Genomic DNA, 72,089 nt, shown 5'->3' with positions numbered 1-72,089 from the left:
GTCCGGAATATGGTTCACCAGGCTGCGCAAGTCCGGCCGGTCCAATGGCACTTCCAGAGTTCACTTCACAGGTGGAAATCTGTGCCTTCCTTCTTAGCGCTATGTGTTGTAGTCCTTCCCTGCTGTGCTTACAGAAAGTACCCCACAACTGTTGTGTCTGTTTCTTAAGTTCCCTCACAACAACTCGATTAACTGATCTTCTGCTAATCATCCGTCCCTTCCTGATGTTACAGTTAGAACGGCACCTGTTTGACGGGTAGGCTCGGAGCTCTTCCGGGACCCTAGAGTCGCCCCTCTCCACTGGTTGCCCCCCAAGACTGCATAGGTGATTTAGGTGAGACAGCCCACCTTAGACTGACTGTCCTGCCGCTGTTTAGAGTATTGCTTGAAGCTAGGTATTGTAATACTCCCTCGGCGTTCCGGCCACCAGTAGTGCGCCTCAGTTGAGTGTTGCCTCGTTCTTACAGCATAACCCCTACTGGTATTCTCCTTTTGCGTTGATCTCGTTTCTCACTCAGCACAATATATCTCTCTTCAAATCCTTCCTTAGGGCACCGCCGCTTCTCTGTGCAGGCACGGTCCCGTTACATTCTTTCCTGTAGCCAGGTCTCCATCAGGGTCCCAAACCTGACAGAGGCCCTACCGAATCTTCCCCCTGCAACACCCTCTGCCACAAGGTGTTGCCTGGTTCCCATCCAGTCAGCTTTCTTTATAACTTCCTGCCTGACCCCCAGTTTTACCTGTATGTGGAGAGTGGCCTAGTAAATAGAACCCTTAGCTTCCCCTGGAGGCCCGGCGGTGAAATGTATTGGTGTCTGTGATACCTGATCAGATGAACTCCTTCAGTGCCATCAGACGTACCATGGCTCCCCTTAGTGGCGGAGCCGCAGTGCTGCGACAACCAGGACTCTGGGGCGCTGCACTCATATCTTCCAGATTCATGGTTTTCCATTGCACATAGTCTCTGATAGAGGAGTCCAGTTCACCTCTCATTTTCGGCGAGCTCTATGCAAACTGATGAATGTTACCTTGGATTTCTCTACAGCTTATCATCCTCAGACCAATGGACAAGCAGAGCACACAAACCAAATACTGATGACTTATCTCCGTTATTTTTCCAACAGTCATCAAAATGACTGGTCAGATTTGCTTCCGTGGGCTGAGTTTTCGTACAATAACCACATAAATGAGTCTTCTTCCAAATCTCCCTTCTTCATCGTCTATGGGCAACATCCGGGTATCCCTCTACCAGTACTTCCTGTCTCGGGTGTGCTAGCGGCTGATCTTCTGTCCGAGGAGTTCTCCAGGGTCTGGCAGGAGACCAAAATTGCCTTAGAACGGGCACAGGCCAGGATTGAGAGACATGCCGATAAGAGACGTCTGGATCCTCCCTTATACCGGCCAGGTGATAAGGTGTGGCTGTCCTCCAGGTTTATTCATTTAAAGATCCCCTCATATAAATTGGGTCCACGGTACGTAGGTCCTTTCGTGGTTTTGTCTCATATCAATGATGTTGCTTACAAACTGAAATTGCATGCTTCTCTTCGCATACCTAACTCTTTTCACGTCTCCCTTTTGAAACCAGTCATTTTCAATCAGTTCCATGTTTCTCCTTCTCAAACTCCTTTACCTGTTTCCAACCCAGATGTCTTTGTTTCTTGCCATGAAAAAGTCTCGAGGTAAAACTCTCTTGTTGGTTGATTGGAAGGGTTTTGGTCCCGAAGAGAGGTCTTGGGAGCCCCGTGAGAACATACAAGCTCTTCAGATTTTATCCAGGTTTCTGTCTGGTCTTAGAAAGGAGGGGAGTAAGGGGAGGGGTACTGTCACGGCCACTCCTTCTGCGGCCGTGCCTGCTGCCGGGACCACTGCCGCTGCCTCCACTCATACTTACCTGCTCCTCCTGCAGGCGCCCATCCTCTCCTTCATTCTTCTCCGCTCCCTGGTTCTCGTTGGGTGCGCGTGCGCACCGCCCACTCCAGCACTTCCTCTTTCTGATTTACAGGCACTCTGTATCTCCTCTCTGTGATCCTGGAGGACCATGACCTAGAAGTCCTTCAGCACTCCATGTATTTAAGGCGATTCCTTCCTCTGCTCCTTGCCTGTCTGTCATTTCTGCTTCTGTGACTCAGGTCCACCTTTGTCTTTGCACTGCCTGTTCTGAGTCTCCGCTCTGTCCAGCCAGTTCAGCATCTCTGCCTTTCCCAGGCTTCCTTGTCTCCTCGTCCAGTCCAGCCTTCCCAGTGTCCGCTCGGTACTCTGTTAGTCTGGTGTCTCTGTCCTGTCCTGCTTCCTTTATGTCTTCCCCTTCCCAGTGCTCTTTTGGTCTTGCCTGTACTCAGCTCTTACCAAACTGAACTTCATCTTACCCCGCTCTGTCCGTCCTATGCCCAGCTTCTCTATTTTGTACCTCGTACTACCTGTCTCCGGGTTCCAGCTTCTGCGGCAATAGTCTCCCTTGGGTCTACCCCTAACGCTCCCTGTATAGGGGGTGGTCTACCTAGTCAGCTGACCCTTGAGAGGTTCATTGTTGTGGATCTGTGGGTCCTCTCCAGGTGTTCCAGAAGATCTCACAGTAGATTGCCGTAAGGCCATCGGGTCCAGGTTCCTTTCCTTTTTTTAGGCTTTTAATTGCTGAGATTATTTCTTCTTCAGAGATATCAAGATGAAGTTGTTGGGCTGTGGGTTCTGTAATTTTGGGGAGATGCAGGTCTTGTAAGAAGGATTGTAGGAGTTGTGGGGGTGGCTGCGGAGTGGAGTATAGTTTCTGACAATAGGCATGAAATGTGTTGTAGATAGTATCCGGGTGTGCTATCTGCCCTGTAGTGTCTTTTATGGAGGTTATGGTGTAAAGCGATTCTCTCATTCTAAGTTTACATGAGATAACATTCTATTGGATTTGTTGGCCTGTCTATAAAATGTAGCTTTGGTCCAAGTCAGGGCTCTCTCTGTCCTAGTGGTGAGAGTGGCTTCTAATTGTAGCTTAGTGTCCTGTATTTGCTTGGTTAGGTACAAAGATGTGAAAAGTTGGTTGGGTAGTTTGAGTTTTAGAAGTTTGTTTTCAGGGGGCGTGGCTTGCTAGGGGACTGGAGCAGACCTGAGACACAGGAGCTCCTGATAAATCCCCCATTATTAGCAGCAATTTGCTTACAATCTAAAAAATAATCGCTCAAAACTTCATTTAAGATCCCCAAGAACAGCCACAGCATGAAAAAAGCGGCTTTAAGAAGGGCACAACCATCCCAGAAGCATACAGGCCCCAGCAGCGGCCTAGCTGCAGGCCTGCACAAGACGCAGCACTCATCGGTGCCTTTAAGCTATGGACCTGCTTTATCTAAAGGAAAAAACCCCAAGACCCCAAGAAAAAACTACTTCCACAGCGACTCCCGCAGTGATGTCCGCAGGAAGACCCCCTGTAGCTGGCACAAAGACCGGAGGAACCCCCGGAGCTAGGCCCAAAGCCTCGGCCTCTCCTGAACAGGAGAGACCGAGCAGAAGGAGAAGCGCCGAAGCTCCGCCCACAGCTCCGCCCACCCAGCGTGGGAAAAAAGAGGCGCCGAGAGAACTGAGCCCGGACTTGGACGCAGAGACAGCCCCAGGTGAGCTCAAGTCATGGGCGGCCTCCGCTCCGGAGCCCCTGGGGCGCTCTGCTTTAGAGCAGCAGGCCGACAGGATGTCTGGAGCCGGCCGGGGAGCGGCGGCTCTGCATCTGCGGGCGGAGGGGAGAAGCCGGAGCGGAGTCGAGGCCCCGCCCACGGCTTCGTCCGAAGCTCTGCCCACACCAAGCGCCGGCACTTACACAGAAAGAAGGAGCCGCAGCGCGGCTGAAGCAGGGGACAAAGGGGAGCCGGAGCTGTGGGCGGCAGTGCCGCTGGAGCCCCAGGACTCCCCCGGTCCAGGTCACCGGACCGGAACAGTAAAAATAAAAAGTTTAAGAACCGCTGCTGCACAGGAGCAGCCAAGTCTAGGGAGGGGGAGGCCAGATGAGACCCCCAATATAGCTCCGCCCCCAGCCTGCAGCAATGCTGCTGCCAGGCTTAATATACATCAGAATATAAAGCGCACATTAAGATTTGATGCCCCCACATTCGTGCCGCAGCCTGGATCCCAGATTAGGGAAGAATACCAGGCTTCAAATAATGTGGGGACACAGAGCAAACTTAAGGTCACGCCACAAATAAAAAATCACTATGCACAGGCTGCCTCACAACAGGGAGATGTCACTCATGATAATCAGGAGGAGGGAGGCTTTACCCCAGAATCCTCATACTCATCCTATGGCTCTGAGGAAGTGATAAATATGGAAGGACCCCCCACTGAACAGGCAATGGACAATATGCTAAAAGAATTTTGCGACACCATTAATAAAAAAATGGACGAAGGTTTCCTAGCGTTGGACAAATGCTTATTCTACTTTAATGCTCTAAACACGAGATCTTCAAGTACGGAGACGGCGTCCGAGTCCTATGTTAGGGACGCACTAACTTCCATTGCCGACAGCCTCGATTCCTCCCCGTCCGGGTCATCCTCAAGGTCATCCCAATGTAGCTACTCTCCATCTGAGAACGACTCGTGCGCTTCCTCGGATTGCTTTTCACATAGTGATATGGAGATCTATCCACCTGAGGGCTTGGACCGTCCCGATTTTGATAATTCACCGCTCCCTCCTGTTTCTACAGCTTTACTAGAGAGTCTACAAAAAGACATTGACTCGCTAAAGTGTAGTCTGGCGAGTTTAGAAGATCATAAGCGGAGAAACAATGTAAAAATCAGGGGAGTCCCGGAGTCCATTAAACCTCCCCACCTAAAAAGTTATGTCCTCAAAATGATCTCCAAATTTATACCTGACATCAACGGACCTAATATAATTGAAAACGCCTACCGGATTAAAAGACCTGAGTCCCTCCCGCCTGACGTACCAAGAGACATCATCGTCTCCTTCTTCCCAACCTGGGTTAGAGGTAAATTGTTTGACCTTTCCTCCGACAAAAACTTCCTGCTCTCCCCATATGGCCACCTAACATTCTTCAGGGACCTGTCTAAGGTGACTTTGAAAAAGCGACGGGATTTTGCATCGGTTACGCGGGAGCTCCGGAGGTTCCACTTTGCCTACTCGTGGTCGCCATCCTCTACTCTCCTGGTGAAATTCCTGTCCGGAACTGTACACATCACAACCCTTAAAGAGGGTCTATCCTTCTTGAAACAACAGGGTATGAATCTTCCGGGAACCTACAATAGCCCTACCTGAAGTGTAATTCTACTATATACACAAAGTTACATACTCTATAGTCATATTTTTCACCAACTGTTAGCTTTAATAACACTGGTCAACAGCATTTTTGGTGCCAAAGATATTTCATCGAATTTAGGGTAACTTTGGGGTGCCGATTCTGAATATGTCATCAGTTTTGCCAGATTGGCTCAAGTTTTTGAGATTTTTCGTAAAATGTGTAAAAAAAAAAGACGTAATTTGCTACACGCGCATTAACTGCACAGAAATAACAGTCATCATGATGATTTTTTTGCTCTCTCCACACCATTGGAACACCAAATTTGAAGCTTTTTCTTTGTCCTTTGCTCCATTTTCGTAATAATTCGATACATGCTTTGCACACTATGTGTGGTCCCCAAGCATAACCCCAAAATAGGCAAAATACACTTTTTTTACGAAGTCTGTTATGTTTCTTCTATGTTTTGGCAGTGTGTAACACAAAACTATATTGAGAACTGCTCAGTTCAAGTACTAATCCAAAGAAATTAATGAGATGATGCGTCGCATTTACCAACAAGTGCTATAAATAAGATACCAAAAATCTCAAAAACTTGAGCCAATCTGGCAAAACTGATAGCATATTCAGAATCAGCACCCCAAAAATACCCCAAATTCATTAAAATATTTTGGACACCAGAAAAAAAATTTTTTTTTGTTGACCTGTGTAATGAGCCAGACTTTATACTGCCCCCACAGTCGCAGGATCACCCGAGGGTGTTCCTGGTCATAACAAACAACTATATAGTTAGCTGCAAGCCAGAGTTCACAATAGGCCTTCATACTATATTGCATACAGACTATTAAGCGAACCGGTACAGAGTACTATTTATATCACTTCAATAGCTTATTGAATTATCTTATTACCATTTTACACTCACTGGCCACTTTATTAGGTACACCTGTCCAACTTCTTGTTAACACTTAATTTCTAATCAGCCAATCACATGGCGGCAACTCAGTGCATTTAGGCATGTAGACATGGTCAAGACAATCTCCTGCAGTTCAAACCGAGCATCAGTATGGGGAAGAAAGGTGATTTGAGTGCCTTTGAACGTGGCATGGTTGTTGGTGCCAGAAGGGCTGGTCTGAGTATTTCAGAAACTGCTGATCTACTGGGATTTTCACGCACAACCATCTCTAGGGTTTACAGAGAATGGTCCGAAAAAGAAAAAAAATCCAGTGAGCGGCAGTTCTGTGGGCGGAAATGCCTTGTTGATGCCAGAGGTCAGAGGAGAATGGGCAGACTGGTTCGAGCTGATAGAAAGGCAACAGTGACTCAAATCGCCACCCGTTACAACCAAGGTAGGCCTAAGAGCATCTCTGAACGCACAGTGCGTCGAACTTTGAGGCAGATGGGCTACAGCAGCAGAAGACCACACCGGGTACCACTCCTTTCAGCTAAGAACAGGAAACTGAGGCTACAATTTGCACAAGCTCATCGAAATTGGACAGTAGAAGATTGGAAAAACGTTGCTTGGTCTGATGAGTCTCGATTTCTGCTGCGACATTCGGATGGTAGGGTCAGAATTTGGCGTAAACAACATGAAAGCATGGATCCATCCTGCCTTGTATCAACGGTTCAGGCTGGTGGTGGTGGTGTCATGGTGTGGGGAATATTTTCTTGGCACTCTTTGGGCCCCTTGGTACCAATTGAGCATCGTTGCAACGCCATAGCCTACCTGAGTATTGTTGCTGACCATGTCCATCCCTTTATGACCACAATGTACCCAACATCTGATGGCTACTTTCAGCAGGATAATGCGCCATGTCATAAAGCTAAAATCATCTCAGATTGGTTTCTTGAACATGACAATGAGTTCACTGTACTCAAATGGCCTCCTCAGTCACCAGATCTCAATCCAGTGGAGCATCTTTGGGATGTGGTGGAACGGGAGATTCGCATCAGGGATGTGCAGCCGACAAATCTGCGGCAACTGGGTGATGCCATCATGTCAATATGGACCAAAATCTCTGAGGAATGCTTCCAGCACCTTGTTGAATCTATGCCACGAAGAATTGAGGCAGTTCTGAAGGCAAAAGGGGGTCCAACCCGTTACTAGCATGGTGTACCTAATAAAGTGGCCAGTGAGTGTATGTATATTGACCTACTATGTGACCGCCTACTTCCCCTATTGTTATAGGGGCTTACTCTACTGATATAAATGTCTGCTTGTCTCCCCTATTGTATAGGGGACCTTCCCTATCCTCATATCCCTCCCTCCCATCCTTCCCTCCCTTGTTTACCCTTCCCGGTTAAATACAAAAATTTAATAAAGTTCCTTTGAAAAAGAAGTTTGTTTTCAAAATTTGTTTGCAAGCCTGTTCTCTTCCTTTTCTTGTTAGCTGCTAGCTTGATTAGGGAACCAGTACTAGAAAAAAACACGGCACTTAATAGAAAAAATTTTTTTGTAGGTGCTCAAGTAGGGTCTCCAACCCATAGAACAATAATAGAAAAAACTTGGCACTCCGTAGTGAGGAAAATTATTTTGCTTCTTTTTATTATTGATGCATCCAGACAAAATTAACGAATAAATGTTTTCGGTCCGGCAAAGGACCTTCATCAGACAATTTTTTAGTGTGAACTGAGATATGGAACACCAATCACACAGGGAGGAAAAAGCGCCGGGGTATGTGGCAACATCAGTTGCAGAGGCAAAGCGATTACCTGTGTCTGGATCAGCGAGGAGGAAGCGTGGCAACGTGCCGTACAGCAGGAGGGAATTTTGTCTGGATGCATCAATAACAAAAAGAAGCAAAATAATTTTCCTCACTACTGAGTGCCAAGTTTTTTCTATTATTGATTAGGGGGCCAGTCATATATTTCTTGTGTGCTAGCCAAGCTGTTTCTAGGGAGGATATTCCTGTAATATTGTCCTCAAAAAATCAACTCATATCCTCTTTAGTTAGGGTATTAACAATTGGATCTGTCAGTAAGGATTCATTTAGCCTCCATCTATACAACCTGGATGTGGTTATATTGAATTTAAAAATCGAAAGGACCGCGTCGTGGTCAGACCATGAAGAAGTGTATAATATTGCTGGGAGTGAGTTAGCTATTTTTAGGTGGAGATCAATTCTGGAATATGTGTTTGTTTTATGGGGTGAGGAGAAGTATGTGTATCCAAGGGCGGACACAGACAGCTTGGGGCCCCTGTGCAGGAAATGAGTCTGAGCCCCCCTTTTTTAAGGTGAAAAAGCTTTATATATATATATATATGTATATGTATATGTATATGTATAGCCACACACACATGCGTGTATATATTACATAGTCTCCTTTATTATGTATATTATCGTCCCTTATTGTACAGTGCCCTCTCGTTATGTACAGCACTGTCCCTTACATATTGGATTTTATAGAGCTCTGTTTTTTTATTACATACAGTCTTGTATTGTTAGCTGTATAATGGAATGATGGCTGATGGATCATGGGAAAGCTTCTTTTCTAAAGGAGGAGCTGATGGACTGGTAGTCTGGTTCCTGGCTCCTCCATCAGTAGTATATCTACCAAGACAGGGGACTATGTAATAAAAGAGGCCGCTGTGAATAACAAAAATAACAAGAATACACTATGTAAGAGACAGCACTGTACATAACAGCAGAGGAGGCTATGTAATAAGGGAAGAGGAAACTATGTATTTAAGGATGGTGTTATACATAAGTGAGTACACTATATACTAGGGGACTGTGCTATACATAAGTGAGTTCACTTTATACTAAGGGACTGTCTTAGTCATAATAATCGATAATGTCTTCCTCCACCTCCCCATTCCTAAATCCATTATAAATTCTGCTTCCTCCCATCCCAATCCCCCACACCCCTCATTGTCCTCCTCTCCCCGCATCCCATTATTGCCCTCTCCCCCACCCCCATGATTGCCCTCTTCACAACCTCAATCTTTGCTTTTTCCACACCACCCCATTATTGCCATCATTGCCCATTCCACCACCTCCATCATTGCCTCCTCCCCACCACCCCCATCATTGTCCTTTCCACTGCCACCATCATTGATTTCTCCCCACAACCCCATCATTACCGATTCCACCACCTCCATCATTTTCTCCTCCCCACCACCCCATCATTGTCCTTTCCACTGCCATCATTGTCTTCTCCCCCACCACCCCCATTATTACCTATTCCACAACCTCCATCATTTCCTCCTCCCCCACCATCCCTATCATTGCCCTTAACATCACCCCCATCATTGCCCATTACACCACCTCCATCATTTCCTCCTCCACACCACCCCCATTATTGCCCATTCACCACCTCCATCATTTCCTCCACCCCATCATTGCTTTCTTCCCCACCACCCGCATCATTGCCCTCTCCGTCAACCCAATCATTGCCTTCTGCACCATCACCCATCATTGCCTTCTGCCCCATCATTGCCCTGCCCGTCAACCCAGTCATTGCCCTCTGCACCATCAACCCCATCATTGCCCTCTCCGTCAACCCAATCATTGCCTTTTGCCCCATCATTGCCCTCTCCTCCACCTACACACTCACACACAGAGCACCATTCACCTCTATACACACCTCACCTCTGCGGATCGTATCCTGAAGCCTCACCATCGCCGGCAGCTTCCTGTTTACTCACTGCCGTAGTGCTTAATGATGATGTAATTCAGCCACTGCTGTGTGAGACAGGAAGCGCTGGCAGGAAGAAGGACGGATCCATTCCCTGCAGCTCTACTCCGCTGCCATTTTCTCTTGCAGGCAGCGGAGCTGCAGGGATTGCTCCCTGCCCACCGCACATGAGGGCAGTCTGGCCAGTGGCCCCCCGGAGCCTTGGGGCCGGATACACTGGCCAGTTTGCCCTCATTATTAGCCACCCTACAGGGGCCCCCTGGAGACTCCGGGCACCGGTGTAGCCACACCGGTTGAGCAGGTGGTATGTCCGATCATGTATGTATCCCCTTGTTTTCCCATTCATTACTCTCCATATGTCCACTAGGTGATTCTCCTTTATGAGGTGAAGAATCTTTTTCCTTTCTGCTTTTGTAATGTCAGAGCTTCTCAGAGCACTGCTGTCCAAATTTGACTTTATGGTGAAGTTAAAATCATGGCATCAGATCAGGTGGTGGAAAGAGAATGAGAAGCCTAGACAGCATCGATTTGAAGACTGAAAGCTGTGTTGACTCTCGGAGATGGCTGTTCACAATGCAAATGTTTTGTCCTTGTAGAGATCCTTGTAATAAAATGAATCTGCCCCCCCCCGGTCTGAATAAAAATTGAGAAGTTGAAGTGGGAAACTATTCTTAAAACAAAAGGAGTAGCTATTTGTATTATGTTCCCATGATGATATAAAAAACAGGGAATAAGCAGAGTCAAAATATTTCGGGTGTGAGGAGTTAGAGAAGTTGGTCTCCTGGAGGCAAGGAATGTCAGGGCTTTGTTTCCGATAGTCTATAAAGGACTTCTTACGTTTTAGACGGGAGTTAAATCCCCCGACATTGTGGGATAGAACTTTACACATGACTGGTCAAGCATGTGGTGCTAAGGAGCAACTAAAGGTACCTTCACACTAAACAATATCGCTAGCAATCCGTGACGTTGCAGCGTCCTGGCTAGCGATATCGTTGAGTTTGACAGGCAGCAGCGATCAGGATCCTGCTGTGACATCGCTGGTCGTTGCTGAAAGTCCAGAACTTTATTTTGTCGCTGGATCTCCCGCAGACATCGCTGAATCAGTGTGTGTGACACCGATTCAGCGATGTCTTCACTGGTAACCAGGGTAAACATCGGGTTACTAAGCGCAGGGCCGCGCTTAGTAACCCGATGTTTACCCTGGTTACCACCGTAAATGTAAAAAAAACAAACAGTACATACTCACATTCCGGTGTCCGTCAGGCCCCTCGCCTTCTGCTTCCCGCACTGACTGAGTGCCGGCCGTATAGTAAAAGCAGAGCGCAGCGGTGACGTCACCGCTGCGCTCTGCTTTTACTTTACGTCCGGCACTCACAGTCAGTGCGGGAAGCAGACGGCGAGGGACGTGACACCTGAATGTGAGTATGTACCGTTTGTCTTTTTTTTACATTTATGATGGTAACCAGGGTAAACATCAGGTTACTAAGCGCGGCCCTGCGCTTAGCAACCCGATGTTTACCCTGGTTACCCGGGGACTTCGGCATCGTTGGTCGCTGGAGAGCTGTCTGTGTGACAGCTCTCCAGCGACCACACAGCGACGCTGCAGCGATTGGCATCGTTGTCTGTATCGCTGCAGCGTCGCTTAATGTGAAGGTACCTTTACTCCATAGTCCCTCCTGACATGGATAGATGTTGAGGTATGATCTGCCGAGCAAGTTGTACGATGAGCGGAGTAAATGTAAACAATCCTGTGGAAAGACAATAGGAAAGGAAGGGAGGGGAAATAGACAAAGACAAATAGGAAACAACATAAGACTAGATGGGTGAAATACCCAGTATGCACAGTGATCTGGAGACCCATATTAAAGGGGGATCCAGGTATCACTGAGATTAGGCGACATGTGTTAACCCCGAGAGCCAAACCTCAGCTCATATTATACCTCTATCTATGCCATCTAATATCAGGTAAGGTAATCAGAACAACTGACATAGACTGTAATGAACGAATTTGGTCGGCGATAGTATAATGTAATCATTTATAGATGGTGAGATTCATTAGTCCAAACTCTAATTAACTCATGTGGAATAGTGGTCACTAGGGTGGTACCAGCGAACCAGCGATTGTGGCCCTATATAAGGTCAAGGTGGCACCACTCCTATCAACCACCATATAAAAAAAGGCCAAAAAGAAGGAACATTGCAACTTAGCCAAAACATTCTTTAACCACCAGGTCTAACCCCAGCAAACCGTGGTCAAACCCCAAAAGTCCTTATAACATATGGACATAGGTTCTGATCTGGGACAGCACTTGGTAACTGCTGGACTAAAGACCAGTCATGTAACACGCGTGTGCTGGCTTCTTGTCCTGGGAGCCTCCCTCCACTCTCGTCAGCCATGGTTGTCGTGGTGGCAATGGTTGGGTAGCCTGTGGTATTGGGATATCAGCTTGGTCTAAAGCATGCTTGCCTTCCGCTAGGGACCTACATGTATAGGTTTTATTGCAGAGGGAGGAGAGGACAAAGGGGAAGCCCTATCAGTACTTAATGTTTGCTACTTGTAGTGCAGTGGTGACAGGTTTGAGAGCTCTTCTCCTGGAGAGTGTGGCAGGTGCAATGTCCGCAAGGACCAAGGCTCCAACTCATCAATGCGCTCCATGTGCAGCCTGAGAATCTCCTGATCCTCTCCCAGTGCATCAGCCGCGGCATCCTTTTTCTCTTCCAAGCTGGAGGTGCGTTGTGTAATGTCGTGCAGCTGTATAGTGATGCTCTGCATAGCAGAGGTAAGCTCCAACCTAAAAGTCTCTTGTAGTGTTTTTATCAGCACTATTGTGGGTACCGCACACTCCACATGAGAGGGGAGATCAGGACTTGTAAGGGTGATCTCGTGCGGTGCAGGTGCGGGAGAAGTAGTTGTGGCGGCAGCCATTTTAGATATACCGCTACCTATGAGAAGCTCAGTGATCGGGCAGCTTACGTCTGAGCTGGGCCTCCTCTCCTCGGCATTTCAGGTCACAGGGCTCCTGGGTGGATGCTCAATCCACCGTGATTCTTGTGCTGAAAGAGGCTGATTATGGCTGATTGGGGAGTGAAAATCAGCACCGCATGTCTGCCTCAGTCAAGCTCCGCGTATGAGCCATCCTGTTATTGCATTTTAATAAAATGTGGCGGCGACCAACAAAGCGTAATTCTGGCATGTTGACTTTTTCTCATTACGCTGTTTAGCAATCAGGTTAATTCTTTTTTTATAATGATAGATCAAGCAATTCTGAATGGGGTGATACCAAATATGTGTATGCTTGATTTTTTTTTATAGTGTAATTTTGAATGGGGCGAAAAAAAGGGGTGATTTGAATTATTTTTTTTATGTTTTTAAAAACATTTTTACTTTTGGCATTGTGGATACCAAATGAGACAGCCAGCCTTCAATCAGAGATTGGCTCTGCATTCCTTGTGTGAACATTGCCACATACAGATTATATTTTTTTGCACTGGTGTGCCACACGGCCAATCCCTGATTGAAGGCTGGCTGTCTCATTTGGTATTATTGCACCCGTGCAGTTGCCATTTTACTTAAGTCCGCTGCACCCTGTTAGTGCGTTTGTATTGAGGCCCAGTTAGACAGATAAGCATCAATGCCTGTTTTTGGTTTTTCTTGAATATTGGAGGATTTTTTCCTCTTTTTGTGGTTTTTATGTTAGAGTAGGACTGGCAAGTGTAAGGACACTTGACGTGGGTTGCCAGCTTACGTATGATGGCCGAAGAGAGAGAAACAGCCAGAGAGATTCTGCCAAAACATCCATACATCTCAAAAGGACCAGACACTGGACTGCAGCCATTTTACATCATGGCTCCATTACGAGGGACACGGATCTATAACTCTATAGGAAACAACCTAGGGGTTTTCAGCCTCGGTTGGAAGAATACAGATCTGCTCCATTGACCATTGCTGAACCATGGATATGTTTGGAGAAGCCAGGCTGTGATCAGCAGATCAACTGGCCTTGTATGGACTGACATCTTCCTACGCTTGTCATTCCCTTTTCTCTGTGTGCGTGCCACAGGTGAGGTTGAGCCCCTGGAAGATCTGTAGCCACAGCTGCTATTATCCCGGTGAGTCAGTGGAAGGGCGAGACTGTAATGTCCACCATCTTGGGTCCTGTGCTGGGCCTGTTCTATGTTTTCTGCCTGTTTTGTGGTTCAATAATGCTTTGCCACATTGTTTTACCCTCACTCTGCGTTGCCTGAGTAGCGTTTTGCCCATTTTAAAAGGAGAGCTGAAGTTTGGTGAGACGATCCCTGGTCCATGTGGTTTCAGCTAGCAGGTGGCGCTCATAGCAATCAGGCAGTGACAACCAGACTTCTACTGGAGACCTCTGCCAACCCATCAGTGACCTGTGATCATGCATACCTCCCAACTGTCCTGGATCCTGCGGGACTGTCCTGATTTTGACAGTCAGCCCCGTGATCCCGGGCGGGACATTAGTTGTCCCGCACTACGCAAGGTTTGTTGCTGTTTTTTTTTATTTTTTTTATAAAAGTTGGGTCAACTCCCACCCGCCCTCCCTGCCCGCTTCCCACACATGCTCCATACTGTGTAATGGCCACATGATGCTCCATACTGTATAATGGCCACCCATGATGCTCCATACTGTATAATGGCCATTGGCCACATTATGCTCCATACTGTATAATAGCCCCACATGATGCTTCGTACTGTATAATGGCCACACATGATGCTGCGTACTGTATAATGGCCACACATGATGCTCCATACTGTATAATGGCCACACATGATGCTCCTTACTGTACAATGGCTCCACATGATGCTCCATACTGTATAATGGCCACACAGTGCCCCATACTGTATAATGGCCACACATAGTGCTCCATACTGTATAATGGCCACATTATGCTCCATACTGTATAATGGCCACACATGATGCTCCATACTGTATAATGGCCCCAAATGATGCTGCGTACAGTGTACTGGTCCCATGTGATGCTCCATACAGTAGAATGGGTCCACATGATGCTGCATACTGTATAATGGCCACACATAGTGTATAATGGCCACACATGATGCTCCATACTGTATAATGGCCACACACAGTTCTCCATACTGTATAATGATCCCACATGATGCTTAATACTGTATGACCCCCCCTCCTGTATGCATGGCTCATATTCCCCCCTGTATGCATGGCTCATATCCCCCCCGTATGCATGGCTCACATTCCCTCCCTCCTGTATGCATGGCTCATATTTCCCCCTCCTGTATGCATGGCTCATATTCCCCCCCTCCTGTATGCATGGCTCATATTCCCCCCCCCCCCGTATGCATGGCTCATATCCCCCTCCCCCTGTATGCATGGCTCATATTCCCCCCTGTATGCATGGCTCATATTCCCCCTGTATCCATGGCTCATATTCCCCCCCCTGTATGCATGGCTCATATTCCCCCCCCTGTATGCATGGCTCATATTCCCCCCCTGTATGCATGGCTCATATCCCCACCCTGAATGCATGGCTCATATTCCACTCCTGTATGCAAGGCTCATATCCCCCCCCTGTATGCATGGCTCACATTCCCCCTCCTCCTGTATGCATGGCTCATATTCCACTCCTGTATGCATGGCTCATATTCCCCCTCCCCCTGTATGCATGACTCATATTTCCCCCCCCTGTATGCATGGCTCATCTCTCCACCCCACCCCCCGCTCCCATCTTGATTGGCGCGGCTTACCGTCCTCCTTCGTCCCCCCTAACCCGTCCCTCATACTTACCTGTTCCTCACCGCGCGGCCGCACCGACATGCCTCTCGCTCTGTCCCGACTCCCGGCGCAGCACCTTCTTCCTGCATGAGCGGTCATGTGATACCGCTCATTAAGGTCATGAATATGCGCATATTCATGACCTTAATTAGCTGTACAACGAGACCCCTCATTCAGGAGCGCTGCAGAAGCCGAGACTAGGCATCGCTGGAGCAGGGTGAGTATCGTCTTCAAGGAGGGAGGGTGGGAGGCGGCTGGGCGGGCGGCCGGGAGGTGACCCAGCTTTTATAAAAAAAAAAAAAACAACAACAAACTTTGCTCAGGTGCCGCCCCCTGCATTGTCCCCGCCCTAGGCATGTGATACGGCCCTGCCGGGTGATGTACACACCTCCCAACCGAACCAGTGAGGGACAACTAATGTCCCGCCCGGGATCGCGGGGTTTACTGTCAAAATCGGGACAGTCCCGCTGGATCAGGGATGGTTGGGAGGTGTGCACAGTATAATGTTCTCACAGTACCGCCATACCCCCACACACAGTATAATGTTCTCATATTACCACCATACCCCCACACACAGTATAATATTCTCATAGTACCTCCATACCCCCCCACACAGTATAATGTTCTCATAGTACCGCCATACCCCCCCACACACAGTATAATGTTCTCATCGTAACTCCATACCTCCACACACAGTATAATGTTCTCATAGTACTGCCATACCTCCACACACAGTATAATGTTCCTACAGTACCACCATACCCCCACACACAGTATAATGTTCTCATAGTACCACCATACTTCCACACACAGTATAATGTTCCTACAGTACCGCTATACCCCCATACACAGTATTCACTGTGTGCAGAATTATTAGGCAAGTTGTATTTTAGAGGATTATTTTTATTATTGATCAACAACTATGTTCTCAATCAACCCAAAAGACTCATAAATATCAAAGCTTAAAATTTTTGGAAGTTGGAGTGGGTTTTTTAGATTTGGCTATCTTAGGAGGATCTCACTTGTTTATTTTCACCAGGTAAACCAATATAACTGCACAAAATTTAGAAATAAACATTTCTAACATGCAAAAACAAACCCCCAAAAAATTAGTGACCAATATAACCACCTTTCTTTAAGATGACACTCGGCTCGACTTGATCTGTTTACGATCAACATTGCATGCAGCAGCCACCACAGTCTCCAGACACTGTTCCGAGAGGTGGACTGTTTTCCCTCCCTGTAGAGCTCACATTTTATGAGGGACCACAGGTTCTCTATGGGGTTCAGATGAAGTGAACAAGGGGGCCATGTCATTATTTTTTCTTCTTTGAGACCTTTACTGGCCAGCCACGCTGTGGAGTGGTAGAGGCAACTGATGGAGCATTGTCCTGCATGAAAATCATGTTTTTCTTGAACGATACCGACTTCTTCCTGTACCACTGCTTGAAGAAGTTGTCTTCCAGAAACTGGCAGTAGGTCTGGGAGTTGAGCTTCACTCCATCCTCAAGTAGAAAAGGTTCCAGAAGTTCATCTTTGATGATACCAGCCCATACCAGTACCCCACCTCCACCTTGCTGGCGTCTGAGTCGGAGTGGAGCTTTATGCCCTTTACTGATCCAGCCTCTGGCCCATCAGGAGTCACTCTCATTTCATCAGTCCATAAAACCTTTGAAAAGTCAGTCTTAAGATATTTCTGGGCCAAGTCTTGAAGTTTTATCTTATGTTTCTTGTTCAAAGGTGGTCGTTTTTCAGCCTTGTTTACCTTGGCCATGTCCCTGAGTATCGCACACCTTGTGCTTTTTGTTACTCTGTTGAGGGAGGATTTAAATTGATCCTTCACGGTTAACCCAGTGATTTCCAAATTAATATGCAAGGTGTTGCCGGCAACTGAAAATAACCAGACGGAGACGTGTGTCTCTGTTTGGGGGGGATCAAGCTGATCTCTCCCCTCCGTTTAATGAGTATGAGTTTTCATAGTCATAGAAATCATACTTCAACCAATCAGCACAAGAACACGCTCACGGTTCTTAGCCTATAAGAATGCAGGAACAATCTGTGCGTCAAAGCTTCATAGAACAATACAATCTCAGTCTCATATTCTGTTTAGATTGCAACAATCAAGGTCTCATCAAGGTCTCATAACAGCTGTAAATTTTAGCCTACTAACAAAATTTATATCAAAACAACAAAATGGAGTCGAAAAGCACAAAATGGAGAACCTTTCTTAATTTCTTCCTTCACATTCCCCCCTAGATAAATTTTGTTAATTAATGTCCAGCATCAGAGGTACTATCCCAAGCTCTAAGCTCGAGGGGTACTGGTCTTCACATGACTGGTGCCATGTTACCAGACATGGCTGTTGCGGCGTACCCGTCCCCCCTGTATACTAGAATTTACGAATAACAATTATTAATAACAGTAGTGGGGATCTTTTGAAGATAGCCATGCGCTTGGCTTCAACATCTTCATCAGGTAACTTTGTGAAATCGGTGTAGAGAAGAGCAGAGGTGGCGACGCTTTTGGTTTCATCATTAGCTATCCTAGTGCAGAATTTCCTAATACACACAGAAATACACCAAAAAACAAGTTTTAGTATTACATACATAACAAGGATAAAGGCAGCAATATATAACAAACTTTGCAAGATACCAGCTATCCAGCCCCCAGGTCCCTCAAACCAATTGGCTATATTAAGAAAGGAGAAAGTGTCTGCCCACCAACTGTCCTTATTATGGTCATTGTCTTTATCATATTAATCTCTGAGTCTTTGAATGTCCTCTAACTTTAACTTCATAGAGCTATTGGGATCTATATAATAACAGCATGCGGGTCCAATAACCTAACACATATCACCCTGTGCTGCTGTTAAGTAATACAGTATATTGATTAGTGACTTTGATAAATTGGTTTTGGACAACAACAGTAGTATATTAAATATATCCAATATATCCCAAATTTGATCATCTAGATAGTCTGTGGCCCTAACCAATTTATCCCACATTTGTGTAATCATAGGGTAAATGGAGATAGAACTGACAATTTTATTGGCTATACCCATCTGTACTACTAATCTTTCATAATACTGTACAAACTTATTATTTCACAGTATAAGATATAGCAGTACAAAAAGTATATAAGAAAATATATTTTCACCTTGACAATCCCCCCTAACCACTAAGTTTTTCCCTTAAAGAAAGATCCTTCGACACTGTCCATGTGATGGGAAAAGGGGAGGTGGATTTCTTCATCCAGACACCTCAGAAACTCTCCCCTAGCGAGAGGCCTCCAGGCAGCTGAACCCTTCACTAACCTCACATGGAGTTCTCCCACTGTCCCTAAACTAAATCTCTTAGCATCATCTGAGAATGGGGGGTTCTGTCTACTCTCTTGAGGGGGACATACTTAGGGATCTCCCTTGGATCAGTACCATCGTACTCTGGTAAATCTACTTCTTGATTGAGAAAAATGCCAGTCGGGATTGCTTTCACTAACTACCTAGGCCTGCCCAGGTGCACTTATACGTCCATCATATTATCATTATTTGTTTGTAAAATAAGAAAGGTTGGTTCTCAGGGTCAGCCAATTGTTTTTGCGTAGCTAGCTAGTCAGAGAGCCTACAGGGATAATACTCCTGTATCTGTCTTACCCTACCTGATGTGGTTGGTTCTCTGGTGGTGGGGGTGACATGACATGCTGGTCTACAGCTCCTTCCCAAAAGGATTACTGTCAGCCTACTCCCAAAAGTTAATGTCCCCACTATCCACCAACCACAATCCTGTGTCAGCTGTTTATATCACTGCATGTGATCTTGTCTGGACAGGATTCAGTGTAATTCTCTTAGGTCGGGTTGCAGCACGGGTCATACAAGTATTAGGGCCCAAATCCTCAACTATACCCTAAAAGGCATCACAGCTATAATTGACAAATCTTTGTTCACTGTAATATATATATATACACTCACTGGCCACTTTATTAGGTACACCTGTCCAACTTCTTGTTAACACTTAATTTCTAATCAGCCAATCACATGGCGGAAACTCAGTGCATTTAGGCATGTAGACATGGTCAAGACAATCTCCTGCAGTTCAAACCGAGCATCAGTATGGGGAAGAAAGGTGATTTGAGTGCCTTTGAACGTGGCATGGTTGTTGGTGCCAGAAGGGCTGGTCTGAGTATTTCAGAAACTGCTGATCTACTGGGATTTTCACGCACAACCATCTCTAGGATTTACAGAGAATGGTCCGAAAAAGAAAAAAAATCCAGTGAGCGGCAGTTCTGTGGGCGGAAATGCCTTGTTGATGCCAGAGGTCAGAGGAGAATGGGCAGACTGGTTCGAGCTGATAGAAAGGCAACAGTGACTCAAATCGCCACCCGTTACAACCAAGGTAGGCCTAAGAGCATCTCTAAACGCACAGTGCGTCGAACTTTGAGGCAGATGGGCTACAGCAGCAGAAGACCACACCGGGTACCACTCCTTTCAGCTAAGAACAGGAAACTGAGGCTACAATTTGCACAAGCTCATCGAAATTGGACAGTAGAAGATTGGAAAAACGTTGCTTGGTCTGATGAGTCTCGATTTCTGCTGCGACATTCGGATGGTAGGGTCAGAATTTGGCGTAAACAACATGAAATCTTTGGGATGTGGTGGAACGGGAGATTCGCATCAGGGATGTGCAGCCGACAAATCTGCGGCAACTGTGTGATGCCATCATGTCAATATGGACCAAAATCTCTGAGGAATGCTTCCAGTACCTTGTTGAATCTATGCCACGAAGAATTGAGGCAGTTCTGAAGGCAAAAGGGGGTCCAACCCGTTACTAGCATGGTGTACCTAATAAAGTGGCCAGTGAGTGTATATATATATTTGATCCATTCTACATTTTTATTAATCTGCACCTGTGGGATTATAGAAGCAAAGCCAGCATAAAGCTGGTTCTGGGCTTTAAACTGGTCAGGCACCCCCCTTGGCACTCCAATGGTATAAATATATACTAGTGGATCTTCTTCATAACTCATGTGGAGCTGATCAAAACTTCTCTTTCTGGTAGGTTCATCAGGTATCTTTGGTGTACATATATTGTGTATGTTTAATTAGCAAGTCAGTATCTAGAGAACTGTTCTCTTTGCAGAAACTTGTCTCGAAGATCCCTACTGGTGTACCTGTGGTGTCGAGGGAATTATAGCAGGTGTAATTGTCAGCTAATACGGTTAAGGCCCCGTCTCACATAGCGATTTACCAACGATCACGACCAGCGATATGACCTGGCCGTGATCGTTGGTAAGTCGTTGTGTGGTCGTGGGGAGCTGTCACACAGACAGCTCTCTCCAGCGACCAACGATCAGGGGAACGACTTCGGCATCGTTGAAACTGTCTTCAACGATGCCGAAGTCCCCCTGCAGCACCCGGGTAACCAGGGTAAACATCGGGTTACTAAGCGCTTAGTAACCCGATATTTACCCTGGTTACCAAAAAAAACAAACACTACATACTCACCATCTGATGTCCGTCAGGTCCCTTGCCGTCTGCTTCCTGCTCTGAGTGCCGCCGTATAGTGAGAGCAGAGCGCAGCGGTGACGTCACTGCTGTGCTCTCACTTCTCACTGTACGGCCGGCAGTCAGTCAGAGCAGGAAGCAGACGGCAAGGAACCTGACGGACATCAGATGGTGAGTATGTACTGTTTGTTTTTTTTTGGTAACCAGGGTAAACATCGGGTTACTAAGCGTGGCCCTGCGCTTAGTAACCCGATGTTTACCCTGGTTACCAGTGAAGACATCGCTGGATCGGTGTCACACACACAGATTCAGCGATGTCAGCGGGACCTCAACGACCAAAAAAAGGTCCAGGCCATTCCGACACGACCAGCGATCTCACAGCAGGGGCCTGATCGCTGGTACGTGTCACACATAGCGAGATCGCTACTGAGGTCGCTGTTGCATCACAAAACTTGTGACTCAGCAGCGATCTCGCTATATGAGACGGGGCCTTTACTTCTCCTGGGACCTTTAGTTTAGGTTCCTTATGAATTAGTGGGACATAATCTGGGCAATCAGTGGACTTCAGACCTTTCAACAGATTCATGACACAGGCAATGGTGTTGTCATCAGGAAAAAGCAGTGCATGTGTGTATAGATGCGTATTCGCAGCAGCACAAGCAATACATCCTACAGAGATATTCTGGACTCTTACATTGTATCTCACCCATTCTAACCACAGATTTTTCCTTGGGGCTGTTTGTGTTTCTATGGAGAAAACCTCTTGCTAATTGAGACCTGGAATGGGGATTACTTCATTGACTACATTTTGCAAACGCTCACCTGGGCCTGTTTTAGGTGTACTGGTAACAGGGGCCTTGGTTGGTCCGAAGTAAATATCCTGGAGCTGTATATGGCCTAAATTCCCATGGTATCCACTACTAAATACATAATTAAAATGCCTTTCCAGTATAAATGTCTGCAGGTCAGCAGATTGGGGGCTTTCGAGATTTAGGAGAAGGGGGTGACAACTTTTACCCCATTTACAGCCCCTAAGTGGTTGTAGAAGGGCTGTTAGATACATTCTCTCACGAAGACTCCTACCCGTCCCATCCTTGGGAATAACAGTTATTGTTGTCATTTCTGGTAACACACATATAAAACTGGATGATCCCCTCTACCACCCGTTCAGTCTCGGGGCACTTGACTACATCACAGAAATCAAATCGCCAGATATTTGCCGGGGCTGTCAGGTTTACCCAGAGAATAGTGGGACCAGAATTCTCATTTTTACAATAGGGACCAAAGAGGTAGGGGCGAGGATAGCCCTCAGTTCCAGGATCAAAAACAACAGTCTCTTTTACAGTGTGAGGCATGGATCCAGGTGCTCTTTCCTTCGAGTTTTACTGCAGTGGGGGTAACCAGGATCACCGTGTGAGGTCCTTCAAATCTCGGCTGGAGACAATCTCTGCGCACAAACTTTTTCACATACACCAGGTCTCCTGGCACAAAGGGATGGTGTCCAGGAACCTTGTCTGGGTCTGGAAGAGAACTGAAAACGGTTAAATGCACTTTGGCAAGGTGTCCATGTAAGGCCTGCACATAGCTAGTCAAGTCCTGTCTTCCTGTTTGGGGTATATCTTACTGAAAACAAAGCTAGAGGGAGGCATTCTGTCCATGGTTTTCCAGTCTCTGCCATTGCCTTCTGGATTTTAAGCTTAAGAGTTCCATTTAGTCTCTCCACTCTTCCACTACTCTGTGGATGGAGTATGCAATGCTTGACTTACCCCCAGTGCTGCCATTACCTCTGACATGATCTCTCCAGTAAAATGGGAGCCCCGATCGCTTTCAATGACTTCAGGAACTCCATACCTGCATATGATCTCAGCCATCAGTTTCTTCGCCGTTGTCTTAGCCGTAGCTTTGGCAACTGGGTAGGCTTCTGGCCAACCTGAAAATAAATCAATGCAGACCAACACATACTCATACGTCCCTGCCCTGGGTAACTGAATATAATCAATCTGCAGTCTCTGGAATGAGTAAAGGGCCGGGGAGTGTGTTTGGATGGAGTTTTCACTGTCCTGCCCTGATTATGTGTGGCACATATCATGCAGCTCTGTACCTGCCTTTTTGCACAGGTGTAAAACCCGGGGGCAATCCATTGTCTCTGTAGGGTCACACATGGCCGTCTTCGAGTGGTGCATATTCCCGTGCAGAACCTGTGCCATCATTGGGTACAGTACCTGTGGTAGGCAGACCTTTTGACCCCTCCCCCATAGTCCAGTGACGGTATCAGAGCAAGCCCCTATCTTTTGCCACCTATTTTACTCCTCCTTACTTGCCTGTTCTTGTAACCGGGCTAAGATGTCTTTCAACACAAATGGAGATGGTGGGGTGTCTAGGTGATGTACTTGAGAGGCTACAGGAGTGCTTGCTGCTTTCTTGGCAGCCTGGTCTGCCAGTGCGTTACCCTTTTGTCCGTCCATCAGTGCCTTTGGTATGTGCCTTTACCTTTATGATGCCTGCTTGGGTGGGAAGCTGTAGTGCATTCATAAGTTGCTGGACTGCCTCAGCATGTTTAATGGGGTGGCCATTTGCTGTCAGGAAAGCCCTGGCTCTCCAGATAGGCCCATAATCGTGTGCAATGCCAAAAGCATACCTGGAATCAGTGTAGATATTTAGTCTTACCTTCTGCTAGTTTGCACGCTTCTATGAGCGCCTTGAGCTCTGCCTCTTGTGCAGACATATGAGCTGGCATTGACTCTGCCTTGATTACCTCATGTTCTGAGACCACAGCATATCTGGTACAGAAGCGTCCTTGGTCATCTTGGTGACGGGATCCATCTACAGAAAGCTCAAAATCAGCATTAGAATAGGCACACTAGAGACCAGCCGTTTCCTGAGACATCAATTCTAGACAATCATGTGGTTTAGAAACCTAATCTTGTTAATCTGGATCCATTCTAGAAAGAAAAAGAGTGTCCTTTTTCATGTCACCTACTCCTCCCCCCTTTGGATCCATAGGAACTAGGAGAAGAGAAGCGGGGTTCAGGACAGTGCACCTTTTTAAAATCACATTAGTAGGCATAAGAATAGCACACTGAAGTCGCAGCTGTCCAGCCATGGACATATGGCTAGGTTGTAACTGGAAAGGGGAACTTGAGGGTAGCATCTGTCAGCAGGGGTGTGACAATTTCTCTGAAAGTGACCGGGCTGGCCACAGCGCCAACACTGCAAGTGAGAACTGGTGCGGCTGGGCTGGGGAGCGATACCTCCAGACATAGGGTTAAAAGAAATATTTGAGTAGGGGACTGAATTCGTATAAGGTGGGAGGGCTGGAGTTAGAGTTTGCTGCTGGGCAGGCCAGCTGCATTCTTGTACCTGGGGTGGGGGCTAGAATTGGAGCAGAGAGTGCTGCAGCTAGTTTTAACCCTTGATTACTCTGTTGATACAGAACATGCTAAATTCTTTTGAAAACTTCTGATATTACTGACTCGGGGGCGGGAGGAGGTGGCATACAAAATTACGTTCTGGACAGCCTCAGTAAATAACTGTTTGGACCTGGGAATGTTGGCAGGATTATACCGTGGCCCCACTGCATATATTACATATTGACACGGAAACTGTCCTGCTCTGGTTGCTGCGACCTGTCCTGTTTCTACCTGGCCATAAGTTTGTATATATGAATTAGATTCTTCCTGTATCATTGGTCCACCTTTCTGTGAAATCACTGCAGCCAGTCCTCCAGCATGGCGGAGTTGATTATTTGCGGCATTTACTATGGCCCCAACATATTGTTTTGTGAGATCCCCTGTCCCTATCCTAAAGAGCACATCATAACGGTGGGGTCCAGGAATAACATTGGAATACATTTCCTGGAAATCTTCCATCTCCTCTGTATATCCCGTCTCTGACCGAGTGATTAAGGTAGGTGGGGGCAGATACTCATAACTGCTAGCAATACTAGGCATAACAGGCGCTTGTGCTGGCGGTGGCTGATAATAGATGCCGTCAGCGTTTAGCAAGGGAAAGGTGGGGGCTCACTAAATTTTGGCAACCCAGTATATATTGGTGCTTTGGGATTGAGGGTTACAAGTTTCCTTCTAAAACTAAACACTAGATTTCACTTTCAATTTACAATATTTCACAGATCTACCAGCGCGTAGTCTACACTGAGAAAATACAGAGAAACCTTGGAATGCAGCCACATACTGCCCCCTCCTTACCAAAAACAGGAGATAAGAATCACAGCATTCCTCTACACAGAGAAAGCCATAACGCAGCTGTATAACTCCCCCCGCCCATCGGATATTCCAAAGACAAACACAGACATGAACTACAGCAGTTTTTAGACTTAATTAATTTCTACAAAATCTTCATCACACATTTCACATGCCAGATTGAGAATATTTTCCCTGCATTCCTGACAGATTTCTTTTCCCTTCTTTGGGCTAACAATATCAAATTCATCACACAATTCAAACTTTCACAGAAACTGATTCTCCTTTAAAGCGAAATACCCCTACTTAGTCGTGTATAGATACCAGAGCGGCCGTATAGTCTATTCCACTAGGGTTTTCACCTGTACCCCGCTGGGACAACCCAAAATCGCGGTACTCAGCGAAAGGAGGAGGGCGTCTCAGACTAAACCCTCTGGATACCTCTGGATATATTTAAATCAATATAGACCTGAGTTACGTATCCTACCCAATCTTCGATCACCTCACCGCGCCTGATTCTAACAGTGATCAGGAATTCAGAATATTTTGACTGTAAAGAGAATTACATCACTGGTCAATCCGGGGTGTCCGTCCCTTATGAGGTACGGTTCGAGCACTGGGCTTCCAACGGAACTACACCTCTATATGATTCCACCCAAAAATCATCCCACCTCCGGGGACAAACCTCAGATCCTCTTTGCAGCAACAAACACAGGAAAACCACACCAAACGGTCAGTCTGGACAGTATAACTGCCAACTTACCGTGGTTGTTGTGGGGGATGATCAGTCCTAATTTTCCAGTGCCTGTGTCCGGTCCGAGGATCCTTTGTCTTGTTGTCCACCGGGGGGCAGAGGCGTTCCTGCTTGGAGCCCCACGTTCCCTGGCGCCAACTGTTGAGGGAGGATTTAAATTGATCCTTCACGGTTAACCCAGTGATTTCCAAATTAATATGCAAGGCGTTGCCGGCAACTGAAAATAACCAGACGGAGACGTGTGTCTCTGTTTGGGGGGATCAAGCTGATCTCTCCCCTCCGTTTAATGAGTATGAGTTTTCATAGTCATAGAAATCATACTTCAACCAATCAGCACAAGAACACGCTCACGGTTCTTAGCCTATAAGAATGCAGGAACAATCTGTGCGTCAAAGCTTCATAGAACAATACACTCTCAGTCTCATATTCTGTTTAGATTGCAACAATCAAGGTCTCATCAAGGTCTCATAACAGCTGTAAATTTTAGCCTACTAACAAAATTTATATCAAAACAACAAAATGGAGTCGAAAAGCACAAAATGGAGAACCTTTCTTAATTTCTTCCTTCACATTCCCCCCTAGATAAATTTTGTTAATTAATGTCCAGCATCAGAGGTACTATCCCAAGCTCTAAGCTCGAGGGGTACTGGTCTTCACATGACTGGTGCCATGTTACCAGACATGGCTGTTGCGGCGTACCCGTCCCCCCTGTATACTCTAGTAACGTTGCAGCTTTGAAATATGGCAAAACTCGTGGCAAATGGCATCTTGGCAGCTTCACGCTTGATTTTCCTCAATTCATGGGCAGTTATTTTGCGCCTTTTTTGTTCAACACGCTTCTTGCGACCCTTTTGGCTATTTGCCATGAAACACTTGATTCTTCGGTGATCACGCTTCAAAAGTTTGGCAATTTCAACACTGCTGCATCCCTCTGCAAGACATCTCACAATTTTGTACTTTTCAGAGCCCGTCAAATCATCTTCTGACCCATTTTGCCAAAGGAAAGGAAGTTGCCTAATAATTAAGCACACCTTATATAGGGTTTTGATGTCATTAGCCAACACCCCTCCTCATTTACAGAGATGCACATCACCTGATTTACTTAATTGGTAGTTGGCTCTCAAGTCTGAACAGCTTGGAGTAGGACATGTATAAAAAGGATCATGTGATAAAAATACAACTTGCCAAATAATTCTGCACGCAGTATAATGTTCCTACAGTACCTCCATCTCACCACACACAGTATAATCTCATAGTACCGCCATACCCCCACACACACTATAATGTTCTCATAGTACCGCCATACCCACACATAGTATAATGTTCCTACAGTACCTCCATCCCACCACACACAGTATAATCTTCTCATAGTACCACTGTCGTAGCTGTTTTCATTCTGACCCAATGTCAGTACGCCAGATCACCAGTGAGGCCAAATCAGGTAGTTACGCCCGTCATTTTACAAGCGCGCTTGGAGACAAAAAGACACCTCACACATATCCTGTGAGCAAGTCACTTTTATCTGATGTAATGCAGCAAAAGGCAGTATTTTATACCATTTACAACAAATGTAACACACAATGTAATTCATGTAGCCCCCACCATCACCCAGGGTCATACTGACCTTTATTCCTCACAACGTACCAAAAACATGTTGTGACTGATTATTGAGAACATACATGATAAGAAGTGTAGTCTCCTTGAAGGGGAGACCATCAGACTACTGCGTTAACAGATTCTAGTAATTCTAGCAATTAAAGGCAACCTATTAACCCTTCCATAACAATTTCCCCTTTTGTAAATGGTATAACCTCTGCCACAGGGTCAGCTGATGTCCACAAAGGAGCTACTGTACTGTCTCATGGGTCTAGTACCCACAAGGGGGCTTTCTACCTGCTTCGCCCATCCACCCTCAGTGTGGACACTCACCTCCACCATCAGCAGTGGCCATACGGGGCCTATGATATAATACAGAAGGTTCAGCCTCAGGTAATACATATATTAGCGCTTTTATGGCTACATAAAACAATAAGCAAAGCAACAAAATTTGCATACAAGTCTGTCAAGTCAAGTAAAAAATAATCCATCCCTCTAAGCCGCTAAGCCAATCGGCTGGATTTAAAAAGGAGTCTCTATATTGTATTAGTCTTATTAAGAGCCTTAAGGAACCAAGAAAATCTGAGTCCAAGTCTCATTGGGTATGCTGTGTGGTGTTAATACCTTCCTTGGCTCCTGGGGTAAGGCAAAGTACAGCATAGTGCTTGCAGATACTGGGCTGTGTATACAGATCCAACAGTCCAGCAGTTTTTGTCCTTGTCAACATTTAAAAGTGTATTCAGTGTCTCTGTAAGGTGCAAACATCCTACGACTGCCAGCAAGGTGATTAAAACAAGTCTTTCTGCTGGTGAAATCTTTTTTGCAGTGACTGGCATGGATCCAGGTGGGCATTCCCTCAAGTGAATGTGGTCAGCTGGACTTTACAACGGGCCGTCAAACCGTGGATATAGGCTCCTTCTCACGTGTCTGTGTATGACCACCCAATCACCTGGATTCAGCTGATGCACGTCTGCCCTGGCATTAGGATCTGGAATGGATGCAAACACATGTTTATGCACCACATTAAGTCTATTCTGCAAGGCCTGGACATGGGCTGTCTCTGGCAAACTACTAAACAGGACTTCGAAAGGGGACAAGCCTGTCTTTATATTTGGAGTGTGTCTGGCTAGAAAGAGTGCAAGAGACAAGCACTCTACCCCGCTCTTTCCTGTGTCTGCTATGGCCTCTGAATTTTCAGTTTAAGTGTCCCATTTAGTCTCCACTTTCCCACTACTTTGTTGTCTATATGGTGCAGGATATGCTTGCTGTACTCCCAGGGCCTGCATGACTTCCCTCATTATTTCTCCCGTGAAGTGTGGGTCCCTATCGCTCTCTATGGTTTCTGGGACACCATACCTGCAGATCAGTTCTTTCATCAGTTTGTCTGCAGTCGCTTTAGCATTTGCACATTTTACCAGATAGGCTTCCAGCCAACCAGAGAAGAGATCTACACATATTAGGACATTTTTCACACACTCCTACCTTGGGTAGCTGTATGTAGCCAGTCTGCAGTCTCTGAAATGGGTAGAGAGGCCTGAGTGTCGCTTTCTTAAAGATGTTTACTGTTTTACCAGGGTTGTGCTGTGCACAGATGAGGCATGACCGTACGAGCTTTGCTGCTGCGTAACTGAAACCAGGAGCGATCCGGAAGGCATCTACCATGGACACATGTGACATTTTGAGGTGTGAGTGGGGCCAGGTGTTGCTTGCGCCATTATTAGGAACAGGGACCTTGGTATATACAATTTATCCTTATTCTCCCAAAACTCCTTTTGAGTTCAGCTCAGCTCCCATTCTCCCCGTGTTCCTTCTCTGTTTGGGCAGCTGGAGGGATTTCAGGACATCTAGGCTCAGTGTGGCTGGAATACGCTGACTCCCCACCACCATCCACTGCTCCCTAGGCCGCCTTGCTGCTACTTTAGCAGCCTCGTCCGCCCTTCTGTTGCCCTCTACCTCCACAAAGTCACCGTTCATGTGTGCTGCTACCTTGACGATGCCAACCTGGACTGGTAACGTCAATGCCTCCACTAATTGTTTCACCAGCTCTGCATTTTTAATGGGCTTACCGGCTGATGTAAGAAACATTCTGCTTCTCCAGACAGGGCGATAATCATGGGATATTCCCCATGTATAATTCGAATCTGTATAAATATTAGCGACTTTACCTGCAGCAGCTCTACACGCCTCAGTGAGTGCCTTCAACTCTGCCTCCTGCACCAACATGTGAGGAGGGAGTGGTTCAGCTCAGATTACCTCATGTGAGGATACTACTGCATATCCAGTGTAGAATCGCCCATCCTGGTGGTATCTGGAGCCATCTACAAAAATAAAAACCTCAACATATGCATTAGGAACAGGTTTTTCATGAACATATATAAAACCCACTGTCTCCTAACTCATCAGTTCCTATGCAGTCACGTTCGTGCGTCATGTCAACATACCAGAGTACTCTTTTTTTTCCCCTAATGCTGTCACCAATTCCCCCTTTTCTGAATCCACAGGCAGATGAGTGGCTGGATTCAGAACATTATGTCTTTTGAGGGTGACGTATTCAGGAATTAGTATTAGAGCACATTAGAGTCGGATCTGTCTATCCATAGACAGGTGTTTTGGTTGAACTTGTACGAGTATGGCATTAATGTCATGTGGGGAACAAATTGTCAAACGAAAAAGTCAGTGTGAGCTCACATGCCTAGCTGTAATACAGCAGCTCTTACAACACGGACACAGGTAGGAGACCCTCTAATCACTGGGTCTAATTGTGCTGAGTAGTAAGCTATTGGTATTCTGTTTCTCTCCATGCTGTTGTGTCAGTACTGCGGTAGCATGTCCATCCCTGCTCTGTGCAAAATAAGAAAAATGGTTGATCATAGTTTGGAATGCCTAAGGCCGGGGCTTGACACAATGAGCAGCTTCAGAGAACAGAAGGAATCAATTGCTTCTTGAGTAAGATTGTAGGGGTCTGATGACAACCTGTCTTAGAGTGGTTGCATCATTTGTAAAGCAGACCTTATCCAAGGCCTACAGTAGGTCATCAAACCTAGGAAAATGCGTAGATGCTGGTGTGACCTGGGTAAAGGGAGATTTTGTATTGCCTGTTTTCTGTCTTCAGTCAGGTGTCTTGTACATTCAGCAATACAATGTCCTAAAAATGTCACCTTTTGCTTGCAATACTGTAATTTGTCACGTGAGACCTTGCAACCCTTCTCTGCCAAAAAACACAGCAAGGAAACTGTAGCTTCCTTGCAGGACGTCTGGTCCGGGCAGCAGAGCAAGAGGTCATCCACGTACTGCAATAGTACAGTCTGTGGATGAGGTTGTTGCCACTGCTCAAGAATCCCTGCCATCGCTGTTGAGTAGATGGTTGGGGAGTTCTTTCCCCCTTTTGGGAGGACCGTGCAACTGTATTGTTTTACCTTCGTGAGTAAAAGAGAAAAGATACTGACAGTCAGAGTGCAGGGGTACAGAGAAGAATGCATTTGCCAAATTAATGACTGTGAAACATTTTGTGACCGTACGGTGTGTGTATTAGGGACAATTGAGATCACACTCACTGTAACATCATTAATGGCCTGTAAGTCCTGAACTATTCTGTGTCAGCGGAACCCTTGGGTCCTTTTTCTTCTTAATGGGATACAAAGGGGTGTTGCAGGGGGAAGATCTCTGCACTAGAACCCCTGCCTTAACGTACTCTTTAATATCCCTGCTCAGGGCCATTGATTTGACTAGACTTAAGGGGTATTGCTTTAATCGGAGAGTAGTGGTTCCTTCTTTTAATTTAATCACGACAGGGGGAATGGGCAGCCGACCCACATCAGATTTTTCCCCTTGCCCAAACGGTGTCTGGTACCTGGCTCTTTTCCCTGTCCTCAGATATTCTGGTGTCAGGTGTTACTTTCACTACTCTTGCCATATACACCAGTTCTGCAATATTACACAAGTGTTTATATAAGTCACACATTAATATCCAAATATTATTTATACCCGTATTTGATTGGGTAGAGTACCCCTTAAAGAACTAAGTTTGGTTCACAAAATATGTTACCAAAAGGAAATTATATATATAAAAATATATATATAATTACGAAATGTGCGGAGTCATAAAATGGGAGAGCACAATACCATAGGCCACAGCAAAGCACAAGCTTATTTTGAGAAGGTAGCAGCTCTATATAAATCCATAACTAACAGTTCCAAATATAAAAAGAAGGGATTTGAAAAATACCAAATATCAATACCAGTTGCTTGCAATAAGGTATAAGAAGTGGAAAGGACAAATAAACAGTGACTATGGTTTGAGCCAATATAACGAATGGCTAAAAAACTATATATCATATGAAGACAACCTAGAAATACACGGTAACTATACCATCTTGTTTAAGGAAACTACTAAACTGGTAAATGAATGGAATTAAGTGTAACTATAATTGGGCATGATTTACCTGTGGTATAATGTGCACGTGGAAGACCCTGGCGTCCCTCTGCCCCAAGTGTTTATATGAAAGGGGACTTGTGACCGTAATACCCTCAGGAGAGTACTGTATGGCGGCCTAGCCAGCACTCAACTCTGCTCCCAGCAAATTCATAGGGGAATTGTCACTAACAATAAGTTTGTAAGCACCTCTTGGCTGTCTCGTGATTCTAGTCTTATTTGTTTAGTCATAGGGGCTTCAGTCGCTTGTCCTTCTACACTCACGCACTCCACAGTCTCGTCAGTAATCATGTCTGGCGTTATCAAGTCTTTGTGTACCACAGTCCCGGCTGCTCCAGTGTCAATCAAGAATTCTGTATCTTTCCCTCCCGGCATCGGTATGGTGGTCATCAAGGAAGGACCAGGTCCGGAGGGGACAAAAACAGGGCACACATTTGTCACTGGGTTGTCAGTTTCCTAGTCTGAAGGTGGTGGTAAATTGGTCTGAGTGTCCATTTTCTCCACAATTTCAGCACTTTACTGTTTCTAAGTCCTTACTACGTCTCTACTGTTTTCCTTGTAGTCCAGCATACATGACACGTCGTCTCATTGTCCTAGTTTGTTCAACTCCTTTAGCAACCTTCAGGTCTTTTGGATCTACATTTCTCCATTCAGGTCTGGCTCTCTGTATTTGCGTCTCGTAAGTCTTTGGTCATACCGTCAATGAATGTATTTACCAATACTTTAACATCAAGTGGGTTTACTGGACTGTACCCCATGTCTTCCCATTTCAGCTGTAACCGTCCAAAGTACATCTCTACACTCTCTCCTTTTGTCACATCTGTAAAAGTCTTAATTTGCATCCTAGTACGTCACCTGCTTTTGTGCTCACTAACTCCCTAGGCCTGCCCAGGTGCACTTATACGTCCATCATATTGTCTTTATCTGAAAAATGGGAAACGTTGGTTCTCAGGGTCAGCCAATTGTTTTTGCGTAGCTAGCTAGTCAGAGAGCCTCCAGTGATAATTCTCCTGTATCTGTTTTACCCTACCTGATGTGGTTGGTTCTCTGGAGGTGGGGGCTACTGTTATGATCCTAATGGCAGAGGATCTCAGGAGTACCAGCTAAGTCTGCAAACACAAAAAACCAGCTCATAGGGAAGTGGTAACTAGGCTGACCGTATACCTGATCCTAACACAAACAACTAGCAGCAGCCGGGGAACGTACCTACGTTGGTTCTAGACGTCTCGCGCCAGCCGGAGAACTAACTAACCCTTTCAGAGAAAATAAGACCTCTCTTGCCTCAAGAGGAAAGACCCCAAAGTTAATACAAGCCCCCCACAAATAATAACGGTGAGGTAAGAAGAAATGACAAACGTAAGAATGAACTAGATTTAGCAAAGAGAGGCCCACTGACTAATAGCAGAAAATAGAAAGATGACTTATACGGTCAGCAAAAAACCCTACAAAATATCCACGCTGAATATCCAAGAACCCCCGCACCGACTAACAGTGTGGGGGGAGAATAACAGCCCCCCTTGAGCTTCCAGCAAAATCAGGAATCACATTTGAAACAAAGCTGGAACAAAATAAGGAAAATACAAATGCACAAAAATAAGAAAGCAGGACTTAGCTTATCTTGCAAAATCAGGAGACCAGGAGACAGGAGAAAAGAGACATGGTCTGATAACAACGATTCCAGGCACAATACAGAGTCTCCAGGAAGTTTATATAGGCACACCCAAGGCCAAACGAATCAGGTGGGTGCCAACCTGGGGAAAGACACTCCAAGTGCCATACCGCTAATGACCACAAGAGGGAGCAAAGAAATATAGTTCACAACAGTACCCCCCCTTTAAGGAGGGGTCACCGAACCCTCACCAAGACCACCAGGGCGATCAGGATGAGCAACGTGAAAGGCACGAACCAAATCGGCCGCATGAACATCAGAGGCGACCACCCAGGAATTGTCCTCTTGACCATAGCCCTTCCATTTGACCAGATACTGAAGCCTCCGTCTAGAGAGACGAGAGTCCAAGATCTTCTCCACCACATACTCCAACTCGCCCTCAACCAACACCGGAGCAGGAGGCTCAGCAGCAGGAACCATAGGCACCACGTACCGCCGTAACAAAGACCTATGGAACACATTGTGAATGGCAAACGACACCGGAAGATCCAAATGAAACGACACCGGATTAAGGACTTCCAAAATTTTATAAGGACCAATAAAGCGAGGCTTAAACTTAGGAGAGGAAACCTTCAGAGGGACATACCGAGAAGACAACCAAACCAAATCCCCAACACGAAGTCGGGGACCCACACCGCGGCGGCGGTTGGCAAAGCACTGAGCCTTCTCCTGTGACAACTTCAAGTTGTCCACCACAAGATTCCAAATCCGCTGCAACCTATCCACCACGGAATCCACCCCAGGACAGTCAGACGGTTCAACATGACCCGAGGAAAACCTCGGATGAAAACCAGAGTTGCAGAAAACTGGCGAAACCAAAGTAGCGGAACTTGCCCTATTATTAAGGGCAAACTCAGCCAATGGCAGGAAGGTCACCCAATCATCCTGATCCGCAGAAACAAAACATCTCAAATAAGCCTCCAGCGTCTGATTAGTTCGCTCCGTTTGGCCATTAGTCTGAGGATGAAAGGCAGATGAAAATGACAAATCGATGCCCATCCTAGCACAAAAGGATCGCCAGAATCTGGACACAAACTGGGATCCTCTGTCAGACACGATATTCTCAGGAATGCCGTGCAAACGAACCACATTCTGAAAGAACAAAGGAACCAAATCGGAAGAGGAAGGCAACTTAGGCAAGGGCACCAAATGGACCATCTTGGAAAAACGATCACAGACCACCCAGATGACAGACATTCCTTGAGACACCGGAAGATCTGAAATGAAATCCATGGAAATGTGCGTCCAAGGCCTCTTCGGGACGGGCAAGGGCAAAAGTAACCCGCTGGCACGAGAACAGCAAGCCTTAGCCCGAGCACAAATCCCACAGGACTGCACAAAAGATCGCACATCCCGCGACAGGGACGGCCACCAAAAGGACCTAGCCACCAAATCTCTGGTACCAAAAATCCCAGGATGCCCTGCCAACACTGAGGAATGAACCTCGGAAATAACTCTACTGGTCCATTTATCAGGAACAAACAGTCTGTCAGGTGGGCAAGAGTCAGGTCTACCAGCCTGAAATCTCTGCAACACACGTCGCAAATCAGGAGAAATGGCCGACAAGATTACTCCCTCTTTAAGAATACCCGCTGGCTCTGAGACTCCAGGAGAGTCAGGCACAAAGCTCCTAGAAAGAGCATCAGCCTTCACATTCTTTGAACCAGGCAGGTACGAGACCACAAAGTCAAAACAGGAGAAAAACAACGACCAACGAGCCTGTCTAGGATTCAGGCGCTTAGCGGACTCGAGGTACATCAGATTTTTGTGATCAGTCAAGAGCCCACCACACGATGCTTAGCTCCCTCGAGCCAATGACGCCACTCCTCAAATGCCCACTTCATAGCCAACAACTCCCGATTACCAACATCATAGTTCCGCTCAGCAGGCGAAAACTTCCTAGAAAAAAAAGCACATGGTCTCATAACAGAGCAACCAGAGCCTTTCTGCGACAAAACAGCCCCTGCACCGATCTCAGAAGCGTCTACTTCAACCTGAAAGGGAAGTGAGACATCAGGCTGGCACAAAACAGGCGCCGAAGTAAACCGGCGCTTCAACTCCCGGAAGGCCTCCACGGCCGCAGGAGCCCAATTAGCAACATCAGAACCTTTCTTGGTCATATCCGTCAAAGGTTTTACAACGCTAGAAAAATTAGCAATAAAACGACGGTAGAAATTAGCAAAACCCAAGAACTTCTGAAGACTCTTAACGGACGTGGGTTGAGTCCAATCATGAATAGCTCGGACCTTGACTGGGTCCATCTCCACAGTAGAAGGGGCGAAAATAAAACCCAAAAAGGAAACCTTCTGCACTCCAAAGAGACACTTTGAGCCCTTCACAAACAAAGCATTATCACGCAAAACCTGAAACACCATCCTGACCTGCTTTACATGAGAATCCCAATCATCAGAGAAAACCAGAATATCATCCAGATAAACAATCATAAATTTATCCAGATACTTCCGGAAAATGTCATGCATAAAGGACTGAAACACTGAGGGGGCATTAGAAAGCCCAAAAGGCATCACCAAGTACTCAAAATGACCTTCGGGCGTATTGAATGCAGTTTTCCATTCATCTCCCTGCTTAATGCGCACAAGGTTGTACGCACCGCGAAGATCTATCTTGGTGAACCACTTGGCACCCTTAATCCGGGCAAACAAGTCCGACAATAGTGGCAAAGGATACTGAAATTTGACAGTGATTTTATTCAAAAGCCGATAGTCTATACACGGTCTCAAAGACCCGTCTTTCTTGGCCACAAAAAAGAATCCCGCACCAAGAGGGGAAGAGGATGGACGAATATGTCCCTTCTCCAAAGACTCCTTAATATAAGCACGCATCGCGGCATGCTCAGGTACAGACAGATTAAATAATCGTCCCTTAGGAAATTTACTACCAGGAATCAAATCTATAGCGCAGTCACAGTCCCTATGAGGAGGAAGGGCACTGGACCTGGACTCACTGAATACATCCTGATAGTCCAGCAAATACTCAGGGACTTCAGAAGGAGTAGAAGAAGCAATAGACACCGACGAGGAATCGCAATGAATTCCCTGACAACCCCAACTTAAAACGGACATTGCCTTCCAATCCAAAACTGGATTATGGATCTGTAACCATGGCAGACCCAGAATGACCAAATCCTGCATTTTATGCAAAACAAGAAAACGAATCACCTCCCGATGTTCAGGAGACATGCACATGGTCACTTGTGTCCAATACTGCGGCTTATTCTCCGCCAATGGCGTAGCATCAATTCCTCTAAGAGGAATAGGATTTTCTAAAGGCTCTAGGACAAAACCACAGCGCTTGGCAAACGATAAATCCATAAGACTCAGGGCAGCACCTGAATCCACAAATGCCATAACAGGGTAGGAAGATAATGAGCAAATCAAAGTCACAGACAAAATGAACTTAGGCTGCAAATTACCAATGGCGACAGGACTAACAACCTTTGATGGCCGTTTAGAGCATGCCGAGATAACATGTGTAGAATCACCACAGTAAAAACACAACCCATTCTGATGCCTATGATTTTGCCGTTCGGTTCTAGTCAGGATTCTATCACATTGCATTGAGTCAGGCGTCTGTTCAGACAACACCGCCAGAGGATTAGCAGTTTTGCGCTCCCGCAAACGCCGATTAACCTGGATGGCCAGAGCCATAGAATCTTTCAGACTTGTAGGAATGGGAATACCCACCATCACATTCTTAATGGCTTCAGAAAGGCCATTTCTAAAATTTGCGGCCAGAGCACACTCATTCCATTGAGTAAGCACGGACCATTTCCGAAATTTTTGGCAGTACACCTCTGCTTCATCCTGGCCCTGAGAGATAGCCAGCAATGCTTTTTCTGCCTGTATTTCAAGATTGGGCTCCTCATAAAGCAATCCAAGCGCCAGAAAAAACGCATCAATATTTGCCAATGCCGGATCTCCTGGCGCCAATGAGAAAGCCCAATCCTGAGGGTCGCCACGCAAGAAGGAGATAACAATTTTAACTTGTTGAGCTGAGTCTCTAGACGAACGAGGTCTCAAAGATAGAAACAATTTACAATTATTCCTAAAATTCCCAAATTTAAATCGATCTCCAGAGAACAGCTCAGGAATAGGTATCAGGTTCTGACATAGGACTGCTAATAACAAAATCCTGAATGCCCTGCACACGTGCAGCAAGCTGATCCACACTAGTAATCAGAGTCTGAACATTCATGTCTGCAGCAGAGCTTCAAGCCACTCAGAGATAAAGGGGAGGAAGAAAAAAAAAAAAAAAAAAAAAAATCAAGACTTTTCTTATAATCCCGCTTCAGCAATGCACTTATTAAAGGGCCTGGAATACTGTTATGATCCTAATGGCAGAGGATCTCAGGAGTACCAGCTAAGTCTGCAAACACAAAAAACCAGCTCATAGGGAAGTGGAAACTAGGCTGACCGTATACCTGATCCTAACACAAACAACTAGCAGCAGCCGGGTAACGTACCTACGTTGGTTCTAGACGTCTCGCGCCAGCCGGAGAACTAACTAACCCTTTCAGAGAAAATAAGACCTCTCTTGCCTCAAGAGGAAAGACCCCAAAGTTAATACAAGCCCCCCACAAATAATAACGATGAGGTAAGAAGAAATGACAAACGTAAGAATGAACTAGATTTAGCAAAGAGAGGCCCACTGACTAATAGCAGAAAATAGAAAGATGACTTATACGGTCAGCAAAAAACCCTACAAAATATCCACGCTGAATATCCAAGAACCCCCGCACCGACTAACGGTGTGGGGGGAGAATAACAGCCCCCCTTGAGCTTCCAGCAAAATCAGGAATCACATTTGAAACAAAGCTGGAACAAAATAAGGAAAATACAAATGCACAAAAATAAGAAAGCAGGACTTAGCTTATCTTGCAAAATCAGGAGACCAGGAGACAGGAGAAAACAGACATGGTCTGATAACAACGATTCCAGGCACAATACAGAGTCTCCAGGAAGTTTATATAGGCACACCCAAGGCCAAACGAATCAGGTGGGTGCCAACCTGGGGAAAGACACTCCAAGTACCATACCGATAATGACCACAAGAGGGAGCAAAGAAATATAGTTCACAACAGGCTACTAGATGACCGGTTGGGGGTGACTAGACATGCTGGTCTACAGCTCCCTCCCAAAAGGATTACTGTCAGCCTTCTCCCAAAAGTTAATGTCCCCACTATCCACCAACCACAATCCTGTGTCAGCTTCTTATGTCACTACATGTGATCTTGTCTGGACAGGATTCAGTGCAATTCTCTTAGGTTGGGTTGCAGCACAGATCATACAAGTATTTCTCCTGTCTGGGTTTGTCTGACCACAGTGTTTAGAAATCCATCTGTCTTGTCTGGGTCTCTGGTTATTCAAAGGTATAACGGTAGCAGTAATGTGTCAGTCATAGTCAGACTTTTAAGCATCAAAACATTTATAATACACCTTACTTTCGTTCTGCTGCACTCTCTCAGACGCCATTTATTCACTTGCTATTTTCCTCCTTTGTCTGTGCCTTTTTGAACATCCAAACATCCACTCACTGGCATTTTTGCCTTTTTCAATCTCGGTTCTCACTTCTTTCACTGCTTCCTTTTTCCAATCTATACAGCGGTTTTTGGATCCCATTGGGGGCCCTGACTGCACACAGAATAAGTTGCCCATGGCTTCAACTTATCCGCTCAACAACACCGAGCAGGTTCCCTACCTACCACTCGGTAACTCAGCTGGCTACCACAGCTCCATGGACGGCAAGGTTACACCACCTAATGCCGTAGACTGACTGTAGCAGGTTACTCCGTACACTACATCAGCCGTGCAGTTGGCTACCTCCTCTGCTGATCCTCAATTCGCTATATATCAATCACTCAACTTGAAGCAGGTGAATGTTTTTCCAATCTTTCAATCACTTACAAGTTTTCCTCTAAAATAGGCACAGTTCTTTTTCACTATCAATTTCCAAACTTACAATATTGTACTATTGTTTAAACACAAATCTCTCAGCGTGTACCAAACCAAGGACAGAGAAACTTAGAATGCAGCTACATGCCCCCCCTTCCTCTGGCCCACAGCACCGAGGGGAGAAATTAAAAGCAATTAGCGCAGGGGCTCGACTCACCCCTCCCATCAGGTACACAGCACTGAGATAAGAGCCTGGTGCCTTAGGCTACTTTCACACTAGCGTCGTGCTCGGCCCGTCGCCGTGCGTCGGGCCGAGGTTACCAACGCTAGCGTCTCCACCGCACAACGGGGGCAGCGGATGCATTTTTCCAGCGCATCCGCTGCCCCATTGTGAGGTGCAGGGAGGTGGGGGCGGAGTTCCGGACGCGCATGCGCGGTCGGAAATGGCGGACCGTTGGCACAAAAAAACGTTACATGTAGCGTTTTTTAGTGCCGACGGTCCGCCACTGCACGACGCATCCGTCGCACGATGGGTGCGCCGTGTGGCAATCCGTCGCAATGTGTCGCTTAATGTTAGTCAATGGTGGAAAAACACATCCTGCAAGCACTTTTGCAGGATGCGTTTTTTCTGCAAAATGACGCATTGTGACGGATTGCAGTTAACGCTAGTGTGAAAGTAGCCTTACACACACAGAAACAGAATGCAGCAGTTTACAAAACATTCATCCTCTCGGAATTAAAAACAATTTCTCTATACAGGTAAATCACTGCACAACTTGAACAAGCTGATTCTGACTGCGTCCGGCCAAACCACATATAGACACATATAGAAACCTATCCAATGTCAAACCATATACAACACAGGTCTCACTGAATCTCAGATGCAAATCAAATGTACATTAAAAATATTCACAACTCATTCATCCGGACCCTCAACAACAGTTAGATAAGTAATGATACTTTTGTGATCATTCATTCATACGTGCTCATTCAGGGATTGTTAATGTTTTTTTCTTTCCCTTTCACTTTTCAGTTGATTTTTACAAGAAGAAAATCCCTTAACATCCATCACTCCACCTAATTCAGCTCAAACTAAGTTGAATAATGTCTTCTGTCACATACAGAGACCACACCTAACGGAACCCCTCATCAATCAGGGATTTATCTATTTATCCTCATTTACTTTGGTCCTGCCAATAAAGCTTCTTTGAATCTTGAATCTACATTCTGATATCATCACTAATATATACCTGACAGGGGCCCATACATTCTGATATCATCGCTAATATACACCTGACAGGGGCCCATACATTCTGATATCATCACTAATATATACCTGACAGGGGCCCATACATTCTGATATCATCACTAATATATATACCTGACAGGGGCCCATACATTCTGATATCATCACTAATATATACCTGACAGGAGCCCATACATTCTGATATCATCACTAATATATACCTGACAGGGGCCCATGCATTCTGATATCATCATCACTAATATATACCTGACAGGAGCCCATACATTCTGATATCATCACTAATATATACCTGACAGGGGCCCATGCATTCTGATACCATCACTAATATATACCTGACAGGGGCCCATACATTCTGATACCATCACTAATATATACCTGACAGGGGCTCATACATTCTGATACCATCACTAATATATACCTGACAGGAGCCCATACATTCTGATATCATCACTAATATATACCTGACAGGGGCCCATGCATTCTGATACCATCACTAATATATACCTGACAGGAGCCCATACATTCTGATATCATCACTAATATATACCTGACAGGGGCCCATACATTCTGATATCATCACTAATATATACCTGACAGGGGCCCATACATTCTGATATCATCGCTAATATACACCTGACAGGGGCCCATACATTCTGATATCATCAGTAATATATACCTGACAGGGGCCCATACATTCTGATATCATCACTAATATATACCTGACAGGGGCCCATACATTCTGATATCATCACTAATATATACCTGACAGGGGCCCATACATTCTGATATCATCAGTAATATATACCTGACAGGGGCCCATACATTCTGATATCATCACTAATATATACCTGACAGGAGCCCGTACATTCTGATACCATCACTAATATATACCTGACAGGAGCCCATACATTCTGATATCATCACTAATATATACCTGACAGGGGCCCATACATTCTGATATCATCACTAATATATACCTGACAGGAGCCCGTACATTCTGATACCATCACTAATATATACCTGACAGGAGCCCATACATTCTGATATCATCACTAATATATACCTGACAGGGGCCCATACATTCTGATATCATCACTAATATATACCTGACAGGGGCCCATACATTCTGATATCATCACTAATATATACCTGACAGGGGCCCATACATTCTGATATCATCAGTAATATATACCTGACAGGGGCCCATACATTCTGATATCATCACTAATATATACCTGACAGGAGCCCGTACATTCTGATACCATCACTAATATATACCTGACAGGAGCCCATACATTCTGATATCATCACTAATATATACCTGACAGGGGCCCATACATTCTGATATCATCACTAATATATACCTGACAGGAGCCCATACATTCTGATATCATCACTAATATATACCTGACAGGAGCCCATACATTCTGATATCATCACTAATATATACCTGACAGGAGCCCATACATTCTGATATCATCACTAATATATACCTGACAGGAGCCCATACATTCTGATATCATCACTAATATATACCTGACAGGAGCCCATACATTCTGATATCATCACTAATATATACCTGACAGGGGCCCATACATTCTGATATCATCACTACTATATACCTGACAGGGGCCCATACATTCTGATATCATCACTAATATATACCTGACAGGGGCCCATACATTCTGATATCATCACTGATATATACCTGACAGGAGCCCATACATTCTGATATCATCACTAATATATACCTGACAGGAGCCCATACATTCTGATATCATCACTAATATATACCTGACAGGGGCCCATACATTCTGATATCATCACTAATATATACCTGACAGGGGCCCATACATTCTGATATCATCACTAATATATACCTGACAGGGGCCCATACATTCTGATATCATCACTAATATATACCTGACAGGGGCCCATACATTCTGATACCATCACTAATATATACCTGACAGGAGCTCATACATTCTGATATCATCACTAATATATACCTGACAGGAGCCCATACATTCTGATATCATCACTAATATATACCTGACAGGGGCCCATACATTCTGATATCATCACTAATATATACCTGACAGGAGCCCATACATTCTGATATCATCACTAATATATACCTGACAGGAGCCCATACATTCTGATATCATCACTAATATATACCTGACAGGAGCCCATACATTCTGATATCATCACTAATATATACCTGACAGGAGCCCATACATTCTGATATCATCACTAATATATACCTGACAGGAGCCCATACATTCTGATATCATCACTAATATATACCTGACAGGGGCCCATACATTCTGATATCATCACTAATATATACCTGACAGGGGCCCATACATTCTGATATCATCACTAATATATATACCTGACAGGAGCCCATACATTCTGATATCATCACTAATATATACCTGACAGGGGCCCATACATTCTGATATCATCACTAATATATATACCTGACAGGGGCCCATACATTCTGATATCATCACTAATATATACCTGACAGGAGCCCATACATTCTGATATCATCACTAATATATACCTGACAGGAGCCCATACATTCTGATACCATCACTAATATATACCTGACAGAGGCCCATACATTCTGATATCATCACTAATATATATACCTGACAGGGGCCCGTACATTCTGATATCATCACTAATATATACCTGACAGGAGCCCATACATTCTGATATCATCACTAATATATACCTGACAGGGGCCCATACATTCTGATACCATCACTAATATATACCTGACAGAGGCCCATACATTCTGATATCATCACTAATATATATACCTGACAGGGGCCCGTACATTCTGATACCATCACTAATATATACCTGACAGAGGCCCATACATTCTGATATCATCACTAATATATACCTGACAGGGGCCCATACATTCTGATATCATCACTAATATATACCTGACAGAGGCCCATACATTCTGATATCATCACTAATATATACCTGACAGGGGCCCATACATTCTGATATCCTCACTAATATATACCTGACAGGAGCCCATACATTCTGATATCATCACTAATATATACCTGACAGGGGCCCATACATTCTGATATCATCACTAATATATACCTGACAGGGGCCCATACATTCTGATATCATCACTAATATATACCTGACAGGGGCCCATACATTCTGATATCATCACTAATATATACCTGACAGAGGCCCATACATTCTGATATCATCACTAATATATACCTGACAGGGGCCCATACATTCTGATATCATCACTAATATATACCTGACAGGAGCCCATACATTCTGATATCATCACTAATATATACCTGACAGGGGCCCATACATTCTGATATCACTAATATATACCTGACAGGGGCCCATACATTCTGATATCATCACTAATATATACCTGACAGGAACCCATACATTCTGATATCATCAGTAATATATGCCTGACAGGGGCCCATACATTCTGATATCATCACTAATATATACCTGACAGGGGCCCATACATTCTGATATCATCACTAATATATACCTGACAGGAACCCATACATTCTGATATCATCACTAATATATACCTGACAGGGGCCCATACATTCTGATATCATCAGTAATATATGCCTGACAGGAGCCCATACATTCTGATATCATCACTAATATATACCTGACAGGGGCCCATACATTCTGATATCATCAGTAATATATGCCTGACAGGAGCCCATACATTCTGATATCATCACTAATATATACCTGACAGGGGCCCATACATTCTGATATCATCACTAATATATACCTGACAGGGGCCCGTACATTCTGATATCATCACTAATATATACCTGACAGGAGCCCGTACATTCTGATATCACTAATATATACCTGACAGGGGCCCATACATTCTGATACCATCACTAATATATATCTGACAGGAGCCCATACATTCTGATATCATCACTAATATATACCTGACAGGAGCCCATACATTCTGATATCATCACTAATATATACCTGACAGGGGCCCGTACATTCTGATACCATCACTAATATATACCTGACAGGAGCCCATATATTCTGATATCATCACTAATATATACCTGACAGGGGCCCATACATTCTGATATCATCACTAATATATACCTGACAGGGGCCCATACATTCTGATATCATCACTAATATATACCTGACAGGGGCCCATACATTCTGATATCATCACTAATATATACCTGACAGGGGCCCATACATTCTGATATCATCACTAATATATACCTGACAGGGGCCCATACATTCTGATATCATCACTAATATATACCTGACAGGGGCCCATACATTCTGATATCATCACTAATATACACATGACAGGGGTCCATACATTCTGATATCATCACTAATATATACCTGACAGGTGCCCATACATTCTGATATCATCACTAATATATACCTGACAGGGGCCCATACATTCTGATATCATCACTAATATACACATGACAGGAGCCCGTACATTCTGATATCATCACTAATATATACCTGACAGGTGCCCATACATTCTGATACCATCACTAATATACACCTGACAGGAGCCCATACATTCTGATATCATCACTAATATATACCTGACAGGGGCCCATACATTCTGATACCATCACTAATATACACCTGACAGGAGCCCATACATTCTGATATCATCACTAATATATACCTGACAGGTGCCCATACATTCTGATACCATCACTAATATACACCTGACAGGAGCCCATACATTCTGATATCATCAATAATATATACCTGACAGGGGCCCATACATTCTGATATCATCACTAATATATACCTGACAGGGACCCATACATTCTGATATCATCAGTAATATACACCTGACAGGGGCCCATACATTCTGATATCATCACTAATATATACCTGACAGGGGCCCATACATTCTGATATCATCACTAATATATACCTGACAGGGACCCATACATTCTGATATCATCAGTAATATACACCTGACAGGGGCCCATACATTCTGATATCATCACTAATATACACCTGACAGGAGCCCATACATTCTGATATCATCACTAATATATACCTGACAGGGGCCCATACATTCTGATATCCTCACTAATATATACCTGACAGGAGCCCATACATTCTGATATCATCACTAATATATACCTGACAGAGGCCCATACATTCTGATATCATCACTAATATATACCTGACAGGGGCCCATACATTCTGATATCATCACTAATATATACCTGACAGGGGCCCATACATTCTGATATCATCACTAATATATACCTGACAGGGGCCCGTACATTCTGATATCATCACTAATATATACCTGACAGGGGCCCATACATTCTAATATCATCACTAATATATACCTGACAGGGGCCCATACATTCTGATATCATCAGTAATATATACCTGACAGGGGCCCATACATTCTGATATCATCACTAATATATACCTGACAGGAGCCCATACATTCTGATATCATCACTAATATATACCTGACAGGAGCCCATACATTCTGATATTATCAGTAATATATACCTGACAGGGGCCCATACATTCTGATATCATCAGTAATATATACCTGACAGGGGCCCATACATTCTGATATCATCACTAATATATACCTGACAGGGGCTCATACATTCTGATATCATCAGTAATATATACCTGACAGGAGCCCATACATTCTGATATCATCACTAATATATACCTGACAGGGGCCCATACATTCTGATATCATCAGTAATATATACCTGACAGGGGCCCATACATTCTGATATCATCACTAATATATACCTGACAGGAGCCCATACATTCTGATATCATCACTAATATATACCTGACAGGAGCCATACATTCTGATACCATCACTAATATATACCTGACAGGAGCCCGTACATTCTGATATCATCACTAATATATACCTGACAGGAGCCCATACATTCTGATATTATCAGTAATATATACCTGACAGGGGCCCATACATTCTGATATCATCAGTAATATATACCTGACAGGGGCCCATACATTCTGATATCATCACTAATATATACCTGACAGGAGCCCATACATTCTAATATCATCACTAATATATACCTGACAGGAGCCCACACATTCTGATATCATCAGTAATATATACCTGACAGGAGCCCATACATTCTGATATCATCAGTAATATATACCTGACAGGGGCCCATACATTCTGAGATCATCACTAATATATACCTGACAGGAGCCCATACATTCTGATATCATCACTAATATATACCTGACAGGAGCCCATACATTCTGATATCATCACTAATATATACCTGACAGGAGCCAACACATTCTGATATCATCACTAATATATACCTGACAGGGGCCCATACATTCTGATATCATCACTAATATATACCTGACAGGAGCCCATACATTCTGATATCATCACTAATATATACCTGACAGGGGCCCATACATTCTGATATCATCACTAATATATACCTGACAGGAGCCCATACATTCTGATATCATCACTAATATATACCTGACAGGAGCCCGTACATTCTGATATTATCAGTAATATATACCTGACAGGGGCCCATACATTCTGATATCATCACTAATATATACCTGACAGGGGCCCATACATTCTGATATCATCACTAATATATACCTGACAGGAGCCCGTACATTCTGATATCATCACTAATATATACCTGACAGGAGCCCGTACATTCTGATATCATCAGTAATATATACCTGACAGGAGCCCATACATTCTGATATCACTAATATATACCTGACAGGGGCCCATACATTCTGATATCACTAATATATACCTGACAGGGGCTCATACATTCTGATATCATCAGAAATATATACCTGACAGGAGCCCATACATTCTGATATCATCACTAATATATACCTGACAGGAGCCCATACATTCTGATATCATCACTAATATATACCTGACAGGGACCCATACATTCTGATATCATCACTAATATACACCTGACAGGAGCCCATACATTCTGATACCATCAGTAATATATACCTGACAGGAGCCCATACATTCTGATATCCTCACTAATATATACCTGACAGGAGCCCATACATTCTGATATCATCAGTAATATATACCTGACAGGGGCCCATACATTCTGATATTATCAGTAATATATACCTGACAGGGGCCCATACATTCTGATATCATCAGTAATATATACCTGACAGGGGCCCATACATTCTGATATCATCAGTAATATACACCTGACAGGAGCCCATACATTCTGATATCATCACTAATATATACCTGACAGGAGCCCATACATACTGATATCATCACTAATATATACCTGACAGGGGCCCATACATTCTGATATCATCACTAATATATACCTGACAGGAGCCCATACATTCTGATATCATCACTAATATATACCTGACAGGAGCCCATACATTCTGATATTATCAGTAATATATACCTGACAGGGGCCCATACATTCTGATATCATCAGTAATATATACCTGACAGGGGCCCATACATTCTGATATCATCACTAATATATACCTGACAGGAGCCCATACATTCTGATATCATCACAAATATATACACGACAGGAGCCCATACATTCTGATATCATCACTAATATATATACCTGACAGAAGCCCATACATTCTGATATCATCACTAATATATACCTGACAGGAGCCCATACATTCTGATATCATCACTAATATATACCTGACAGGGGCCCATACATTCTGATATCATCACTAATATATACCTGACAGGGGCCCATACATTCTGATATCATCACTAATATATACCTGACAGGAGCCCATACATTCTGATATCATCACTAATATATACCTGACAGGAGCCCGTACATTCTGATATTATCAGTAATATATACCTGACAGGGGCCCATACATTCTGATATCATCACTAATATATACCTGACAGGAGCCCATACATTCTGATATCATCACTAATATATACCTGACAGGGGCCCATACATTCTGATATCATCAGTAATATATACCTGACAGGGACCCATACATTCTGATATCATCAGTAATATATACCTGACAGGAACCCATACATTCTGATATCATCAGTAATATATGCCTGACAGAGGCCCATACATTCTGATATCACTAATATATACCTGACAGGGGCCCATACATTCTGATATCACTAATATATACCTGACAGGGGCTCATACATTCTGATATCATCAGAAATATATACCTGACAGGAGCCCATACATTCTGATATCATCACTAATATATACCTGACAGGAGCCCATACATTCTGATATCATCACTAATATATACCTGACAGGAGCCCATACATTCTGATATCATCACTAATATATACCTGACAGGAGCCCGTACATTCTGATACCATCAGTAATATATACCTGACAGGAGCCCATACATTCTGATATCCTCACTAATATATACCTGACAGGAGCCCATACATTCTGATATCATCAGTAATATATACCTGACAGGGGCCCATACATTCTGATATTATCAGTAATATATACCTGACAGGGGCCCATACATTCTGATATCATCACTAATATATACCTGACAGGAGCCCATACATTCTGATATCCTCACTAATATATACCTGACAGGAGCCCATACATTCTGATATCATCAGTAATATATACCTGACAGGGGCCCATACATTCTGATATCATCAGTAATATATACCTGACAGGAGCCCATACATTCTGATATCATCACTAATATATACCTGACAGGGGCTCATACATTCTGATATCATCAGTAATATATACCTGACAGGGGCCCATACATTCTGATATCATCAGTAATATATACCTGACAGGGGCCCATACATTCTGATATCATCACTAATATATACCTGACAGGAGCCCATACATTCTGATATTATCAGTAATATATACCTGACAGGGGTCCGTACATTCTGATATCATCACTAATATATACCTGACAGGGGCCCATACATTCTGATATCATCAGTAATATATACCTGACAGGGGCCCATACATTCTGATATCATCACTAATATATACCTGACAGGAGCCCATACATTCTGATATCATCACTAATATATACCTGACAGGAGCCCATACATTCTGATATCATCACTAATATATACCTGACAGGGGCCCATACATTCTGATACCATCACTAATATATACCTGACAGGAGCCCATACATTCTGATACCATCACTAATATATACCTGACAGGGGCCCATACATTCTGATATCATCACTAATATATACCTGACAGGAGCCCATACATTCTGATATCATCAGTAATATATACCTGACAGGAGCCCATACATTCTGATATCATCACTAATATATACCTGACAGGAGCCCATACATTCTGATATCATCACTAATATATACCTGACAGGGGCCCATACATTCTGATACCATCACTAATATATACCTGACAGGGGCCCATACATTCTGATACCATCACTAATATATACCTGACAGGAGCCCGTACATTCTGATATCATCACTAATATATACCTGACAGGGACCCATACATTCTGATATCATCACTAATATATACCTGACAGGGGCCCATACATTCTGATATCATCACTAATATATACCTGGAAGGGGCCCATACATTCTGATATCATCACTATTATATACCTGACAGGAGCCCATACATTCTGATATGATCACTAATATATACGTGACATGGGTCCATACATTCTGATATGATCACTAATATATACGTGACAGGGGCCCATACATTCTGATGTCATCAGTAATATATACCTGACAGGAGCCCATACATTCTGATATCATCAGTAATATATACCTGACAGGGGCCCGTACATTCTGATATCATCACTAATATATACCTGACAGGAGCCCATACATTCTGATATCATCACTAATATATACCTGACAGGAGCCCATACATTCTGATATCCTCACTAATATATATCTGACAGGAGCCCATACATTCTGATATCATCACTAATATATACCTGACAGGAGCCCATACATTCTGATATCCTCACTAATATATATCTGACAGGAGCCCATACATTCTGATATCATCACTAATATATACCTGACAGGGGCCCATACATTCTGATATCATCACTAATATATACCTGATAGGGGCTCATACATTCTGATATCATCACTAATATATACCTGACAGGAGCCCATACATTCTGATATCATCACTAATATATACCTGACAGGAGCCCATACATTCTGATATCATCAGTAATATATACCTGACAGGAGCCCATACATTCTGATATCATCACTAATATATACCTGACAGGGGCTCATACATTCTGATATCATCAGTAATATATACCTGACAGGGGCCCATACATTCTGATATCATCAGTAATATATACCTGACAGGAGCCCATACATTCTGATATCATCACTAATATATACCTAACAGGAGCCCATACATTCTGATATCATCAGTAATATATACCTGACAGGGGCCCATACATTCTGATATCATCACTAATATATACCTGACAGGGGCCCATACATTCTGATATCATCACTAATATATACCTAACAGGAGCCCATACATTCTGATATCATCAGTAATATATACCTAACAGGAGCCCATACATTCTGATATCATCACTAATATATACCTGACAGGGGCCCATACATTCTGATATCATCACTAATATATACCTGACAGGGGCCCATACATTCTGATATCATCACTAATATATACCTGACAGGGGCCCATACATTCTGATATCATCACTAATATATACCTGACAGGGGCCCATACATTCTGATATCATCAGTAATATATACCTGACAGGAGCCCACACATTCTGATATCATCACTAATATATACCTGACAGGGGCCCATACATTCTGATATCATCACTAATATATACCTGACAGGAGCCCGTACATTCTGATATCATCACTACTATATACCTGACAGGAGCCCATACATTCTGATATCATCACTAATATATACCTGACAGGGGCCCATACATTCTGATATCATCACTAATATATACCTGACAGGAGCCCATACATTCTGATATCATCACTAATATATACCTGACAGGAGCCCATACATTCTGATATCATCACTAATATATACCTGACAGGGGCCCATACATTCTGATATCATCACTAATATATACCTGACTTGGGCCCATACATTCTGATATCATCACTAATATATACCTGACAGGGGCCCATACATTCTGATATCATCACTAATATATACCTGACAGGGGCCCATACATTCTGATATCATCACTAATATATACCTGACAGAGGCCCATACATTCTGATATCATCAGTAATATATACCTGACAGGAGCCCGTACATTCTGATATTATCAGTAATATATACCTGACAGGGGCCCATACATTCTGATATCATCACTAATATATACCTGACAGGAGCCCGTACATTCTGATATCATCAGTAATATATACCTGACAGGAGCCCGTACATTCTGATATCATCAGTAATATATACCTGACAGGAGCCCATACATTCTGATATCATCACTAATATATACCTGACAGGAGCCCATACATTCTGATATCATCACTAATATATACCTGACAGGAGCCCATACATTCTGATATCATCACTAATATATACCTGACAGAGGCCCATACATTCTGATATCATCAGTAATATATACCTGACAGGGGCCCATACATTCTGATATCATCACTAATATATACCTGACAGGGGCCCGTACATTCTGATATCATCAGTAATATATACCTGACAGGGGTCCATACATTCTGATATCATCACTAATATATACCTGACAGGAGCCCGTACATTCTGATATCATCAGTAATATATACCTGACAGGAACCCATACATTCTGATATCATCAGTAATATATGCCTGACAGAGGCCCATACATTCTGATATCACTAATATATACCTGACAGGGGCCCATACATTCTGATATCACTAATATATACCTGACAGGGGCTCATACATTCTGATATCATCAGAAATATATACCTGACAGGAGCCCATACATTCTGATATCATCACTAATATATACCTGACAGGAGCCCATACATTCTGATATCATCACTAATATATACCTGACAGGAGCCCATACATTCTGATATCATCACTAATATATACCTGACAGGAGCCCATACATTCTGATATCATCACTAATATATACCTGACAGGAGCCCATACATTCTGATATCATCACTAATATATACCTGACAGGAGCTCATACATTCTGATATCATCACTAATATATACCTGACAGGAGCCCGTACATTCTGATACCATCAGTAATATATACCTGACAGGAGCCCATACATTCTGATATCCTCACTAATATATACCTGACAGGAGCCCATACATTCTGATATCATCAGTAATATATACCTGACAGGGGCCCATACATTCTGATATTATCAGTAATATATACCTGACAGGGGCCCATACATTCTGATATCATCAGTAATATATACCTGACAGGGGCCCATACATTCTGATATCATCACTAATATATACCTGACAGGAGCCCATACATTCTGATATCATCACTAATATATACCTGACAGGAGCCCATACATTCTGATATTATCAGTAATATATACCTGACAGGGGCCCATACATTCTGATATCATCAGTAATATATACCTGACAGGAGCCCATACATTCTGATATCATCACTAATATATACCTGACAGGAGCCCATACATTCTGATATCATCAGTAATATATACCTGACAGGGGCCCATACATTCTGATATTATCAGTAATATATACCTGACAGGGGCCCATACATTCTGATATCATCAGTAATATATACCTGACAGGGGCCCATACATTCTGATATCATCACTAATATATACCTGACAGGAGCCCATACATTCTGATATCATCACTAATATATACCTGACAGGAGCCCATACATTCTGATATTATCAGTAATATATACCTGACAGGGGCCCATACATTCTGATATCATCAGTAATATTTACCTGACAGGGGCCCATACATTCTGATATCATCACTAATATATACCTGACAGGAGCCCATACATTCTGATATTATCAGTAATATATACCTGACAGGGGCCCGTACATTCTGATATCATCACTAATATATACCTGACAGGAGCCCATACATTCTGATATCATCACTAATATATACCTGACAGGAGCCCATACATTCTGATATCATCACTAATATACACCTGACAGGGGCCCATACATTCTGATATCATCACTAATATATACCTGACAGAGGCCCATACATTCTGATATCATCACTAATATATATACCTGACAGGGGCCCGTACATTCTGATACCATCACTAATATATACCTGACAGAGGCCCATACATTCTGATATCATCACTAATATATATACCTGACAGGAGCCCATACATTCTGATATCATCACTAATATATACCTGACAGGGGCCCATACATTCTGATATCATCACTAATATATACCTGACAGGAACCCATACATTCTGATATCATCAGTAATATATGCCTGACAGGGGCCCATACATTCTGATATCATCAGTAATATATACCTGACAGGAGCCCATACATTCTGATATCATCACTAATATATACCTGACAGGGGCCCTTACATTCTGATATCATCAGTAATATATACCTGACAGAGGCCCATAGATTCTGATACCATCACTAATATATACCTGACAGGAGCCCATACATTCTGATATCATCACTAATATATACCTGACAGGAACCCATACATTCTGATATCATCAGTAATATATACCTGACAGGAGCCCATACATTCTGATATCATCACTAATATATACCTGACAGGAACCCATACATTCTGATATCATCACTAATATATACCTGACAGGAGCCCATACATTCTGATATCATCACTAATATATACCTGACAGGAGCCCATACATTCTGATATCATCACTAATATACACCTGACAGGGGCCCATACATTCTGATATCATCACTAATATATACCTGACAGAGGCCCATACATTCTGATATCATCACTAATATATATACCTGACAGGGGCCCGTACATTCTGATACCATCACTAATATATACCTGACAGAGGCCCATACATTCTGATATCATCACTAATATATATACCTGACAGGAGCCCATACATTCTGATATCATCACTAATATATACCTGACAGGGGCCCATACATTCTGATATCATCACTAATATATACCTGACAGGAACCCATACATTCTGATATCATCAGTAATATATGCCTGACAGGGGCCCATACATTCTGATATCATCAGTAATATATACCTGACAGGATCCCATACATTCTGATATCATCACTAATATATACCTGACAGGAGCCCATACATTCTGATATCATCACTAATATATACCTGACAGGGGCCCTTACATTCTGATATCATCAGTAATATATACCTGACAGAGGCCCATAGATTCTGATACCATCACTAATATATACCTGACAGGAGCCCATACATTCTGATATCATCACTAATATATACCTGACAGGAACCCATACATTCTGATATCATCAGTAATATATGCCTGACAGGAGCCCATACATTCTGATATCATCACTAATATATACCTGACAGGAGCCCGTACATTCTGATATCACTAATATATATCTGACAGGAGCCCATACATTCTGATATCATCACTAATATATACCTGACAGGAGCCCATACATTCTGATATCATCACTAATATATACCTGACAGGGGCCCGTACATTCTGATACCATCACTAATATATACCTGACAGGAGCCCATATATTCTGATATCATCACTAATATATACCTGACAGGGGCCCATACATTCTGATATCATCACTAATATATACCTGACAGGGGCCCATACATTCTGATATCATCACTAATATACACATGACAGGGGTCCATACATTCTGATATCATCACTAATATATACCTGACAGGAGCCCATACATTCTGATATCATCACTAATATATACCTGACAGGGGCCCATACATTCTGATATCATCAGTAATATATACCTGACAGGAGCCCATACATTCTGATACTATCACTAATATACACCTGACAGGGGCCCATACATTCTGATATCATCAGTAATATATACCTGACAGGGGCCCATACATTCTGATACCATCACTAATATACACCTGACAGGAGCCCGTACATTCTGATATCATCACTAATATATACCTTATGGGAGCCCATACATTCTGATACTATCACTAATATACACCTGACAGGAGCCCATACATTCTGATACTATCACTAATATACACCTGACAGGGGCCCATACATTCTGATATCATCAGTAATATATACCTGACAGGGGCCCATACATTCTGATATCATCACTAATATATACCTGACAGGGGCCCGTACATTCTGATACCATCACTAATATATACCTGACAGGAGCCCATATATTCTGATATCATCACTAATATATACCTGACAGGGGCCCATACATTCTGATATCATCACTAATATATACCTGACAGGGGCCCATACATTCTGATATCATCACTAATATACACATGACAGGGGTCCATACATTCTGATATCATCACTAATATATACCTGACAGGGACCCATACATTCTGATATCATCAGTAATATACACCTGACAGGGGCCCATACATTCTGATATCATCAGTAATATATACCTGACAGGGGCCCATACATTCTGATATCATCAGTAATATATACCTGACAGGAGCCCATACATTCTGATATCATCACTAATATATACCTGACAGGGGCCCATACATTCTGATATCCTCACTAATATATACCTGACAGGAGCCCATACATTCTGATATCATCACTAATATATACCTGACAGAGGCCCATACATTCTGATATCCTCACTAATATATACCTGACAGGAGCCCATACATTCTGATATCATCACTAATATACACCTGACAGGGGCCCATTCATTCTGATATCATCACTAATATATACCTGACAGGAGCCCATACATTCTGATATCATCACTAATATATACCTGACAGAGGCCCATACATTCTGATATCATCACTAATATATACCTGACAGGGGCCCATACATTCTGATATCATCACTAATATATACCTGACAGGGACCCATACATTCTGATATCATCAGTAATATACACCTGACAGGGGCCCATACATTCTGATATCATCACTAATATATACCTGACAGGAGCCCATACATTCTGATATCATCACTAATATACACCTGACAGGAGCCCATACATTCTGATATCATCACTAATATATACCTGACAGAGGCCCATACATTCTGATATCCTCACTAATATATACCTGACAGGAGCCCATACATTCTGATATCATCACTAATATATACCTGACAGGGGCCCATACATTCTGATATCATCACTAATATATACCTGACAGGGGCCCGTACATTCTGATATCATCACTAATATATACCTGACAGGGGCCCATACATTCTAATATCATCACTAATATATACCTGACAGGGGCCCATACATTCTGATATCATCAGTAATATATACCTGACAGGGGCCCATACATTCTGATATCATCACTAATATATACCTGACAGGAGCCCATACATTCTGATATCATCACTAATATATACCTGACAGGAGCCCATACATTCTGATATTATCAGTAATATATACCTGACAGGAGCCCATACATTCTGATATCATCACTAATATATACCTGACAGGGGCCCATACATTCTGATATCATCACTAATATATACCTGACAGGATCCCATACATTCTGATATCATCACTAATATATACCTGACAGGGGCCCATACATTCTGATATCATCAGTAATATATACCTGACAGGGGCCCATACATTCTGATATCATCACTAATATATACCTGACAGGGGCCCATACATTCTGGTATCATCACTAATATATACCTGACAGGAGCCCATACATTCTGATATCATCACTAATATATACCTGACAGGAGCCCGTACATTCTGATATTATCAGTAATATATACCTGACAGGGGCCCTTACATTCTGATATCATCACTAATATATACCTGACAGGAGCCCGTACATTCTGATATCATCAGTAATATATACCTGACAGGAACCCATACATTCTGATATCATCAGTAATATATGCCTGACAGAGGCCCATACATTCTGATATCACTAATATATACCTGACAGGGGCCCATACATTCTGATATCACTAATATATACCTGACAGGGGCTCATACATTCTGATATCATCAGAAATATATACCTGACAGGAGCCCATACATTCTGATATCATCACTAATATATACCTGACAGGAGCCCATACATTCTGATATCATCACTAATATACACCTGACAGGAGCCCATACATTCTGATACCATCAGTAATATATACCTGACAGGAGCCCATACATTCTGATATCATCACTAATATATACCTGACAGGAGCCCATACATTCTGATATCATCAGTAATATATACCTGACAGGGGCCCATACATTCTGATATTATCAGTAATATATACCTGACAGGGGCCCATACATTCTGATATCACTAATATATACCTGACAGGGGCTCATACATTCTGATATCATCAGAAATATATACCTGACAGGAGCCCATACATTCTGATATCATCACTAATATATACCTGACAGGAGCCCATACATTCTGATATCATCACTAATATACACCTGACAGGAGCCCATACATTCTGATACCATCAGTAATATATACCTGACAGGAGCCCATACATTCTGATATCCTCACTAATATATACCTGACAGGGGCCCATACATTCTGATATCATCACTAATATATACCTGACAGAGGCCCATACATTCTGATATCATCACTAATATATACCTGACAGGAGCCCATACATTCTGATATCATCAGTAATATATACCTGACAGGGGCCCATACATTCTGATATTATCAGTAATATATACCTGACAGGGGCCCATACATTCTGATATCATCAGTAATATATACCTGACAGGGGCCCATACATTCTGATATCATCAGTAATATACACCTGACAGGAGCCCATACATTCTGATATCATCACTAATATATACCTGACAGGAGCCCATACATTCTGATACCATCACTAATATATACCTGACAGGAGCCCATACATTCTGATATCATCACTAATATATACCTGACAGGAGCCCATACATTCTGATATTATCAGTAATATATACCTGACAGGGGCCCATACATTCTGATATCATCACTAATATATACCTGACAGGAGCCCATACATTCTGATATCATCACTAATATATACCTGACAGGAGCCCATACATTCTGATATTATCAGTAATATATACCTGACAGGGGCCCATACATTCTGATATCATCAGTAATATATACCTGACAGGGGCCCATACATTCTGATATCATCACTAATATATACCTGACAGGAGCCCATACATTCTGATATCATCACTAATATATACCTGACAGGAGCCCATACATTCTGATATCATCACTAATATACACCTGACAGGAGCCCATACATTCTGATATCATCACTAATATATATACCTGACAGAAGCCCATACATTCTGATATCATCACTAATATATACCTGACAGGAGCCCGTACATTCTGATATCATCAGTAATATATACCTGACAGGAGCCCATACATTCTGATATCATCACTAATATATACCTGACAGGAGCCCACACATTCTGATATCATCACTAATATATACCTGACAGGAGCCCATACATTCTGATATCATCAGTAATATACACCTGACAGGAGCCCATACAGTCTGTATCTACAGTAATATATACCTGATAGGAGCCCATACATTCTGATATCATCACTAATATATACCTGACAGGAGCCCATACATTCTGATATCATCACTACTATATACCTGACAGGAACCCATACATTCTGATATCATCAGTAATATATGCCTGACAGAGGCCCATACATTCTGATATCACTAATATATACCTGACAGGGGCCCATACATTCTGATATCACTAATATATACCTGACAGGGGCTCATACATTCTGATATCATCAGAAATATATACCTGACAGGAGCCCATACATTCTGATATCATCACTAATATATACCTGACAGGAGCCCATACATTCTGATATCATCACTAATATATACCTGACAGGAGCCCATACATTCTGATATCATCACTAATATATACCTGACAGGAGCCCATACATTCTGATATCATCACTAATATATACCTGACAGGAGCTCATACATTCTGATATCATCACTAATATATACCTGACAGGAGCCCGTACATTCTGATACCATCAGTAATATATACCTGACAGGAGCCCATACATTCTGATATCCTCACTAATATATACCTGACAGGAGCCCATACATTCTGATATCATCAGTAATATATACCTGACAGGGGCCCATACATTCTGATATTATCAGTAATATATACCTGACAGGGGCCCATACATTCTGATATCATCAGTAATATATACCTGACAGGGGCCCATACATTCTGATATCATCACTAATATATACCTGACAGGAGCCCATACATTCTGATATCATCACTAATATATACCTGACAGGGGCCCATACATTCTGATATCATCACTAATATACACCTGACAGGAGCCCATACATTCTGATATTATCAGTAATATATACCTGACAGGGGCCCATACATTCTGATATTATCAGTAATATATACCTGACAGGGGCCCATACATTCTGATATCATCACTAATATATACCTGACAGGAGCCCATACATTCTGATATTATCAGTAATATATACCTGACAGGGGCCCATACATTCTGATATCATCAGTAATATATACCTGACAGGGGCCCATACATTCTGATATCATCACTAATATATACCTGACAGGAGCCCATACATTCTGATATTATCAGTAATATATACCTGACAGGGGTCCGTACATTCTGATATCATCACTAATATATACCTGACAGGGGCCCATACATTCTGATATCATCAGTAATATATACCTGACAGGAGCCCATACATTCTGATATCATCACTAATATATACCTGACAGGAGCCCATACATTCTGATATTATCAGTAAAATATACCTGACAGGGGCCCATACATTCTGATATCATCAGTAATATATACCTGACAGGGGCCCATACATTCTGATATCATCACTAATATATACCTGACAGGAGCCCATACATTCTGATATTATCAGTAATATATACCTGACAGGGGCCCATACATTCTGATATCATCACTAATATATACCTGACAGGGGTCCGTACATTCTGATATCATCACTAATATATACCTGACAGGGGCCCATACATTCTGATATCATCAGTAATATATACCTGACAGGAGCCCATACATTCTGATATCATCACTAATATATACCTGACAGGAGCCCATACATTCTGATATCATCACTAATATATACCTGACAGGAGCCCATACATTCTGATATCATCACTAATATATACCTGACAGGAGCCCATACATTCTGATATCATCACTAATATATACCTGACAGGGGCCCATACATTCTGATACCATCACTAATATATACCTGACAGGAGCCCATACATTCTGATATCATCACTAATATATACCTGACAGGGGCCCATACAGTCTGATATCATCACTAATATATACCTGACAGGGGCCCGTACATTCTGATATCATCACTAATATATACCTGACAGGGGCCCATACATTCTGATACCATCACTAATATATACCTGACAGGAGCCCATACATTCTGATATCATCACTAATATATACCTGACAGGGGCCCATACATTCTGATATCATCACTAATATATACCTGGAAGGGGCCCATACATTCTGATATCATCACTATTATATACCTGACAGGAGCCCATACATTCTGATATGATCACTAATATATACGTGACATGGGTCCATACATTCTGATATGATCACTAATATATACGTGACAGGGGCCCATACATTCTGATATCATCACTAATATATATCTGACAGGGGTCATACATTCTGATATCATCAGTAATATATACCTGACAGGGGCCCATACATTCTGATGTCATCAGTAATATATACCTGACAGGAGCCCATACATTCTGATATCATCAGTAATATATACCTGACAGGGGCCCATACATTCTGATATCATCACTAATATATACCTGACAGGAGCCCATACATTCTGATATCATCACTAATATATACCTGACAGGAGCCCATACATTCTGATATCCTCACTAATATATATCTGACAGGAGCCCATACATTCTGATATCATCACTAATATATACCTGACATGGGCCCATACATTCTGATATCATCACTAATATATACCTGACAGGAGCCCATACATTCTGATATCCTCACTAATATATACCTGACAGGAGCCCATACATTCTGATATCATCACTAATATATACCTGACAGGGGCCCATACATTCTGATATCATCACTAATATATACCTGACAGGGACCCATACATTCTGATATCATCACTAATATATACCTGATAGGGGCTCATACATTCTGATATCATCACTAATATATACCTGACAGGAGCCCATACATTCTGATATCATCACTAATATATACCTGACAGGAGCCCATACATTCTGATATCATCAGTAATATATACCTGACAGGAGCCCATACATTCTGATATCATCAGTAATATATACCTAACAGGAGCCCATACATTCTGATATCATCAGTAATATATACCTGACAGGGGCCCATACATTCTGATATCATCACTAATATATACCTGACAGGGGCCCATACATTCTGATATCATCACTAATATATACCTGACAGGAGCCCGTACATTCTGATACCATCACTAATATATACCTGACAGGAGCCCATACATTCTGATACCATCACTAATATATACCTGACAGGGGCCCATACATTCTGATATCATCACTAATATATACCTGACAGGGGCCCATACATTCTGATATCATCACTAATATATACCTGACAGGAGCCCATACATTCTGATATCATCACTAATATATACCTGACAGGAGCCCATACATTCTGATATCATCACTAATATATACCTGACAGGGGCCCATACATTCTGATATCATCACTAATATATACCTGACAGGGGCCCATACATTCTGATATCATCACTAATATATACCTGACAGGAGCCCGTACATTCTGATATTATCACTAATATATACCTGACAGGAGCCCGTACATTCTGATATTATCAGTAATATATACCTGACAGGGGCCCATACATTCTGATATCATCACTAATATATACCTGACAGGAGCCCGTACATTCTGATATCATCAGTAATATATACCTGACAGGAACCCATACATTCTGATATCATCAGTAATATATGCCTGACAGAGGCCCATACATTCTGATATCATCACTAATATATACCTGACAGGGGCCCATACATTCTGATATCACTAATATATACCTGACAGGGGCCCATACATTCTGATATCACTAATATATACCTGACAGGGGCTCATACATTCTGATATCATCAGAAATATATACCTGACAGGAGCCCATACATTCTGATATCATCACTAATATATACCTGACAGGAGCCCATACATTCTGATATCATCACTAATATATACCTGACAGGAGCCCATACATTCTGATATCATCACTAATATATACCTGACAGGAGCCCATACATTCTGATATCATCACTAATATATACCTGACAGGAGCTCATACATTCTGATATCATCACTAATATATACCTGACAGGAGCCCATACATTCTGATATCATCACTAATATATACCTGACAGGAGCCCATACATTCTGATATCATCACTAATATATACCTGACAGGAGCCCATACATTCTGATATCCTCACTAATATATACCTGACAGGAGCCCATACATTCTGATATCATCAGTAATATATACCTGACAGGGGCCCATACATTCTGATATTATCAGTAATATATACCTGACAGGGGCCCATACATTCTGATATCATCAGTAATATATACCTGACAGGGGCCCATACATTCTGATATTATCAGTAATATATACCTGACAGGGGCCCATACATTCTGATATCATCACTAATATATACCTGACAGGAGCCCATACATTCTGATATCATCACTAATATATACCTGACAGGGGCTCATACATTCTGATATCATCAGTAATATATACCTGACAGGAGCCCATACATTCTGATATCATCACTAATATATACCTGACAGGGGCTCATACATTCTGATATCATCACTAATATATACCTGACAGGGGCTCATACATTCTGATATCATCAGTAATATATACCTGACAGGAGCCCATACATTCTGATATCATCAGTAATATATACCTGACAGGAGCCCATACATTCTGATATCATCACTAATATATACCTGACAGGAGCCCATACATTCTGATATCATCACTAATATATACCTGACAGGAGCCCATACATTCTGATACCATCACTAATATATACCTGACAGGGGCCCATACATTCTGATATCATCACTAATATATACCTGGAAGGGGCCCATACATTCTGATATCATCACTATTATATACCTGACAGGAGCCCATACATTCTGATATGATCACTAATATATACCTGACAGGGGCCCATATATTCTGATATCATCAGTAATATATACCTGACAGGGGCCCATACATTCTGATATCATCACTTATATATACCTGACAGGGGCCCATACATTCTGATATCATCACTAATATATACCTGACAGGAGCCCATACATTCTGATATCATCACTAATATATACCTGACAGGAGCCCATACATTCTGATATCATCAGTAATATATACCTGACAGGGGCCCATACATTCTGATATCATCACTAATATATACCTGACAGGAGCCCATACATTCTGATATCATCACTAATATATACCTGACAGGAGCCCATACATTCTGATATCCTCACTAATATATATCTGACAGGAGCCCATACATTCTGATATCATCACTAATATATACCTGACAGGAGCCCATACATTCTGATATCCTCACTAATATATATCTGACAGGAGCCCATACATTCTGATATCATCACTAATATATACCTGACAGGGGCCCATACATTCTGATATCATCACTAATATATACCTGATAGGAGCCCATACATTCTGATATCATCAGTAATATATACCTGACAGGAGCCCATACATTCTGATATCATCAGTAATATATACCTGACAGGAGCCCATACATTCTGATACCATCACTAATATATACCTGACAGGAGCCCATACATTCTGATATCATCACTAATATATACCTGACAGGGGCCCATACATTCTGATATCATCAGTAATATATACCTGACAGGGGCCCATACATTCTGATATCATCACTAATATATACCTGACAGGAGCCCATACATTCTGATATCATCAGTAATATATACCTGACAGGGGCCCATACATTCTGATATCATCAGTAATATATACCTGACAGGAGCCCATACATTCTGATATCATCACTAATATATACCTGACAGGGGCCCATTCATTCTGATATCATCACTAATATATACCTGACAGGGGCCCATACATTCTGATATCATCAGTAATATATACCTGACAGGAGCCCATACATTCTGATACCATCACTAATATATACCTGACAGGAGCCCGTACATTCTGATATCATCACTAATATATACCTGACAGGGGCCCATACATTCTGATATCATCAGTAATATATACCTGACAGGGGCCCATACATTCTGATATCATCACTAATATATACCTGACAGGAGCCCATACATTCTGATATCATCAGTAATATATACCTGACAGGGGCCCATACATTCTGATATCATCAGTAATATATACCTGACAGGAGCCCATACATTCTGATATCATCACTAATATATACCTGACAGGGGCCCATTCATTCTGATATCATCACTAATATATACCTGACAGGGGCCCATACATTCTGATATCATCACTAATATATACCTGACAGGAGCCCATACATTCTGATATCATCACTAATATATACCTGACAGGGGCCCATTCATTCTGATATCATCACTAATATATACCTGACAGGGGCCCATACATTCTGATATCATCACTAATATATACCTGACAGGAGCCCATACATTCTGATATCATCACTAATATATACCTGACAGGGGCCCATACATTCTGATATCATCAGTAATATACACCTGACAGGAGCCCATACATTCTGATATCATCACTAATATATACCTGACAGGAGCCCATACATTCTGATATCATCACTAATATATACCTGACAGGAGCCCATACATTCTGATATTATCAGTAATATATACCTGACAGGGACCCATACATTCTGATATCATCAGTAATATATACCTGACAGGGGCCCATACATTCTGATATCATCACTAATATATACCTGACAGGAGCCCATACATTCTGATATCATCACTAATATATACCTGACAGGAGCCCATACATTCTGATATCATCACTAATATATACCTGACAGGAGCCCATACATTCTGATATCATCACTAATATATACCTGACAGGAGCCCATACATTCTGATATCATCACTAATATATACCTGACAGGGGCCCATACAGTCTGATATCATCACTAATATATACCTGACAGGAGCCCGTACATTCTGATATCATCACTAATATATACCTGACAGGAGCCCATACATTCTGATATCATCACTAATATATACCTGACAGGGGCTCATACATTCTGATATCATCACTAATATATACCTGACAGGGGCCCATACATTCTGATATCATCACTAATATATACCTGACAGGGGCCCATACATTCTGATACCATCACTAATATACACCTGACAGGGGCCCATACATTCTGATACCATCACTAATATATACCTGACAGGGGCCCATACATTCTGATATCATCACTAATATATACCTGACAGGAGCCCATACATTCTGATATCATCACTAATATATACCTGACAGGAGCCCATACATTCTGATATCATCACTAATATATACCTGACAGGAGCCCATACATTCTGATATCATCACTAATATATACCTGACAGGGGCCCATACATTCTGATATCATCACTAATATATACCTGACAGGAGCCCATACATTCTGATATCATCACTAATATATACCTGACAGGAGCCCATACATTCTGATATCATCACTAATATATACCTGACAGGGGCCCATACAGTCTGATATCATCACTAATATATACCTGACAGGAGCCCGTACATTCTGATATCATCACTAATATATACCTGACAGGAGCCCATACATTCTGATATCATCACTAATATATACCTGACAGGGGCCCATACAGTCTGATATCATCACTAATATATACCTGACAGGGGCCCATACATTCTGATACCATCACTAATATACACCTGACAGGAGCCCGTACATTCTGATATCATCACTAATATATACCTGACAGGGACCCATACATTCTGATATCATCAGTAATATATACCTGACAGGGGCCCATACATTCTGATATCATCACTAATATATACCTGACAGGAGCCCGTACATTCTGATATCATCACTAATATATACCTGACAGGGGCCCATACATTCTGATATCATCAGTAATATATACCTGACAGGGGCCCATACATTCTGATATCATCACTAATATATACCTGACAGGAGCCCGTACATTCTGATACCATCACTAATATACACCTGACAGGGGCCCATACATTCTGATATCATCACTAATATATACCTGACAGGAGCCCGTACATTCTGATATCATCACTAATATATACCTGACAGGAGCCCATACATTCTGATATCATCACTAATATATACCTGACAGGGGCCCATACATTCTGATACCATCACTAATATATACCTGACAGGGGCCCATACATTCTGATATCATCACTAATATATACCTGACAGGAGCCCATACATTCTGATATCATCACTAATATATACCTGACAGGAGCCCATACATTCTGATATCATCACTAATATATACCTGACAGGAGCCCATACATTCTGATATCATCAGTAATATATACCTGACAGGAGCCCATACATTCTGATATCATCACTAATATATACCTGACAGGAGCCCATACATTCTGATATCATCACTAATATATACCTGACAGGAGCCCATACATTCTGATATCATCAGTAATATATACCTGACAGGAGCCCATACATTCTGATACCATCACTAATATATACCTGACAGGGGCCCATACATTCTGATATCATCACTAATATATACCTGACAGGAGCCCGTACATTCTGATATCATCACTAATATATACCTGACAGGAGCCCATACATTCTGATATCATCACTAATATATACCTGACAGGAGCCCATACATTCTGATACCATCACTAATATATACCTGACAGGGGCCCATACATTCTGATATCATCACTAATATATACCTGACAGGAGCCCATACATTCTGATATCATCACTAATATATACCTGACAGGAGCCCATACATTCTGATATCATCAGTAATATATACCTGACAGGAGCCCATACATTCTGATATCATCACTAATATATACCTGACAGGAGCCCATACATTCTGATATCATCAGTAATATATACCTGACAGGGGCCCATACAGTCTGATATCATCACTAATATATACCTGACAGGAGCCCGTACATTCTGATATCATCACTAATATATACCTGACAGGAGCTCATACATTCTGATATCATCACTAATATATACCTGACAGGAGCCCATACATTCTGATATCATCACTAATATATACCTGACAGGAGCCCATACATTCTGATATCATCACTAATATATACCTGACAGGGGCCCATACATTCTGATATCATCACTAATATATACCTGACAGGGGCCCATACATTCTGATATCATCACTAATATATACCTGACAGGGGCCCATACATTCTGATATCATCACTAATATATACCTGACAGGGGCCCATACAGTCTGATATCATCACTAATATATACCTGACAGGGGCCCATACATTCTGATATCATCACTAATATATACCTGACAGGAGCCCGTACATTCTGATATCATCACTACTGTAATATATACCTGACAGGGGCCCATACACTCTAGGCTCAACCGGAGAACACTCCGCTCCTCACTTCCTGTCCTCCATAGTTGGCTCGTATGTATCTATTACAGGAAACAGAACAACAACGTTATGGTTCTTATAAAGGGGCAACAACAACCCCAAAAGAGTCTCCTCCGTGCAGAAGGGGTTAATGTCCCCGGCTGCGCTCAGTACTGGGGAATCTCCACATACCTCCACCTGCAGAGCCGCACTCCACAGATATGGCTGCTCTGTGCGCACAGGACCTGTGATGAGGTCACAGGGGAGGAGTCAGGGGTCACGTGATCCGCAGTGAAGACGCTACATGGAGACTTCTCCTCAGTCAGTGACATTCCCGCCATTATTCGACAATGTTCTGTGTGGAATGTAACGTGTGATTTCTCTGGAGACAAATAGACCCCACACATGAGGGGATTATCACCGGTTACCGGACGTCTAGTATATCGCAGCATATGATTGTGCTATCGCCTCCACACCGGGAGCTAAAATGCCGAAATCTCGCTTATTTACCCCCTTCCAGTGTCCGGCTAAGGGCACCTTTCCACTTGCGAGAAACTCGTCCGTATCTCGCATGTGGAAACCAAGCTCTGGCGCCGGCACTTTGGAGCAGAGCGTGCGGCTCCATGTGTTCCTATGCGGCTGCACAGCTCCGCTCCAAAGTGCCGGCGCCACAGCTTGGTTTCCACATGCGAGATACGGACGAGTTTCTCGCAAGTGGAAAGGTGCCCTTAGGCCGGCGTCACACTAGCGAGTTTTACGGACGTAAGAGCGCAGAAATTACTTCCGTAAAACTCGCATAACATACGGCACAATTATTCTCAATGGGGCTGCTCCTATTAGCCGTATATTACGGTTCAGTATTATACGGCTTTCTACGGCCGTACAAAATCGCAGCATGCTGCGTTTGTCAGCGTATTGCACAAAAAATTTGCCAATGAAAGTCTATGGGGGCGAGAAAAATACGGATTCCACACGGACCTGCAGTGTGACTTGTGAGAAATACGCAGCGGTGTTAGTGACAAGTCGGTAATTCAATTGCCGGCTTTTCATTTCTCCTGCACAAACCCGACATGATATGAGACATGATTACATACAGTAAACCATCTCATATCCCCTTTTTTTTTGCATATTCCACACTACTAATGTTAGTAGTGTGTATGTGCAAAATTTCAGCGCTGTAGCTGCTAAAATAAAGGGTTAAATGGCGGAAAAAATTGGCGTGGGCTCCCGCGCAATTTTCTCCGCCAGAATGGTAAAGCCAGTGACTGAGGGCAGATATTAATAGCCAGGAGAGGGTCCATGGTTATTGGCCCCCCCCCTGGCTACAAACATCTGCCCCCAGCCACCCCAGAAAAGGCACATCTGGAAGATGCGCCTATTCTGGCACTTGGCCACTCTCTTCCCACTCCCTGTAGCGGTGGGATATGGGGTAATGAAGGGTTAACGTCACCTTGCTATTGTAAGGTGACATTAAGCCAGATTAATAATGGAGAGGCGTCAATTATGACACCTATCCATTATTAATCCAATTGTAGGAAATGGTTAAAACACACACACACATGATTTAAAAGTATTTTAATGAAATAAACACAGCGGTTGTTTTAATAATTTATTGTTCTCTCAATCCATTTCCAGGCCCTCGCTTGGCAAAATAATAAACGCACAAGATACATACCTTCTGGTGAACCGTCTCGTCCCACGAAGTAATCCATCTGAAGGGGTTAACTAATATTACAGGCACGAGCTGCGATAAACCACTCGCTGGTGCCTGTAATCCCCAGGGTGCTGAAAGGAAAGCTGGATCTGTACTTACATTGAGTCGCGGTGAGGCGCCCTCTGGTGGATGTTCTCATGAACTGCAGCCTGGGAACTTTTTCCCACGCTCCAGGTCATATGAGGACATCCACCAGGGGGCGCCTCACCGCGACTGAAGGAAATGTAGGTCATTGACCTACATTTCATTCATTCGCCGGGGAATTACAAGCAGGAGCACACCGCTGCATTAGCAGGGCTCCTGCTTGCAAATTATTTTAACCCCTTCAGATGGATTACATCGTGGGAAGTGATCTGACATCAGAAGGTATGTATCTTGTGCGTTTATTATTTTGCCAAGCGAGGGTGTTCCTGATGGATTGAGAGAGCAATAAATTATTACAACAACCGCTGTGTTTATTTCATTAAAATACTTTTAAATCATGTGTGTGTGTTTTTTAACCCTTTCATACAATTGGATTAATAACGGCAATTGAATTACCGGCTTTTCACAGATATCGCGCTGAATGAAATCTAAATACAGAATATATATATGTGTCTCAATGACATATATATATATATACTGTATATATGTTTTCCCGAACATTTGAGCACATAAATCCATTAGATGTCGGTTTTGCAAGCCTGCGCGAAAATCTCGCAGTACGGATGCCATACAGATTACATACGGATCACTATTTTGGGGACTTTTCTTCGTATAACGGCCGTAAAAAACAGACCGTATTTACATACGCTGTGTGTGACGCCGGCCTTAACGTGAGAGGGGCATATAACCTTATATGTATCGCCATGGTGACGGATGGAAGACCGCACACAATACACCTGAGGGGCAGATTGAACATTTGATGTTGCCATTCGGGGTAACCAATGCTCCGGCAGTCTCTGAAAATGTCATTAATTATATTTTTTCTCACTGATTGGTAGATTTGTGGTAATTTTCCTGGATGATATATTGAGTTCCTCACGTACCCTGGAGGAGCATGGTGAGCATGTCAGACAGGTTCTCCAGGTTCTACGTGACAACTATTTATTTGCTAACCTGGAGAAATGGCAATTTGTGGTACAGCAGGTCCAGATCTCAGGACATTTGGCTCCTGCATTGGGGTTCCAGATGGACCCCGTTAAGGTCCAAGCAGTCCTTGATTGCTTTTAACCAAGTAACCTGAAAGTGTAAGGCTATGTGTACAGGTCCGGAAAGTATGCAGAAATT

At 43.1% G+C, this 72,089-nt stretch overlaps 1 long non-coding RNA gene across 1 annotated transcript; it reads right to left on the bottom strand.

Annotated features, from left to right (window-relative positions):
- Window positions 1-27,583: 27,583 nt before the first annotated feature.
- LOC143766906 (uncharacterized) lies at window positions 27,584-69,170 on the bottom strand. The gene is made up of 2 exons (XR_013213660.1): window positions 69,085-69,170; window positions 27,584-28,665 (listed from the first exon to the last, which is right to left on the bottom strand). It is a non-coding gene; the product is annotated as an uncharacterized LOC143766906 (long non-coding RNA).
- Window positions 69,171-72,089: the final 2,919 nt, after the last annotated feature.

Source organism: Ranitomeya variabilis, chromosome 4 (assembly GCF_051348905.1).
Source record: "Ranitomeya variabilis isolate aRanVar5 chromosome 4, aRanVar5.hap1, whole genome shotgun sequence".
NCBI classification, from domain to species: Eukaryota; Metazoa; Chordata; class Amphibia; order Anura; family Dendrobatidae; genus Ranitomeya; species Ranitomeya variabilis.
Note: the sequence above shows the minus strand (reverse complement) of the source record. Positions and strands in the feature narration are given on the sequence as shown.